The sequence below is a fragment of the Triticum urartu genome, chromosome 1, assembly GCF_003073215.2.
Source record: "Triticum urartu cultivar G1812 chromosome 1, Tu2.1, whole genome shotgun sequence".
NCBI lineage: Eukaryota > Viridiplantae > Streptophyta > Magnoliopsida > Poales > Poaceae > Triticum > Triticum urartu.
Window position 1 is genome coordinate 313467611 of NC_053022.1, and position 72089 is coordinate 313539699.

At 44.9% G+C, this 72089-nt stretch overlaps 2 protein-coding genes across 7 annotated transcripts; one reads left to right on the forward strand and one right to left on the reverse strand.

Moving 5' to 3' along the window:
• Positions 1 to 2380: 2380 nt before the first annotated feature.
• On the forward strand, positions 2381 to 43233 carry LOC125532852 (protein CDI). Its single transcript, XM_048696740.1, has 2 exons — positions 2381 to 2423; positions 41881 to 43233. Exons 1-2 carry the CDS (start codon positions 2381 to 2383, stop codon positions 43053 to 43055), a joined length of 1218 nt encoding a protein of 405 aa, XP_048552697.1. The 3' UTR covers positions 43056 to 43233.
• A 939-nt stretch (positions 43234 to 44172) lies between these two features.
• Positions 44173 to 51831, reverse strand: LOC125509440 (electron transfer flavoprotein-ubiquinone oxidoreductase, mitochondrial). 6 transcript variants are annotated; one of them, XM_048674425.1, is made up of 18 exons: positions 51345 to 51831; positions 51154 to 51230; positions 50702 to 50808; positions 50513 to 50594; positions 50316 to 50424; positions 50068 to 50114; positions 49880 to 49954; positions 47808 to 47924; positions 47099 to 47167; positions 46892 to 46984; positions 46121 to 46223; positions 45881 to 46005; positions 45682 to 45731; positions 45536 to 45602; positions 45342 to 45421; positions 44888 to 45016; positions 44687 to 44753; positions 44173 to 44373 (listed from the first exon to the last, which is right to left on the reverse strand). In XM_048674425.1, the coding sequence occupies exons 1-18, from the start codon at positions 51814 to 51816 to the stop codon at positions 44290 to 44292; spliced, it is 1953 nt and encodes a 650-aa protein (XP_048530382.1). In that variant the 5' UTR covers positions 51817 to 51831; the 3' UTR covers positions 44173 to 44289. The 6 variants fall into 6 exon arrangements, 5 of the variants coding, with proteins under 5 accessions (XP_048530382.1, XP_048530399.1, XP_048530392.1 ...); XM_048674442.1 differs by having other exon boundaries at positions 51341 to 51787; XM_048674435.1 differs by lacking the exon at positions 44173 to 44373 and adding an exon at positions 44399 to 44556.
• Positions 51832 to 72089: the final 20258 nt, after the last annotated feature.

Below are 72089 nucleotides of genomic sequence, written 5' to 3' on the forward strand. Positions count from 1 at the left end.
CCTAGTGGCAGCCTCGCAGACATAGCCCAAAGTTGTGTTGGCCCTCTCTCAGAGCGTTTGAAGCATGGGGGCATGCACATGCTCCAGAACCCGCCGCCGATGGAGCTCGTCCTCACTCCGCTGCGCGACGGCCTCGGCGTCATCGACCCTCTGTTGAAGAAGAAGCTACTCGACCCGGGAAGAGGACAGCTCCGCCTGCGCCGCACTGAGGGCGGCTGCGGAGGAGTCCGCACGCCGCGTCGCTTCGGTCAGTTTGGCCCTGAGGGTTGCGGTCCTGCCCTCGGCCTCAACCTTGATCAGCCCCAACCTCGTCCCGTATTCGCGCTCGAAGGCCGAGCGAGCTTCCGCCACGCGGCGATCGACTTCTTCCTGGGCTCGGGCTTCGCGCGCGGCAACGTCATCCTCCGCCCGGGCCACCAGGCGCTCCCTCGTCTCCAACCGCTCAAGGTCAAGGTTGCGCTCGGCGGCCTCCAGCGTCAGCACCTCCTCGTGCTTCAGAAGCTCCGCCTGGTCAACAGAGGCCACCCCCATCGACTCAAGGGCCGCCTGGCGCAATTCCACTTGCTGCTCCAGGGAGTTGCTCCAGGCTTGGAGCTCCCGTGCGCGCTCCTCCGCATCCTTGCGTCGTCGGTCTGCCTCCAGAGCCTCCTCAACAGCCAGGGAGCAGGCCTCCCACGAAGCTGCCAGCGACGCTTCAGCCTTCGCGTTGTCAAGATCACGTTGATGACGCGCGAGGGCGACGGCTACCTTCAGTTTGCGCCTCTCCTCAGCAAGGCGCAAACCTTCGGCCTCGAGGCGCGCATCCTCGTCAGCAAGCTCTGCCCCGATCCGGCTCACCGCATCCGCCGCCCCCTCGAGGAACTCTTCGCGAAGGGTGCGTCACTCCCGAGTGCGCCTGAGCACGTCTTCTACATCACCCTCTCCCACCGGAGCATGCGGAGGGCCCCAGGGCGGCTGGCCTCCTCTCGGCGCGGGGCTGGGGGATGGCGCCCTAGCCATTGCCAAACTGACCTCTTTGGGAATCCGGCCCGGCGTCGGCCCGCCCACGAAGGAGGAGCCGAAGACGGACTTCAGCCATTCACCATCAATGATCAAAGGAGGAACGCGGGGCAAGCCAGATGTGCCCCAGGAGGACTCATGAAGAAAGGACAGCGGGCGCGCAGGCTCGAGGTGCCCTATGGAACGGACCACTCCACCAACTGGTCCAGCAGCAGGGGTGCCTCTTGAACTCGGAAAGCCCAGAGCCAGCGGAGAAGGCGAAGCTTGGGGGATGGCTCCCGGGCTGGCTCGACAGGTTTCGCAGGGCAGGGCCTGAAAGGGCCACAATCATTCGTAGGGATAGCAAAGCGAACAAGCAAGGGAAGAAGAATACTTACTCGTCCATGGCAAAGTACTTCCTGCGCTTCAACAAGCGGCAAGGGCGGTCGTTGCCACCCAAGGCCTCCTTCCTCTTGCGGAGGGTCTCGAAGTCTACGCGGAACTGACCCAAGCGCTCGGCGCATGGGTCGGCCCCTGGTGCGGAAGAAGCGTCAAGGTGATCAGCGCTGGAGGAGTCAGCCTAGAGGGCACCGTCAGGCGTCGCCTCGCGAGGAACAGCTGGGGGCTCGGGAGCCCCGGCCTCAGGAACCACAGGCCGCAACTCCGCACCTGTCGCCGCTCCAGGGCGGGCCTCGGGAGACGCTGCCTTCAAGAATTCTCGCGGCGTCGGCGCCTCGACATCGGTCGCCTCAACTCTCGCCAGTTCTCGTCTCCCCGCCCTGTCGCCCGAGGAAGGACCGCTGTGGGCGGCAGGAGAAGCAACCACGACATTTGTGTTCTCGCGGGGCCCCATGAGCCAGCAGGGCGCAGTCCCCACTCGTCGAAGCTCGGCATCTGCCTCACAAAATCGGCCCTGTCCGAGCAAAGATACAAGAGGATGCCATTACTCCGAAGGCTGCCTGGGGAAGGATCGCCAGTCAAGACCTTGAGCACCGTCTGTAGCACTCCAGGCGCCAAGTCCTCCTCCTGAAGCCGCATGCAGTCTCTATGCCCCGCAAAGTCCCACATCCGGCGAGAGTGGCGCTGAAGAGGAGCAATGCAACATTGGAGGAACTCCTTCACCACCTTGGGAGTTGTCACATTGAGCGCCCTCAAACTCTGGAAGCGGCGCCAGACGAAGGCGAGCCGGGGGCTCGCGAGCACCTCATGGTCCCAACCCGCGTGAGGAACAGCAGGCGAGGTCAGGTGCGAGAGCAGAGGGTTGGGCACTCCAACGTCCACGTATAGCCACCGCTCTCTGAACCTGGCCTCAGGAGGAGGAAGGCTGAAATCGATCCCTGAAGTGGCCGTCTCTGGCACGGCGAAGAAGCTCACGCACCCTGAGCACTGAGTGGGGTCGCTCATGCGCAAGGAAAAGAAGTGGCGCAGCAAGGCAATGGAAGGAGGTATGCCTATCATCGCCTCGCAAACAAAAGCAAATACAGCCAGAAGGGTAATGGACTCCGGCCCGAGGTGCATCATATGGATCTGATAATGGGAGAGCACCGCATTGAAGAAGGCGGAAAAGGGGGGAACCAGACTCACCCATAGAGCATCGGCGAAGAATCGGACCTCCGTGACGATCCTATCAAGGGAGGCATGGGATGCAGGCCAGGCCGTGGTCCTGCCACACTCATTGAAGATAGTAGCAAGGGAGGACGGACCTTGTCCAAAGCTTCTAGATTGAGTATGATCGACCGGGCGACGGCGGGGGTCGAGGCTGGAGGTGTGCGGGGTGAAGGCGCGGGCTTCTTTCCCCTTCCCTTCTTCGTCGGCGCCATGGCGGTGAAGAGGAGGAAGAACTCGAGCCGGATTGGCGACGAAGGCTGGAGCTCAAAGAAGAAGGAAAGGTAGGAGGCGGGCGAGCACCGGAAAGGAGGAACGACTGTGTGCAACTACGGGTCTGCTTAGCCGGGCGCGCAACAAGGCGTCATGGGGAAGCGCAGACACCCACGTCCAATCAATCGCCATGCGGCGCCCAAGGCCGCATTCTTTTGGGGCCCACGGCGCTTCGCGCTCGCCCCTTCGCTTTCCTACCAGGCCAAGCCCGGGCGCTCCATGGGCCCGGGGGCTACTGTCGGCGTTCTGGGAATGGGGGTCCCTAGACTTGCCTGCCTGCGGCCTGCGACGTGGCTCAAGTGGGGGCCCAGCGTGGCCCATCTTCATCAGCTCAAGCTCTAGACCCTCGCGAGGGGCCAAGCCTCGCGGGGCGGATGACAAGAAGCTTCCTCAGAGGTAGCCTCATCAGGCAGGCTCGCGAGGAGACAGAGAGATCAAGGCATGGGTACCTCGCGAGGAACCCGTGACGTAAGCCATGACGATCGAGACCAGGCGGGCGCCGGCCTGCGTAGTGTCCTTGTTTCCCCTTTGGTGCAAAGGGGGCAAGCACAGGCCAAGGCATCAGGCAAAGGTTGCCATTCCGGTGCAATGAGACCAAGACCAGCAGAGCGGCAGGACGGAGGTCACCGTGGAGTCCAAGACGGCGTCATCACCAGTACTTTTGGCAGCCGAAGACCACCTTTGGTCAGGATAACTTGTACTACCTGTTCCCCTTCAAAATGGCCAATTGTTGGCGCCCTTCCCGCTCATTATTTGGGGAGAGGCCCAGGGCCTCTATAAATAGAGCTAGCCACCACAGAGTAGGGACATCTAGGGAGAAGACGGCTGGAAATCTGGTAGAACCCTAGCAGAGAGAAAGAGAGGCGACTGAACTCACCCTAGCAGTTCATCGCCCCAGCTCAAGAACACCTCTTGCGAGGCTGTTCTTCCTTTGTACTGATCCTCATCAGCCCCCGAGGCAATCCACCACACCAAACACTGGAGTAGGGTATTACACCACAACGGTGGCCTGAACCAATATAAACCTTGTGTCCCTTGTGTTGTTCGTTGTTTCCAGCTCAAATCACGCAAGGAGATTGGGCGTAGATCGGTAGGGGAGAGATCTCCGCGCGCACCCCAGTGTTCGAACCTCAAGGGTCTGCCGGAACCCGAAATCCGACAGCTACATATTTACTGTATTTACCATGGGCCTCCTATGGGCCGTAGAAACAATGGGCCTTCTAAGGGCCGTAGAAACAATGGGCCTTCTACGGGCTGTATGAACGATCGGCCAAACATGGGCCAATAACAGACCGCATTATGGGTCGTAAACGGGCTAGATTTGAAATCGTCCGTTCATGGACCGACCATAACGGGCCGTCGTTAATCGATCGTATTTGATGACGTTATGAAAACGGCCCAAAGGATTAATGGGCCGCAAACGGGTCAATTGTAACCATGGGCTGAATTTGGCCCACAAGCAGAAAAGGCCAGTAACAGGTCGTAGGTAACCGAATGCTGGAAATAAGCCCAAGAATAAATGGGCCCTGAGAAGGACGAAAGATAACACGGATTGGAAACAGCCCAATGGAATAATGGGCCGTTAATGGGTATAAAGTAGTACACTGTTCAATGCGGGCCAGATTCACCACGGGCCGTTAATGGGCCAAGAGTTACAAATGGCCTCGTATGGGCCGAAAGATATCATGGGCCGTACATGGGCCGAAAGTTACAACGGGCTGGAATCATATTGGACGGCCCAAATGAAGATACTGGGCTTAATTCTGATAGGCCGTAACGGGCTGTGAGTTAGCGGGCCGTAAATGGGCTATATACGAACAAGCCGTTAACAGGCTTTCTGTCGTCGAATTGTCACGGTAGATGTCCTAGTGTGAGGACTAAGTCGTGAGGCCAACGCATATTTGTAGTAGCTTGAGAGGGGTTGAGCGGAATCAAGAGACGCAATATAAGACAAGGATTTAGACAGCTTCGGGCCCCGGGAAACATCATCCGGTGATAGCCCTACATGTTGTTTGTGGCTAGGTCTCATTATGCTCATGTAGGAGACGCCGCATAAGCCAGCTCCCCCTTTGTGTCTAGCCTTAGCTATTATTTTATCTCCCCCTTTGGGGAGCCCTGCCCCTCCTTATATATGTTAAAGGGGCGGTTTACATGACTAGTCCTAGCTGGATTAGGATTACTCTATTACAAGTGGAGTCCTAGTCTTGCTTCCTTTGTAGGAGAATATTCCTTGTGATTTCCTCATAAACCGGCCCATCATTAACATGAACCGGCCATCCATAAACCGCCTTCTGGGCCACCGGGTCTTGTCATTCCTCTGACCCGCTCGCGGGGTCACCCATGAGTCGCCAGGCTCGGGCGGGTCACTTAGTGAGTCGCCAAGTCCAGCCGGGTTACGCCGCGAGGTATATCCCCGAAATTAGCCCCTAGTTTAATTTGGATTCATCCATGTTAAACTAATCTGCAACATAAAAACAAGAACAATTTTGCCAGGTTGTGCTCCGGTTTAAATATTCTTATAAATGGGCACTTGATCATCTTTAAGTCCTTGTCATTTCTTCCTTTTGAAAAATCCGAGTCAATAGACCAGCTTCATAATCAATTTGCTTGCAGAAGATATTTTTAAATAAATAATCCATTTGAATCGGCCTTCAATGCTCTGATTTGACAAAAATATTGGTATTCAAATATTCAACTGATATCAGCTGGTTTGAAAATGTAGAACTTGCCGGCTTATCATTGCCAAAATTGCCGGGTTATAAAAACTGATGATCCCAGGTCATGACCGTTTATAGACACCGGGTTATGATTGTTGCCAATACCAGGTCACACAATTAATCTTCCTGATTTGCCCAAAACTGAGAATTTGAAGATGTTCCTCCTTTATATGTATATTACCTATAGCCCCCAAGTATTAATAGGAGAACATAGTGATAGCTTAAGACTTGTTTCAATATAAATGTTGCAACCTTGAAGAAATCCAAATTGTTCATCTTAGTCACTAGTCACAACTGAATATTCCACATATGTAGCCCCCAAGTGCCAGGTTGTTATGCTTGCAGCAACCTAGGACATGTAATTGCCTTATACTCAAAAAACTTCAACTAATGTAGCCCCCAAGGGCCGGCTCAGTAAGATAATATTGAGCTGGGACTTTATATACTTCTTGGAAAAGAACATCATATCATGTAACCCCCATCATGGGGCTTGAACCCACGTCCACATGAATGTTACCTTTTGACCAAGTCAAACGGGCCAGCCTTTTCACCAGAATGGGCCTCTGTTGGGTTGTGCCACGTGTTGACGTATCATAGGCGCCTCCTGTCCAACGAATGGATGACATATGCCCCAATGGTGAGCCAACACGTGTTTTCTTCGGCCAGTGACAATTTTACACATGGAAAATCCTCATTGGTCTAGGCTGTTAACGGGTTATCGGATCCAAAACCGGACGCGATAGCGTAACGGTGACCCATTACGGTGGATGCCACGTGTCGGTCACCCTTGACGAAAGCACTTCTATGACACGTGATTTATCATCATGGAAGTGGACACTTCCGAGATGATAATTTTGGTAATGTCATGGAACACTTCTACGACAGCATAGGTATGACTATCTTGATTCTGTCAGAAAATTGTCATGGATGTACATGCATGACAGAAAATGTGACCTACTGTGACAAACATGTATCATCACGAAAGTGTCTTTTTTGTAGTGTACCTCTCAAGACTTACCAAGTATGTACTCACTAGTTCAATCTTACCAATACCAGTTGTAATTAATGGCTATGTTTTGTACGGTCGCTGTATTAAGCATGTTGTAGTAAACATGCCTAACACATTTTAACTACTTCCCCTACCTTTTTATAGACAACTGGGCCATTCTATGCTCTCGCAGCACCTGCCTTGTGATGTTTAACTCTACCAATTGCATTTTTATCAGTATCGGTTTCAATGGCTATTAAGCCTGTTGCAATTAACAGTTGAATCCATTTTTAAATAGTTGTAATTCAATGGCTACAAATTTACAAAACAGGACTTGGGATGTTGTTAAGCATGTGATGTCTACTACACAACCTTCTTCTTGTAGACGTTGTTGGGCCTCCAAGTGCAGAGGTTTGTAGGACAGTAGCAAATTTCCCTCAAGTGGATGACCTAAGGTTTATCAATCCGTAGGAGGCGTAGGATGAAGATGGTCTCTCTCTCAAGCAACCCTGCAACCAAATAACAAAGAGTCTCTTGTGTCCCCAACACACCCAATACAATGATAAATTGTATAGGTGCACTAGTTCGGCGAAGAGATGGTGATACAAGTGGTATATGGATAGTAGATATAGGTTTTTGTAATCTAAAAATATAAAAACAGCAAGGTAACTAATGATAAAAGTGAGCGTAAACGGTATTGCAATGCGTTGAAACAAGGCCTAGGGTTCATAATTTCACTAGTGCAAGTTCTCTCAACAATAATAACATAATTGGATCATATAACTATCCCTTAACATGCAACAAAGAGCCACTCCAAAGTCACTAATAGCGGAGAACAAACGAAGAGATTATTGTAGGGTACGAAACCACCTCAAAGTTATTCTTTCTGATCGATCTATTCAAGAGTCCGTAGTAAAATAAAACGAAGCTATTCTTTCCGTTCAATCTATCATAGAGTTCATACTAGAATAAGACCTTAAGAAACAAATCAACCAAAACCTTAATGTCACCTAGATACTCCAGTGTCACCTCAAGTATCCGTGGGTATGATTATACGATATGCATCACACAATCTCAGATTCATCTATTCAACCAACACAAAGAACTTCAAAGAGTGCCCCAAAGTTTCTACCAGAGAGTCAAGACGAAAACATGTGCCAACCCCTATGCATAAGTTCATGAGGTCACGGAACTCGCAAGTTGATCACCAAAACATACATCAAGTGGATCACATGATATCCCATTGTCACCACAGATAAGCACGTGCAAGACATACATCAAGTGTTCTCAAATCCTTAAAGACTCAATCCGATAAGACAACTTCAAATGGAAAACTCAATTTATCACAAGAGAGTAGAGGGGGAGAAACATCATAAGATCCAAATATAATAGCAAAGCTCACGATACATCAAGATCTTGCTGACTCAAGAACACAAGAGAGAGAGAGAGAGAGGTCAAACACATAGCTACTGGTACATACCCTCAGCCCCGAGGGAGAACTACTCCCTCCTCGTCATGGAGAGCGTCGGGATGACGAAGATGTACACCGGAGAGGGATTCCCCCCCCCCTCCGACAGGGTGCCGGAACGGGTCTAGATTGGTTTTTGGTGGCTACGGAGGCTTCTGGCGGCGGAACTCCTGATCTATTCTGTTCTCTGATGTTTTTAGGATATATGGACATATATAGGCGAAAGAAGTCGGTCAGGGGAGCCACGAGGGGCCCACGAGGGTGGGGGCGCGCCCAGGGGGTAGGGCGCGCCTCCCTGCCTCGTGGCTTCCTCGAAGCTTCCCTGACGTCTACTCCAAGTCTCCTGGATTGCTTCCGTTCCAAAAATAACTCTCCTGAAGGTTTCATTCCGTTTGGACTCCGTTTGATATTCCTTTTCTTCGAAACACTGAAATAGGCAAGAAAACAGCAATTTGGGCTGGGCCTCCGGTTAATAGGTTAGTCCCAAAAATAATATAAAAGTGTTTAGTAAAGTCCATAAACATCCAAAACAAATAATATAATAGCATAAAACAATCAAAAATTATAGATACGTCGGAGACGTATCAAGCATCCCCAAGCTTAATTCATGCTCGTCCTCGAGTAGGTAAATGATAAAAACAGAATTTTTGATGTGGAATGCTACCTAACATATTTATCCATGTAATTCTATTTATTGTGGCAAGAATATTCAGATCCATAAGATTCAAGACAAAAGTTTAATATTGACATAAAATAATAATACTTCAAGCATACTAGCAAAGTAATCGTGTCTCATCAAAATAACATGGCCAAAGAAAGCTATCCCTACAAAATCATATAGTCTGGCTATGCTCTATCTTCATCACACAAAATATTTAAATCATGCACAACCCCGATGACAAGCCAAGCAATTGTTTTATACTTTTGATGTTCTCAAACTTTTCAATCTTCACGCAATACATGAGCGTGAGCCATGGACATAGCACTATAGGTGGAATAGAATGGTGGTTGTGGAGAAGACAAAAATGAGAAGATAGTCTCACATCAACTAGGCATATCAACGGGCTATGAAGATGCTCGTCGATAGATATCAATGTGAGTGAGTAGAGGTTGCCATGCAACGGATGCACTAGAGCTATAAGTGTATGAAAGCTCAACAAAAGAAACTAAGTGGGTGTGCACCCAACTTGCTTGCTCACGAAGACCTAGGGCATTTTGAGGAAGCCCATCATTGGAATATACAAGCCAAGTTCTATAATGAAAAATTCTCACTAGTATATGAAAGTGACAACATAGGAGACTCTCTATCATGAAAATCATGGTGCTACTTTGAAGCACAAGTGTGGTAGAAGGATAGTAGCATTGCCCCTTCTCTCTTTTTCTCTCATTTTTTTGTTTTTTTTTGTTTTTTTGTTTTTTGGCCTTTTTTATGGCCTATTTTTTATTTATTTTTTATTTTTCGTCCGGAGTCTCATCCTGACTTGTGGGGGAATCATAGTCTCCATCATCCTTTCCTCACATGGGACAATGCTCTAATAATTATGACCATCACACTTTTATTTACGTACAACTCAAGAATTACAACTCGATACTTAGAACAAAATATGACTCTATATGAATGCCTCCGGTGGTGTACCGGGATGTGCAATGACTCATGAGTGACATGTATGAAAGAATTATGAACGGTGGCTTGGCCACAAATACAATGTCAACTACATGATCATGCAAAGCAATATGACAATGATGGAGGGTGTCATAATAAACAGAACGGTGGAAAGTTGCATGGCAATATATCTTGGAATGGCTATGGAAATACCATAATAGGTAGGTATGGTGGCTTTTTTGAGAAAGATAAATGGTGGGTTTATGGTACCGGCGAAAGTTGCGCAGTACTAGAGAGGCTAGCAATGGTGGAAGGGTGAGAGTGCGTATAATCCATGGACTCAACATTAGTCATAAAGAACTCACATACTTATTGCAAAAATATATTAGTTATCAAAACAAAGTACTACGCGCATGCTCCTAGGGGGATATATTGGTAGGAAAAGACCATCGCTCGTCCCCGACCGCCACTCATAAGGAAGACAATCAATAAATAAATCATGCTCCCACTTCATCCCATAACGGTTCACCATACGTGCATGCTACGGGAATCACAAACTTTAACACAAGTATCTCTCAAATTCACAACTACTCAACTAGCATGACTCTAATATCACCATCTCCATATCTCAAAACAATCATCAAGTATCAAACTTCTCATAGTATTCAATGCACTCAATATGAAAGTTTTTATTATACCCATCTTGAATGCCCATCATAGTAGAACTAATTTTATAACCCAAGCAAATTACCATGCTGTTCTAAATACTCTCAAAATAATATAAGTTAAGCATGTGAGTTCATATATTTCTTCAAAATAAAACCACCGCCGTGCTCTAAAAAGATATAAGTAAAGCACTAGAGCAAATGACAAACTACTCTGAAAGATATAAGCCAAGCACAATGAGTAGTTGAATAATTATGTGACTATGTGAAGATTCTATAACATTTAAGAATTTCAGATCTTGGTATATTATTCAAACAGCAAGCAAAACAAAATAAAATAAAATAAAATGACGCTCCAAGCAAAACACATATCATGTGTTGAATAAAAATATAGCTCCAAGTAATGTTACCGATGAACGAAGACGGAAGAGGGGATGCCTTCCGGGGCATCCCGAAGCTTAGGCTCTTGGTTGTACTTGAATATTACCTTGGGGTGCCTTGGTCATCCCCATGCTTAGGCTCTTTCCATGCCTTATTCCATAGTCCATTGAATCTTTACCCAAAACTTGAAAACTTCACAACACAAAACTTAACAGAAAACTCGTAAGCTCCGTTAGTATAAGAAAATAAATCACCACTTAGGTACTGTTGTGAACTCATTCTAAATTCATATTGGTGTAATATCTACTTTATACCAACTTCTCTATGGTTCATACCCTCCGATACTAGTCATAGATTCATCAAAATAAGCAAACAACACATAGAAAACAGAATCTGTCAAAAACAGAACAGTCTGTAGTAATCTGAATCTAACGTATACTTCTGGAACCCAAAAAATTCTAAAATAAATTTCTGGACGTGAGGAATTTATCTATTAATCATCTTAAAAAATAATTAACTAAGTAGAACTCTCCATTAAAAAATGGCAGCAAATCTCGTGAGCGCTAAAGTTTCTGTTTTTACAGCATGATCACAAAGACTTCACCCAAGTCTTCCCAAAGGTTCTACTTGGCACAAACACTAATTAAAAGCATAAAACCACATCTAAACAGAGGATAGATGAATTATTTATTACTAAACAGGATCAAAAAGCAAAGAACAAAAATGAAGTTGGGTTGCCTCCCAACAAGCGTTATCGTTTAACGCCCCTAGCTAGGCATGATGATTTCAATGATGCTCACATAAAAGATAAGAATTGAAACATAAAGAGAGCATCATGAAGAATATGAATAGCACATTTAAGTCTAACCCACTTCCTATGCATAGGGATTTTGTGAACAAACAACTTATGGGAACAATAATCAACTAGCATAGGAAGGCAAAACAAGCATAACTTTAAAACTTTAATCACATAGAGAGGAAACTTGATATTATTGGAACTCCTACAAGCATATATTCCTCCCTCATAATAATTTTCAGTAGCATCATGAATGAATTCAGCAATATAACCATCACATACAGCATTATTTTCATGATCTACAAGCATAGAAAATTTACTACTCTCCACATAAGCAAGATTCTTCTCATTCGGAATAGTGGGAGTATCATAAGAAACTAGAATACTACAAAAAAATTCCACATTAAAAGTGTAATATTCAGGAAAAGGGTAATCATAATCATGACAAGTTTTAATATAATCATCACTACTTTTTATAGCATACGTGTCATCATAATAATCATCATAGGTAGCAACTTTGTTCTCATCATAATAAATTGAAACCTCTTCCAAGATAGTGGAATCATTACTAAATAAAGTCATGACCTCCCCAAATCCACTTTCATCAATATAATTATCATAAGTAGGAGGCATGCTATTATCATAACAAATTTGCACATCAAAACTTGGGAGGCTAGAAATATCATCTTCATTAAACGTAGCATCCCCAAGCTTGGGACAAACATTAATTGCAGCAAATATATTCTCAAACATGTCATTCTCATCAAACATAGCATCCCCAAGCTTGGGCCTTTTCATATCATAAACATAATCACTCTCATCATTAATAGTATGGATAGAACCAATAGTATAGCAATTATCATCATCACAATGAGTAATAGGGCAACATCATTTGGGAGGGATACCTTTTCACCTTTGCTCCTTCGTCTTTTCTTTTTCTTCTTCACATTATGTGTGGGTTCAATCCTCTTTTTGGAGCTCCTTATTGATGAGATTGGTTGATTAGAAGGCTCCTCCTCGTTACCTGATTCATCATAAGAAATAATAGGAGGATATTAGGAAGCATCTTCCCTTTCATTAGTATTCTCTTCATCCTCTATTTGTTTTGTTTTCTTTATGTAATTGGCAATATAAGGATTTTCAATGCAATTCACCGCACAGTACATAAAAATTTCTTCTAGATCAATATCGAGGAATTTCTCAAGGTTATATTCTGGAATATGCTTAGTTATACGTTTCATTTCTTCATAACCCAAAAGCAAACTAAGTTCATTATGATGTGCAAGGGAAATAAAATCATTACATTTTTTGGACATGATACGATCATGGAACAATTTGCATCGGAGATTTAAATGACCATGTTCATTGCAAAGTTCACAAGTATGGTGAAGAAATTTTAAATTTTCAGCACAAACATCTAGCCTCTCTTGCAACCACTTAGTTTCCAAATACTTATGCCTCTTGCAAATTCTATCTTCCCTATTTGGTGTGTACTTGCAAACTCTACGCACTCCACAAAAGTTAACATGCTTATAAGAGACATTTTCATCATGACTAGTGCAATCATCATTAGTACTATGGATATTCAAGGAGTTCATACTAACAACATTGCAATCATGCTCATCATTCAAAGATTTAGTGCCAAACATTTTAGAGACTTCTTCTTCTAGCATTTGAGCACAATTTTCCTTTCCATCATTCTCACGAAAGATATTAAAATGATGAAGCGTATGAGGCAAACTCAATTCCATTTTTTGTAGTTTTCTTTTATAAACTAAACTAGTGCTAAAACAAGAAACAAAAAGATTCGATCGCAAGATCTAAAGATATACCTTCAAGCGCTAACCTCCTCGGCAACGGCGCCAGAAAAGAGCTTGATGTCTATTACACAACCTTCTTCTTGTAGACGTTGTTGGGCTTCCAAGTGCAGAGGTTTGTAGGACAGTAGCAAATTTCCCTCAAGTGGATGACCTAAGGTTTATCAATCCGTGGGAGGCGTAGGATGAAGATGGTCTCTCTCAAACAACCCTGCAACCAAATAACAAAGAGTCTCTTGTGTCCCCAACACACCCAATACAATGGTAAATTGTATAGGTGCACTAGTTCGGTGAAGAGATGGTGATACAAGTGCAATATGGATGGTAGATATAGGTTTGTAATCTGAAAATATAAAAACAGCAAGGTAACTAATGATAAACGTGAGCGTAAACGATGTTGCAATGCGTTGAAACAAGGCATAGGGTTCATAATTTCACTAGTGCAAGTTCTCTCAACAATAATAACATAATTGGATCATATAACTATCCCTTAACATGCAACAAAGAGCCTCTCCAAAGTCACTAATAGCAGAGAACAAACGAAGAGATTATTGTAGGGTACGAAACCACCTCAAAGTTATTCTTTCTGATCGATCTATTCAAGAGTCCATAGTAAAATAACATGAAGCTATTCTTTTTGTTCAATCTATCATAGAGTTCATACTAGAATAACACCTTAAGACACAAATCAACCAAAACCCTAATGTCACCTAGATAATCCAATGTCACCTCAAGTATTCGTGGGTATGATTATACGATATGCATCACACAATCTTAGATTCTTCTATTCAACCAACACAAAGAACCTCAAAGAGTGCCCCAAAGTTTCTACCGGAGAGTCAAGACGAAAACATGTGCCAACCCCTATGCATAAGTTCACGAGGTCATGGAACTCGCAAGTTGATCACCAAAACATACATCAAGTGGATCACATGATATCCCATTATCACCACAGATAAGCACGTGCAAGACATACATCAAGTGTTCTCAAATCCTTAAAGTCTCAATCCGATAAGACAACTTCAAAGGGAAAACTCAATTCATCACAAGAGAGTAGAGGGGGAGAAACATCATAAGATCCAAATATAATAACAAAGCTCGCGATACATCAAGATCGTGCCGACTCAAGAACACGAGAGAGAGAGAGGCCAAACACATAGCTACTGGTACATACCCTCAGCCCCGAGGGAGAACTACTCCCTCCTCGTCATGGAGAGCGTCGGGATGATGAAGATGGCCACCGGAGAGGGATTCCCCCCTCCGGCAGGGTGCCAGAACGGGTCTAGATTGGTTTTCGGTGGCTACGGAGGCTTCTGGCGGCGGAACTCCTGATCTATTCTGTTCTCTGATGTTTTTAGGGTATATGGACATATATAGGCGAAAGAAGTCGGTCAGGGGAGCCACGAGGGGCCGAGGGTGGGGGCGTGCCCAGGGGGTAGGGCATGCCTCCCTGCCTCGTGGCTTCCTCAAAGCTTCCCAGACGTCTACTCCAAGTCTGCTGGATTGCTTCCGTTCCAAAAATAACTCTCCCGAAGGTTTCATTCCATTTGGACTCCGTTTGATATTCCTTTTCTTCGAAAAACTGAAATAGGCAAGAAAACATCAATTTGGACTGGGCCTCCGGTTAATAGGTTAGTCTGAAAAATAATATAAAAATGTTTAGTAAAGCCCATAAACATCCAAAACAGATAATATAATAGCATGAAACAATCAAAAATTATAGATACGTTGGAGATGTATCAGCCTGTTGCAATTAACATTTGTATCCATTTTTTAATCTGTCCCTTTGCTACCATGCTACTCTCCATAATGAAGATATACTAGAGATGCAGCCCATTTGCTATTTTTGGTGCATGCTAACCATGTTGTACTTAACATGCCTTTCCATGTACTTACACAGGGCCATAACGGGTGATGTTGTTGTTTGCCATTGAGGTTAGCTGCATCCCATGTCTTACAGTATTTTACATCATCTGCGCAATTGCGGTTTGGCTTCTAACATTTACTTGCTTCTTGTAGATACACATGTCGGCGGCACTGATCCATGCTTCAACCCGGAGGAAGAGCTCGCCTCCGCCGCCGCTGACTTCGGGCTCTGGCCAAGATGAAGTGCCCCAGCAACTACCTCTCAAGACTTACCAAGTATGAACTCACGAGTTCAATCTTACCAATACCAGTTGCAATTAATGGCTATGTTTTGTACGGTCGATGTATTAAGCATGTTGTAGTAAACATGCCTAACATGTTTTAGCTATTTTCCCTACCCTTTTTATAGACAACTTGGTCATTCTCTGCTCTAGCAGCACCTACCTTGTGATGTTTAACTCTACCAATTAAATTTTTACCAGTACCGATTTCAATGGCTATTCAGCCTGTTAAAATTAACAGTTGTATCCATTTTTAAACAGTTGTGTTTCAATGGCTACAAACTTACAACACATGACTTAGGATGTTGTTAAGCCTGTTGCAACTAATAGTTGTATCCATTTTTTAATCCGGCCCTTTGCTACCGTGCTACTCTTTCGCAAAGAAGATATCACTACAGATGCTGCCGTTTTATTACCATTTGCTATTTTTCGTGGATATTAACCCTGTTGTAGTTAACATTGGCTTTCCATGTACTTACACAGGGCTACAATGGGCGATACTGTTGTTTGCCATCGAGGTTAGTGAAGGAAATATGCCCTAGAGGCAATAATAAAGTTATTATTTATTTCCTTATATCATGATAAATGTTTATTATTCATACTAGAATTGTATTAACCGGAAACTTAGTACATGTGTGAATACATAGACAAACAGAGTGTCACTAGTATGCCTCTACTTGACTAGCTCGTTGATCAAAGATGGTTATGTTTCCTAGTCTAGCGACCCGACCTCAGACGGTCAAGTCTCTGTGCTTCACTGTCATCCCTGGATCGGTAATGCTAACACACACAGTACGCGAGGATTTATAACAGAGTAGCAATCACACACGTATTACATCGAATGTCTCCAAAGAGAACTTATTACAATAAATATGGCTTAAGGCCATCTAATACGATAACAATGGAAGGCTTGGAAGATAAAGTGAGTCCATCAACTCCAACGGCATAGCTGAGCTGCACGGCAACGACCTAACGAACCTTACTCCTCGTCTGAAAAGTCTGCAACATAATACGTTGCAGCCCGAAAACGGGTCAGCACATGGAATATGCTGGCAAAGTAACACAGTAGAGCAAGAACATAATAATGCTATCACTACATGCATATTTGGCTGGTGGAAAAGCTCTACAGTTACAGTTTTGCAAAAAGCCAATTTTTCCGTACAACAAAGCAATAGATTTTATTTAACTATCATGGTAGTTGAAACATCATTGAGAAGGTTCCTCCAACTCAATCCCAATTAAAGTAATTATCAACCCAACAATATTAATTTAAGAGTGATGAGATACTTAAGAATACTCCAAGTACTAGATTCTCAAGATGTCCATAACCAGGGACACGGCTAACCATGATTAGTTTGTACACTCTGCAGAGGTTTGCGCACTTTTCCCCACAAGACTCGATCGCCTCCGTTGAATTTTCTCGCACTACATGGTGTTTGAGAAATGGATGACGGAGACACAGTCTTTCAGAAATATTAACTCTCTACTCCGGGCAGACCATACCAAACCTACAACCCACTACCTGCTGATCCACCTCTTCAAGAGCTTCATGTAACTTACTCAACTATGCAAGAGCCCATAATAGCTTGTGGCTGCACACGGAAGTTTCTAGCATGAATAATCTCAGTTCCCTTTGAGCCTGGGTGGTGGTCCATAGGAAGATCACACTGGTACTCCGGGATTTCCAAAAATACAGGCAACACTGGGTACTCCAGGTGCCTCAATCCACCCAGATGTGTATTTAAGTTGCCACCTTAAGTTGAACCATTAATTAACAATCTCACATCTGTCATGGATTTCACTCACCCAAACCACGTCTACGAGCATAGCATAGCAATATAAGCAACGTGTAGAAGTAACTCCCAAGGGTTTGAATGTAACAGGGCAATAGGTTCTACCTCATCAACTACTTCCCAACCCGCATGTTAATGCCATCCTAGACATGCAACGTTTGAGGATTGGAACTAATGCATAAAACTGGGTGATAAAGGGATATGAGCAAAGTGTTACTTGCCTTACTGACAATCTGCGAAACCTAGAGACTCCAAATAACACGCCTGGCACTCCGTGAATTCTATCGCAAACAAACAATAGCATACATAAGCACTCAAGCAAAGAAACACGGATAAAACTCAAATAAGAAGATTTAACCAGAAAGTTCAACTTAAGAACTCCGGTTTGCAAAAATAATCAAATCGAACGGAGCAACGAAACTCAAACGGCGAAAGAAACAAGATCCGTTTACTAATCTGGACCTAGGTCAAAGTTTATAGTAGCAAAAGCTTGTTCAAGTTGGTTAAACGGAAAGAGGGTCTCGAGACAAAGATCTAGGCGCTTGAATCTCCTGATTCTGACAAACGAGCGAAAAGATAAACTAGAACGAAAATCGGATCAGAAATCGCGATCAGAAATAATCGCGGAAAAATCTGATTAAAAAAACTGACGAACAGGCTAACGAACGAGCGTTCGCTGTTTGTGGCTAAACGGTGAAAACTGTTCGTAAAAACGAATGTACGGACGAACGTCCGCTAAATAACTAAACCGAAAAAAATAAACCAATCTACTAAAATAAAACCGCGGGTTCTAAAGAAAAAACGATCGGTTTTCCATAGAAAATCGACGGTCGCGGCAGCGGTTACCGGCAGCGGCGGCGGCGGGGTCGGGCGGCTGCGGCGGTGGGGCGTGGCTCCGGCGGGCGGGCGGCTGCGACGGGCGGGAGGCGACAGCGGCCGCGTGTGGCTCCGGCGGGCGGGGCGGCTGCGGCGGCGGCGGGGGCGTGCGGCTCCGGCGGGGCTCGGCGGCGGGGGTGGCACAAGCGGCGGCGGCGGCTCGGGCGGCTAGGGTTTTGGGCGGGGGTGCGGGGTGGGCTGAGGGGCAGCTCCCCCAGCTTATAAGGCCGGCAAGGCCGAGAGTCCTAGACGAACACGGCCCGGTTAGGTCGGTTCGCGTTTTTTTTAAACAATTCGGACATGCAGAAAAAGAAAGGAAAGAAATACTAAACGGACACCAAAAAATCCCAAAATAAATTTTCCCCATTAAGGGAGTCCTGGATTAGGGGGTGTCCGGATGGTCGGACTATACCTTCAGCCGGACTCCTGGATTATGAAGATGCAAGATTGAAGACTTCGTCCCGTGTCCGGAAGGGACTTTCCTTGGCGTGGAAGGCAAGCTTGGCGATACGGATATATAGATCTCCTACCATTATAACCGACTTTGTGTAACCCTAACCCTCTCCGGTGTCTACATAAACCGGAGGGTTTTAGTCCGTAGGACAACATACAGAACAACAATCATACCATAGGCTAGCTTCTAGGGTTTAGCCTCTCCAATCTCGTGGTAGATCTACTCTTGTACTACCCATGTCATCAATATTAATCAAGCAGGACGTAGGGTTTTACCTCCATCAAGAGGGCCCGAACCTGGGTAAAACTTCGTGTCCCTTACCTCTTGTTACCATCCGGCCTAGACACACAGTTCGGGACCCCCTACCCGAGATCCGCCGGTTTTGACACCGACACCCGTCCTCTAAAAATAAGCCGGACAAGGTGAACATTTATTTGGGCCTAAAATGCAATTTTGAAAAACGCATATTTTTCCTAATTCAAATAAAATAGCAATAAAACTCTGAATAAAAACTTATTTGATTTTAATATTAAATCTCTGGTATTTATTTATTTTGAGGAAGTCATTTTATCCTCTCTCTTTTATGTTTTTATAAAATAAATATTTCAGAGAAATAAAATCAAAATCAAGCGATCCTCTTTTCATAATTCGAGAAAAGCTCAAATATGAAAATAACGAAATCCCCAACTCTCTCCATGGGTCCTTGAGTTGCTTAGAATTTCTAGGATCAGCCAAAATGCAGAAAAATATGATATGTAATGATGATCTAATGCATAACATACCAAATTGATGTTACAAACCTACCCCCCCTTAAGATGAATCTCACCCTCGAGATTCGGGTTGGCTAGAAAATAGGTGTGGGTGGTCTTTGCGAAGGTCATCCTCTCGTTCTCAGGTGGCTTCATCCTCGGTATGGTGACTCCATTGAACTTTGCAAAACTTAATAACCTTGCTGCGGCTGACTCGACTGGCAAACTCCAAAATCTTGACTGGCCTCTCCTCATAAGTCAAATCATTGTCCAAATGAATCGCCTCCAAGGGTACGGTATCTCTTAGCAGTATATCAACCATCTCAGCATGGCACTTCTTCAACTGGGAAACGTGAAACACACCGCGAACTCCTGACAGTCCTTCAGGTAACTCCAACTTGTAGGCAACTTCTCCCATCCGTTCCAAAACATGATACGGTCCTACAAATCTCGGGGCTAACTTTCCCTTAACTCCAAAGCGTTTCACTCCTCGCAAAGGTGCTACTCGCGGATATGCTCTATCTCCAATTTCATAGGTTATCTCCTTGCGTTTCGAATCTGCATAACTCTTCTGTCTGGACTGAGCTATCTTCAGTCTATCTCGAATCAGTTTAACTTTCTCCTCAGACTCTTTGATCAAGTCTGGTCCAAACAACTGTCGGTCTCCAACTTCATCCCACATTAACGGTGTTCTACACCTTCATCCATACAGAGCTTCGAACGGTGCCATCTTCAAACTGGCTTGGTAACTATTGTTGTATGAGAACTCTGCGTAAGGCAAATTGTCATCCCAACTAGATCCATAATCTAGCGCACAGGCTCTCAACATGTCCTCCAGAATCTGATTGACTCTCTCGGTATGTCCATCCGTCTGCGGGTGAAATGCTATACTGAATTCCAATCTCGTTCCCAAAGTCTGGTGTAGCTGGTGCCAAAACTTTGAGGTAAATTGTGTCCCTCTATCCGATACGATGATCCTCGGAACTCCATGCAGACATACGATCCTGGTCATATATATCTTGGCCAACTTTGCACTGGTATAAGTTGTTTTCACTGGGATAAAGTGTGCCACTTTGGTCAAGCGATCAATTACTACCCATATAGAATCATAACCTGATTTGGTCCTGGGCAATCCGGTGATAAAATCCATGCCAAGTTTATCCCACTTCCATTCGGATATCGGCATAGGCTGTAGCAATCCTGCTGGCTTTTGATGCTCTGCCTTCGCTCTCTCACATACATCACATATGGCTACATACTCGGCAATATCCTTCTTCATCCCTGTCCACCAGAAACGTTCCTTCAAATCCAAATACATCTTGGTGTTTCCAGGGTGTATCGAGTATGGTGAGTCATGAGCCTCCTGTAGTATTAATTTCCTGATCTCTGTGTTATTGGGCACGTAAACACGGTCCTCAAACCATAGGGTGTCGTGCTCATCCTCACGAAAACCTTTGGCCTTTCATTCGCTCATTTTCTCTTTTATCTCGGCAATCTCTTTGTCATCCTTCTGAGATTCTCGAATCTTTCCTAACAATGTAGGATGAACCTCCATTGTTGCAACAAAACCTCTAGGAACAATCTCCAAACGTAGTTCCCAGAGATCCTCTGCTAACTCCTTCGGCAATCCCGTGCTCTCTAGGGTATTAGCGTAACTCTTCCGGCTCAAAGCGTCTGCTATGACATTGGACTTTCCTGGATGATAGTGTAGCTTCATGTCATAATCCTTTATAAGCTCCAACCATCTTCTCTGCCTAAGGTTCAGTTCCTTCTGGGTGAAGATGTACTTCAAACTCTTATGATCCGTGTACACATCACAATGGTTTCCAATAAGGTAATGCCTCCACGTCTTCAACGCATGCACTATGGCTGCTAGCTCCAAATCATGCGTGGCATAATTCAACTCGTGCGGTTTCAGTTGTCGCGAGGCATACGAAACAACTCTTCTGTCCTGCATAAGCACACTTCCAAGTCCTAAGCGAGAGGCGTCGCAATACACTTGGAAATCCTTACGTATATCTGGCAGTGTCAGCACTGGGGATGTAGTCAAACGTTTCTTCAGCTCCTGGAAACTTGCCTCACAATCTTCCATCCATTTAAACTTGGTATCCTTCTTCAACAATTCTGTCATTGGCTTCGCGATCTTGGAAAAATTCTCAATGAATCTCCGATAGTATCCTGCGAGTCCAAGAAAACTGTGGATCTCGCTAACTGAAGTGGGTGCCAACCATTCAGTGACTGCCTGAACCTTGGTGGGATCTACTGTTATACCTTCTCCTGATATAACGTGTCCAAGGAATCCGACTTCCTTCAACCAAAACTCGCATTTGCTTAACTTGGCGTACAACTGATGTTCCCTGAGTTTCTCGAGAACTAAACACAAATGCTCCTTGTGTTCCTCTTCATTCTTCGAATATACCATTATATCATCAATGAACACCAAAACAAACTTATCCAAATATTCTATGAACACCTTGTTCATCATGCTCATGAAATAGGCAGGGGCGTTAGTCAGTCCAAACGACATGACTGTATATTCATATAGCCCGTACCGTGTGGTGAATGATGTCTTTGGTATATCCTTCTCCCATATCTTCAGCTGGTGATATCCTGATCGTAGATCAATCTTCGAAAACACCTTAGCTCCTTGAAGCTGGTCAAACAGATCATTGATCATCGGCAATGGGTACTTGTTCTTGATCGTCACTTCATTCAAGGCTTGATAATCAACAACCATCCTTAGGGATTTATCCTTCTTCTCAACCAAAAGCACTGGGGCTCCCCATGGTGATGAACTCCATCGAATGTAACATTTTTCCAATAACTCACTGATATGTTTCTTAATCTCCTCCAGATCATTCGCGGGCATCCGATAGGGTCTCTTGGATATTGGCCCTGTGCCTGGCAATAGCTCTATCAAAAACTCGATATCTCGATCAGGTGGCATTCCTGGTAACTCCTCTGGAAAAACATCTGGGTAATCCTTTACTATAGGCACTTCCTCCTGAACAACTCCCGTGAGGGTATTTACTTGACTGCTTCTGGGTGCATGCCTAGATATATATACTTGATCCTTTTTCCCTCCGGGGTGGTGAGACAAATTGACTTACTAACACAGTCAATGCTTCCTCCATACTTTGACATCCAGTCCATTCCTAATATCACATCCAATCCTTGTGACTCCAAGATAATTAGGTCGGACGGAAAAACATGGTTGCCAATGGTTAGGGGTATCTGGCCGCACCATCGACTAGCCATATACTCTGCTCAAGGTGAACTTACTAACAAAGGGGTCCTAAGGGTTTGGGTCGGTAGTTTAAACTTATCCACGAATTCCCTTGATATGTATGAATGTGGTGCGCCAATATCAAAAAGAACAAGAGCGGTAAATGACTTAACCAAAAACTTACCTATAACCGCGTCCGGCTGCTCTTCAACCTCCTCCACGTTAACGTGGTTCACTTGTCCTTTGTTGAATGGATTGGGCTTCTTCCCAGCGCTCCCATTTCTGTTTCCATTCTTCCCTTCAGGGCACTCCGTGGAATAGTGTCCAGTCTTCCCGCACTTGTAACAAGTAACGTGGCTTAGGTCTCTCTTGGTGGGTGTGGCTGGATTGGGGCGGTTCTAATTATTGCTTGCTCCATTCCTATTCCCATTCCTTGGGCCAGTATGATTATGGTTACTTCCTCCATTATGGGTGTGGCCTCCATGGCTATGAACAAGTCCTCCCGAGTTCGGGGTTAGGCGAGGCTTTTGCTGAGCTCCTGAGTTATACCTCCCTTGTCCATACTTCCTCTTACGGCTCTCAATCTGCTGGTGCTTCCCTTAAATCATAAGAGCCTTATCTACCAACTCCTGGTAGTTGGTGAATGTTGCCACCATCAACTGCATGCTCATCTCATCATTCAGCACTTCAATAAACTTCTCCTGCTTTGCGGCATTTGTGGCCACATCATCAGGGGCATAGCGAGATAACTTGCCAAACTCATCCGCGTACTGTGCCACAGTCCGGTTCCCCTGGCGTAAGTTGCGAAACTCACGCTTCTTCATACTCATTGCTCCAGTTGAGACATGGGCTGTGCGGAAAGCTTGCTGAAACTGGTCCCATGTCACTGTGGCTATAGGGTAGGTGACAGTGTAATTCTCCCACCATGAGGCTGCTGGTCCATCCAACTGATGTGCGGCAAAACGCACCTTCTCAGCATCAGTACATCTGCAGTAGTTAACTCCCTTCCAATCCTACAGAGCCAATCATCTGCTACTATAGGCTCGGTGCTACTGGAAAACACCGGCGGTTGCAACCTCAGAAGATGGGCTAAATTTTCAACTGCTAGTGATGGTGGTGGAATGTTGTTGTTGTTGTTCTTGTTGCCTTGGTTCTGAACTAACAACTGCATCAGGGTATTCTGTTGCTAGATCAACTGAGTGAGCTCCGGTGGAAAAGCAAATCCGGGGTCACGTCTCGGAGGCATCTGATGGGTTTAGAGGGGAGAGATTAGAATAGAATGAGGTCTAATGAGAAAGCACTACCCATATGCACATGAGACAAACACAATCATTTCACTCAATCAATCAAGCAAGGCATACAATCGGTCTAGAACTATCGCAAAAGTGCTCGGACTACTATATTTACATGGTGGAGTATTACTACTGATGTGGTGGTCTACTAAAAATATTCCTCAGTTGAAGACTCCATGATATCTGCTCCCGCTTCATCTTCAAAGTCACCATCGTTAAGATCGGAGTCGGTGTCGTCGATGATGATGTGGTCCTCCGGGTGAATCTCCTTGGGTTCTTCGTCTTCTCCTCCTGGTGCGGGGTCTCCCAGGAATACTCCTAGATTCCTTTCCAGATCGTCATTCTTCTCCACTAGTACGACGATTTCCTCCTCATAATCTTCACGTGTAGCCTTGAGTTCTTCCTCCAGTTCCGTGATCCTTGTCATCGCGTTCTTCAGATCTATCATTCCTGCGCACATCTGATTCTCGTGGCGTCGAATGTGCTGGTTTAGTTCCTGGATGAAAGCTGCAATTGATCTATCCTTCCTGGTGTTGATCATCTCCCATTTCTCATCTCGGCGCCCACAAATCTGGTAGATAGTATCCTTAAGCTCATTTTGGTAAACTTCTCCAATGCCCCATGGTGATGTGAGCTTCCATACTCTTTCCTAGACTCCAGGTTGGTGCATCAAAGGAAAACTCTATGGGTTTAGTGACTGGCATGAATGTCCTTCCCGGAACTTGAACTTGAATCATCCATCGCTCCTCTTATGGTAAAGTGGCATTGTAGGTCCCGGTGAAGCTTGGTATTCCTATATTCAGGTACCTAGTGACTTCCTTCAAGTGTCGTCCAAAAGGTGCTTCTTCATCCGGTTGTGCAAACTTGTTCCTTGCATCCGCCATCCTAAAGAGTAGAAAATGGAGAGGAGTCAGAAATGAGAAGAGAATAGTGATCTATGGCTTTTAGCTTAGTGGTCGTGTCCTACACTCAGCGTGTGCTCTGATACCATCTTGTAGCGACCCGACCTCAAACAGTCAAGTCTCTGTGCTTCAGTGTCATCCCTGGATCGGTAATGCTGACACACACAGTACTCGAGTGTTTATAACAGAGTAGCAATCACACACTTATTACATCGAATGTCTCCTAAGATAACTTATAACAGTAAATATGGCTTAAGGCCATCTAATACGATAACAGCGGAAGGCTTGGAAGATAAAGTGAGTCCATCAACTCCAACGGCATAGCTGAGCTGCACGGCAACGACGTAACGAACCTTACTCCTCGTATGAAAAGTCTGCAACATAATACGTTGCAGCCCGAAAACGGGTCAGCACATGGAATATGCTGGGAAAGTAACACGGTAGAGCAAGAACAGAATAATGCTATCACTACATGCATATTTGGCTGGTGGAAAAGCTCTACGGTTACAGTTTTGCGAAAAGCCATTTTTTCACTACAACAAAGGAATAGATTTTATTTAACTATCATGGTAGTTGAAACATCATTGAGAAGATTCCTCCAACTCAATCCCAATTAAAGTAATTATCAACCCAACAATATTAATTTAAGAGTGATGAGATACTTAAGATACTCCAGGTACTAGATACTCAAGATGTCCATAACCGGGGACACGGCTAACCATGATTAGTTTGTACACTCTGCAGAGGTTTGCGCACTTTTCCCCACAAGACTCGATCGCCTTTGTTGAATTTTCACGCACTACATGGTGTTTGAGAAACGGATGACCGAGACACAGTCTTTCAGAAACATTAACTCTCTACTCCGGGCAGACCATACCAAACCTACAACCCACTACCTACTGATCCACCTCTTCAAGAGCTTCACATAACTTACTCAACTATGCTAGAGCCCATAATAGCTTGTGGCTGCACACGGAAGTTTCTAGCATGAATAATCTCAGTTCCCTTTGAGCCTGGGTGGCGGTCCATAGGAAGATCACACGGGTACTCCGGGGTTTCAAAAAATACAGGCAACACTGGGTACTCCAGGTGCCTCAATCCACCCAGATGTGTATTTAAGTTGCCACCTTAAGTTTAACCATTAATTAACAATCTCACATCTGTCATGGATTTCACTCACCCAAACCACGTCTATGAGCATAGCATAGCAATATAAGCAACACGTAGAAGTAACTCCCAAGGGTTTGAATGTAACAGGGCAATAGGTTCTACCTCATCAACTACTTCCCAACCCACATGTTATGCCATCCTAACCATGCAACGTTTGAGGATTGGAACTAATGCATAAAAACTGGGTGATAAAGGGACATGATCAAAGTGTTACTTGCCTTATTGATGATCCGCGAAACCTAGAGACTCCAAATAACACGCTTGGCACTCCGAGAATTCTATCACAAACAAACAATAGCATACATAAGCACTCAAGCAAAGAAACACGGATAAAACTCAAATAAGAAGATCTAACCAGAAAGTTCAACTTAAGAACTCCGGTTTGCAAAAAGAATCAAATCGAACGGAGCAACGAAACTCAAACGGCGAAAGAAACAAGATCCGTTTACTAATCTGGACCTAGGTCAAAGTTTACAGTAGCAAAAGCTTGTTCAAGTTGGTTAAACGGAAAGAGGATCTCGAGACGAAGATCTAGGCGCTTGAATCGCCTGATTCCGACAAACAAGCGAAAAGATAAAGTAGAACGAAAATCAGATCAGAAATCGCGATTAGAAATAATCACGGAAAAATCTGATTAAAGAAAACTGGCGAACAGGCTAACGAACGAGCGTTCGCTGTCTGTGGCTAAACGGTGAAAACCGTTCGTAAAAACAAATGTACGGATGAATGTCCGCTAAATAACTAAACCAAAAAAATAAACCAATCTACTAAAATAAAACCGCGGGTTCTAAAGAAAAATCGATCGGTTTTTCCATAGAAAACTAACGGCGGCGGCGGCGGGGTCGGGCAGCTGCGGCGGCGAGGCACGGCTGCGGCGGGCGGGCGGCGGCGGCGGGCGGCTCCGGCGGGCGGGGCGGCTGCGGCGGCGGCGGGGGCGTGCGGCTCCGGCGGGGTGTGGCGGCGAGGGCGGGCGCGCGGCGGCGGCGGGGGGGGCTCGGGCGGCTAGGGTTTCGGGCGAGGGTGTGGGGTGGGCTGAGGGGCAGCTCCCCCGGCTTATAAGGCCGGCCGGGCCGAGAGTCCTAGACGGACACAGCCCGATTAGGTCGGTTCTTGTTTTTTTTAAACTATTCGGACCTGTATAAAAAGAAAGAAAAGAAATACTAGACGGACTCAAAAAATCCCGAAATAAATTTTCCCCGTCCTCTAAAAATAAGCCGGACAAGGTGAACATTTATTTGGGCCTAAAATGCAATTTTGAAAAATGCATGTTTTTCCTAATTCAAATAAAATAGCAATAAAACTCCAAATAAAAACTTATTTGATTTTAACATTAAATCTCTGGTATTTCTTTATTTTGAGGAAGTCATTTTATCCTCTCTCTTTTAAGTTTTTATAAAAGAAATATTTCAGAGAAATAAAATTAAAATCAAGCGATCCTCTTTTCATAATTCGAGAAAAGCTCAAATATGAAAATAACGAAATCCCCAACTCTCTCCGTGGGTCCTTCAGTTGCTTAGAATTTCTAGGATCAGCCAAAATGCAAAAAAAATATGATATGCAATGATGATCTAATGCATAACATACCAAATTGAAAATTTGGGATGTTACACCTAGCCATAGACATGAGTTGTCATTTGATTAACGGGATCACATCATTAGGAGAATTGTGTGATTGACTTGACCCATTCCGTTAGCTTAGCACTTGATCGTTTAGTATGTTGCTATTGCTTTCTTCATGACTTATACATGTTCCTACGACTATGAGATTACGCAACTCCTGTTTACCGGAGAAACACTTTGTGCCAAACGGCACAACGTAACTGGGTGATTATAAAGGTGCTCTGCAGGTGTCTCCGAAGGTACTTGTTGAGTTGGCATATTTCGAGATTAGGATTTGTCACTCCGATTGTCGGAGAGGTATCTCTAGGCCCACTCGGTAATGCACATCACTAGAAGCCTTGCAAGCATTGTAACTAATGAGTTAGTTGCGGAATGATGTATTACAGAACGAATAAAGAGACTTGTCGGTAACGAGATTAAACTAGGTATTAAGATACCGACGATCGAATCTCGGGCAAGTAACATACCGATGACAAAGGGAACAACATATGTTGTTATGCGGTTTGACCGATAAAGATCTTCGTAGAATATGTGGGAGCCAATATGAGCATCCAGGTTTCGCTATTGGTTATTGACCGGAGACGTGTCTCGGTCATGTCTACATAGTTCTCGAACCCGTAGGGTCCGCCCGCTTAAAGTTCGGTGATAATCGGTATTATGAGTTTTTGTGTTTTGACATACCGAAGGTAGTTCGGAGTCCTGGATATGATCACGAACATGGCGAGGAGTCTCGAAATGGTCGAGACGTAAAGATCGATATATTGGACGACTATGTTCGGACACCGGAAAGGTTTCAGAAGATTTCGGACATATACCGGAGTACCGAGGGGTTACCGGAACCCCCCGAGGGACTTAATGGGCCTACATGGGCCTTAGTGGAAATAGAGGGCAGCAAGGGGAGTGTGGGGCGCGCCCTCCCAAGGCCCAAACCGAATTGGTTTAGGGCAAGGGGGCCGACCCCCTCTTTCCTTCTCCTCCTCTCCCTTTCCTTTCCCCTCTCCTACTCCTACTAGGAAAAGGAGGAGTCCTACTCCTAGTGGGAGTAGGACTCCCCCTCTTGGCGAGCCTCTCCCTGGCCGGCCGCCTCCTTCCCTTGCTCCTTTATATACGGGGTCACCACATAGACACAACAATTGATCATTGATCTCTTAGCTGTGTGCGGTGCCCCCTCCACCATAATCCACCTCGATCATATCCTAGCGTTGCTTAGGTGAAGCCCTGCGTCAGTAGCATCATCATCACCGTCACCATACCGTCATGCTGACGAAACTCTCCTGTGAAGCTTTGCTGGATCGGAGCTCGCGGGACGTCATCGAGTTGAATGTGTGCAGAACTCGGAGGTGCCGTATGTTTGGTACTTGGATCGGTCGGATCGTGAAGACGTGCGACTACATCAACTGCGTTGTGCTAACGCTTCCGCATTCGGTCTACGAGGGTACGTGGACACACTCTCCCCTCTCATTGCTATACATCACCATGATCCTGTGTGTGCGTAGGAATTTTTTTGAAATTGCTGTGTTCCCCAACAGTGGCATCCGAGCCAGTTTTATGCGTAGATGTTATATGCACGAGTAGAACACAAGTGAGTTGTGGGCGATACAAGTCATAATGCTTACCAGCATGTCATACTTTTGTTCGGCGGTATTGTTGGATGAAGCGGCCCGGACCGACATTACGCGTACGCTTACGCGAGACTGGTTCTACCGACGTGCTTTGCACACAGGTGGCTGGCGGGTGTCAGTTTCTCCAACTTTAGTTGAACCAAGTGTGGCTACGCCCGGTCCTTGAGAAGGTTAAAACAGCACTAACTTGATGAACTATCGTTGTGGTTTTGATGCGTAGGTAAGAACGGTTCTTGCTCAGCCCGTAGCAGCCACGTAAAACTTGCAACAACAAAGTAGAGGACGTCTAACTTATTTTTGCAGGGCATGTTGTGATGTGATATGGTCAAAACATGATGCTATATTTATTGTATGAGATGATCATGCTTTGTAATGGAGTTATCGGCAACTGGCAGGAGCCATATTGTTGTCGCTTTATTGTATGCAATGCAATCGCTCTGTAATTGCTTTACTTTATCACTAAGTGGTAGTGATAGTCGTAGAAGCAATAGATGGCGAGACGACAACGATGCTACAATGGAGATCAAGGTGTTGTGTCGGTGACGATGGTGATCATGACGGTGCTTTGGAGATGGAGATCAAAGGCACAAGATGATGATGGCCATATCATATCACTTATATTGATTGCATGTGATGTTTATCCTTTATGCATCTTATTTTGCTTTGTTTGACGGTAGCATTATAAGATGATCTCTCACTAAATTTCAAGGTAAAAGTGTTCTCCCTGAGTATGCACCGTTGCCAAAGTTCGTCGTGCCGAGACACCACATGATGATCGGGAGTGATAAGCTCAATGTTCATCTACAACGGGTGTAAGACAGTTTTACACACGCAGAATACTCGGGTTAAACTTGACGAGCCTAGCATATGCAGATATGACCTCGGAACACTGAGACCGAAAGGTCGAGCATGAATCATATAGTAGATATGATCAACATAAAGATGTTCACCATTGAAAACTACTCCATCTCACGTGATGATCGGACATGGTCTAGTTGATATGGATCACGTGATCACTTAGATGATTAGAGGGATGTCTATCTAAGTGGGAGTTCTTAAGTAATATGATTAATTGAACTTTAATTTATCATGAACTTAGTCCTGATAGTATTTGCATATCTATGTTATAGATCAATTGCTTGCGATGTAGCTCCCTGATTATTTTTGATATGTTCCTAGAGAAAATAAGTTGAAAGATGTTAGTAGCAATGATACAGACTAGCTCCGTGATCTGAGGGTTATCCTCATTGTTGCACAGAAGTATTATGTCCTTGATGCACCGCTAGGTGATGGACCTATTGCAGGAGCATATGCAGACGTTATGAACGTTTGGCAAAGCTCAGTATGATGACTACTTGATAGTTTAGTGCACCATGCTTTACGGCTTAGAACTGGGACTTCAAAAACGTTTTGAATGCCACAGAGCATATAAGATGTTCCAAGAGTTGAAATTAGTATTTCAGACTCATGCCCATGTCGAAAGGTATGAGACCTTTGACAAGTACTTTGCCTACAAAATGGAGGAGAATAGCTCAGCTAGTGAGCATGTGCTCAGAATGTCTGAGTACTACAATCACTTGAATCAAGTGGGAGTTAATCTTCTAGATAAGATAGAGATTGATAGAGTTCTCTAGTCACTATCACCAAGTTACTAGAACTTCGTGATGAACTATAATATGCAAGGTATAACGGAAACGATTCCCAAGCTCTTCGTGATACGGAAATCGACGAAGGTACAAATCAAGAAAAGAATCAAGTGTTGATGGTTGACAAGACCACTAGTTTCAAGAAAAGGGCAAAGGGAAGAAGGGGAACTGCAAGAAGAACGGCAAGCAAGTTGTTGCTCAAGTGAAGAAGCCCAAGTCTGCACCTAAGCCTGAGACTAAGTGCTTCTACTGCAAAGGGACTGGTCACTAGAAGCAGAACTGCCCCAGGTATTTGGCGGATAAGAAGGATGGCAAAGTGAACAAAGGTATATTTGATATACATGTTATTGATGTGTACTTTAATAGTGTTTATAGCAACCCCTCAGTATTTGATACTAGTTCAGTTGCTAAGATTAGTAACTCGAAACGGGAGTTGCAGAATGAACAGAGACTAGTTAAGAGTGAAGTGACGATGTGTGTTGGAAGTGGTTCCAAGATTAATATGATCATCATCGCACACTCCCTATACTTTCGGGATTAGTGTTGAACCTAAATAAATGTTATTTCGTGTTTGCTTTAAGCATGAATATGATTGGATCATGTTTATTGCAATACGGTTGTTCATTTAAGTAAAAGAATAATTGTTGTTCTATTTACATGAATAAAACCTTCTATGGTCATACACTCAATATAAATGGTTTATTGAATCTCGATCGTAGTGATACACATATTCATAATATTGAAGCCAAAAGATGAAAAGTTAATAATGATAGTGCAACTTATTTGTGGCACTGCCGTTTAGGTCATATTGGTGTAAAGCGCATGAAGAAACTCCATGCTGGTGGGTTTTTGGAATCACTTGATTATGAATCACTTGATGCTTGCGAAGCATGCCTCATGGACAAGATGACTAAGACTCCATTCTCCGAAACAATGGAGCGAGCAACTGACTTATTGGAAATAATACATACTGATGTATGCTGTCGGATGGGTGTTGAGGCTCTCGGCGGGTATCAGTATTTTCTGACCTTCACAGATGATTTGAGCAAATATGGGTATATCTACTTGATGAACATAAGTCTGAAACATTTGAAAAGTTCAAAGAATTTCAGAGTGAAGTGGAAAATCATCGTGACAGGAAAATAAAGTTTCTACGATCTGATCGCGGAGACGAATATTTGAGTTACGAGTTTGGTCTTCAATTAAAACAATGTGGAATAGTTTCACAAATCCGGGCCACCTGGAACACCACAACATAATGGCGTGTCCGAACATCATAACTGTACTTTATTGGATATAGTGCAATCTATGATGTCTCTTGCCGATTTACCACTATCATTTTTGGGGTTATGCATTAGAGACAGCTACATTCACGTTAAAAATGGCACCATCTATATCCGTTGAGACGACACCGTATGAACTGTGGTTTAGCAAGAAACCTAAGCTGTCATTTCTTAAAGTTTGGAGTTGTGGTGCTTATGTGAAAAATTTCAGCCTGATAAGCACAAACCTAAATCGGAAAAGTGCGTCTTCATAGGATACCCAAAGGAAATTGTTGGGTACACCTTCTATCATAGATCCAAAGGCAAGACATTCGTTGCTAAGAAGGGATCCTTTCTAGAGAAGGAGTTTCTCTCGAAAGAAGTGAGTGGGAGGAATGTAGAACTTGATGAGGTAATTGTACCTTCTCCCGAATTGGAAAGTAGTTCATCACAGAAATCAGTTCTTGTGATCTCTACACCAATTAGTGAGGAAGCTACTGATGATGATAATGAAACGTCAGATCAAGTTACTACCGAACCTCGTAGGACAACCAGAGTATGGTCCGCACCAGAGTGGTACGGTAGTCCTTTCTGGAAGTCATGTTACTAGACCATGACGAACCTATGAACTATGAGGAAGCGATGATGAGCCCAGATTCCGCGAAATGGCTTGAGGCCATGAAATCTGAGATGGGATCCATGTATGAGAACAAAGTATGGAATTTGATTGTCTTGCCCGACGATCGGTGAGTCATTGAGAATAAATGGATTTTGAAGAGGAAGACGGACACTGATAGTAGTGTTACTATCTACAAAGCTCAAATTGTCGCAAAAGGTTTTTTACAAGTTCAAGATGTTGACTACGATGAAATTTTCTCACTCGTAGCGATGCTTAAAAGTCTGTCCGAATCATGTTAGCAGTTGCCGCATTTTATGAAATCTGGCAAATGGATGTCAAAACTGCATTCCTTAATGGATTTCTTAAAGAAGAGTTATATATGATGTAGCCAGAAGGTTTTGTCGATCCTAAAGGTGCTAACAAAATGAGCAAGCTCCAGCGATCCATGTATGGACTGGTGCAAGCATCTCGGAGTTGGAATATATGCTTTGATAAAGTGATCAAAACATATGGTGTTGTACAGACTTGCGGTGAAGCCTGTATTTACAAGGAAGTGAGTGGGAGCACTACAGCTTTTCTGATAAGTGTATGTGAATGACATATTGTTGATCAGAAATAATGTAGAATTTTCTGGAAGGCATAAAGGAGTGTTTGAAATGAGTTTTTCAAAGAAAGACCTCGGTGAGGCTACTTACACATTGAGCATCAAGATCTATAGAGATAGATCAAGACGCTTGATATATTTTCAATGAGTACATACCTTGACAAGATTTTAAAGTAGTTCAAAATGGAACAGTCAAAGAAGGAGTTCTTGCATGTGTTGCAAGGTGTGAAGTTGAGTAAAGACTCAAAACCCAACCACGGCAGAAAATAGAAAGAGAATGAAAAATCATTCCCTATGCCTTAGTCATAGGTTCTATAAAGTATGCCATGCTATGTACCAGACCTATTGTATACCCTTCCCTGAGTTTGGCAAAGGAGTACAATAGTGATCTAGGAGTAGATCACTTGACAGCGGTCAAATTTATCCTTAGAAGACTAAGGAAATATTTCTCGGTTATGGAGGTGATAAAAGAGTTCTTCGTAAAGAGTTACGTCGATGCAAGCTTTTTACATTGATCTAGATGACTCTGAGTCTCGATCTGGATACATATTGAAAGTGGGAGCAATTAGCTAGAGTAGCTCCGTGCAGAGCATTGTAGACATAGAAATTTACGAAATACATACGGATCTGAATGTTGCAGACCCGTAGACCAAACTTCTCTCACAAGCAAAACATGATCACTCTTTGGGTGTTAATCACATAGCGATGTAAACTAGATTATTGACTCTAATAAACCCTTTGGGTATTAGTCACATGAAGATGTGAACTAATCACATAAAGATGTGAAGTAGATTATTGACTCTAGTGCAAGTGGGAGACTGAAGGAAATATGCCCTAGAGGCAATAATAAAGTTATTATTTATTTCCTTATATCATGATAGATGTTTATTATTCATGCTAGAATTGTATTAACCAGAAACTTAGTACATGTGTGAATACATAGACAAACAGAGTGTCACTAGTATGCCTCTACTCGACTAACTCGTTGATCAAAGATGGTTATGTTTCCTAGCCATAGACATGAGTTGTCATTTGATTAACGGGATCACATCATTAGGAGAATGATGTGATTGACTTGACCCATTCTGTTAGCTTAGCACTTGATCGTTTAGTATGTTGCTATTGCTTTCTTCATGACTTATACATGTTCCTATTTATGCAACTCCCGTTTACTGGAGGAACACTTTGTGTGCTACCAAACGTCACAACGTAACTGGGTTATTATAAAGGTGCTCTACAGGTGTCTCCGAAGGTACTTGTTGAGTTGGCATATTTCGAGATTAGGATTTGTCACTCCGATTGTCGGAGAGGTATCTCTGGGCCCACTCGGTAATGCACATCACTATAAGCCTTGCAAGCATTGTAACTAATGAGTTAGTTGCGTTATGATGTATTACGGAACGAATAAAGAGACTTGCCGGTAACAAGATTGAACTAGGTATTAAGATACCGATGATCGAATCTCGGGCAAGTAACATACGGATGACAAAGGGAACAACGTATGTTGTTATGCGGTTTGACCGATAAAGATCTTCGTAGAATATGTGGGAGCCAATATGAGCATCCAGGTTCCGCTATTGGTTATTGACCGGAGACGTGTCTCGGTCATGTCTACATAGTTCTCGAACCCGTAGGGTCCGCACGCTTAAAGTTCGGTGACGATCGGTATTATGAGTTTTTGTGTTTTGACGTACCGAAGGTAGTTCGGAGTTCCGGATATGATCACAGATATGGTGAGGAGTCTCGAAATGGTCGAGACGTAAATATCGATATATTGGACGACTATGTTCGGACACTGGAAAGGTTTCGGACATATACCGGAGTACCGGGGGGTTACCGGAACCCTCGAGGGACTTAATGGGCCTACATGGGCCTTAGTGGAAATAGAGGGCAGCAAGGGGAGTGTGGGGCGCACCCCCCCAAGGCCCAAACCGAATTGGTTTAGGGCAAGGGGGCCGGCCCCCTCTTTCCTTCTCCTCCTCTCCCTTTCCTTTCCCCTCTCCTACTCCTACTAGGAAAAGGAGGAGTCCTACTCCTAGTGGGAGTAGGACTCCCCCTCTTGGCGCACCTCTCCCTGGCCGGCCGCCTCCTCCCCTTGCTCCTTTATATACGAGGGCAGGGGGCACCCCATAGACACAACAATTGATCATTGATCTCTTAGCCGTGTGCGGTGCCCCCTCCACCATAATCCACCTCGATCACATCGTAGCGGTGCTTAGGCGAAGCCTTGTGTTGGTAGCATCATCATCACCGTCACCGCACCATCGTGCTGACGGAACTCTCCTGTGAAGCTTTGCTGAATCGGAGCTTGCGGGACGTCATCGAGTTGAACGTGTGCAAAACTCGGAGGTGCCGTACGTTCGGTACTTGGATCGGTCGGATCATGTAGACATACGACTACATCAACCGCGTTGTGCTAACGCTTCCGCATTCGGTCTACGAGGGTACGTGGACACACTCTCCCCTCTCGTTGCTATACATCACCATGATCCTGCGTGTGCGTAGGAATTTTTTTGAAATTACTGTGTTCCGCAATAGTTAGCTGCATCCCATGTCTTATACACCATCTGTTCCTAAATATAAGTATTTTTAGAGATTCCAATATAGACTACATAAGGAGCAAAATGAGTGAATCTAGATTCTAATCTAAACTATATCTATAATTCTATATACATTCGTATGTAGTTCATATTGAAATCTCTAAAAATACTTGTACTTAGGAACATAGGTAGTTGTATTTTACATCATTTGTGCAATCTCAGTTTAGTTTCTAACATTAACTGGTTGCTTGTAGGTACATATATGAGCAGTACTGATCCACGCTTTGATCCCTTTTGCGTATGGGGCAATTAGATATTCATGAACAAGCGTCAAGTGAGGAAATTAAGAAAGATTGTCAGGCGAAAGAAACGGGTGATGGAAATTAAGCTCTTTATTTACACTTTGTCCAAGACAACAGTGAACTTTAGGATGGTAGGTAATGTGTTGCCTTTTCGCCCTGCCCACAACAAGTTACTCTATTAGACCTTAGTATATGATATTTTTCTCTTTTCAATGGTTTCCGAAGCTATTTATTGATGATTACCTTGCAAACTACATGACCGGAGTGGAGGCAACTAAGGTTAAAGTATATAATTCATGCTACCATGATAATACTCTAGAAGTCTTCCTGAAGGCGGTGAAGGATGGGCGAGCGATCGTCACAAGGGGTTGGACAAAAATTGTCCGTGCCTATGGCATGCATGAAGGCACATTATGGGCATTCCGCTTCTTCAACACCATCGACAGTCAAAATGATTTACACTTGTCTCTTCACCTTTACCGCCTCTAAATATTGTGGTTCATCATAGTTAATTACTATCTAATCCTGTAATTACTGAACATAATGTACTGAAAATTTTATTTATGGATTCTGTGTTGAACCATTGTGCTGAGAATTTGAATTGCATGTTTCATATCTCAAAATTTCCAATTCGAATAATAAATTACATGGAAAAATAAAATTATACAGGAGCGAATAAAATAATGTACACACGGTTAGAAAGAAAACAGCGTGTGCGACGAAAAATAGAGAGCAGACGGTTCTTTGACGTGAAACGTTTACGATGCCCGATAGATGCACACATGGTTTCGTCTCATATGCGTGTGCGGTTCATGCTAATACGACAAACATTTCAAACTAGTGTGCGTGTGTGATAGGAATACCAATCGCACACAGTTATGAAAATGGACATGTTGGTGTTAGTACAGGCACCACACACATTTTACATTCTTGAACCGTGTGCGATAACGTACCTATCACAAACATATTGGTAGATTAAATGTTGATGTCCACCTTTTTCACATGACTATAGTGGCGTAATCGTTTGGGATGTCTCTCTGATCAGAACGTAACGTCGAGATGTAACGTGTGGGACTGGGGCGGCCTCTCATACATTTATTCTATGGCGATCGTCAGTAGCCGCTCGCCTATCCCCGACGGTTTTTGGGTCGTGTGGGAAGGACCCCCTTATCGCCGTCACTCACTAGGCGACGGTTCCAAATGCCATCGCGGAAAGGGGTTAAAACCGTTTGTATAGCACAATACGGTACCAGTGAATAAACACAATGATTGGATGGCATATTTTCAACATTCCAATTAGATAGATCATCATGCAGAGTAACAATTGGCTTTGCAAAGGTGGACACCGATGCAAAATACAAAGATGGAGAAAAAGAAAAAAGAAGCCTTGACAGAAAAGTTCTACCACGAGAGGAGTTTTCGAAACTGCTGCCACGACAAAGTTTTTGGCTGAATTTTCATGAAGATTTCTCCGTCAGAAAGGTCACTTTATAATTAAATTGTTTGAGTGGGAGCACACTTTATAATTAAATTGTTTAATTGCTAAGTGCAATTAATTACTGAATGTAGTCTAAGTATTATTTGCATATAAGTTGTAGAATAGTGGCTCGCGTTTTCACCTTCCCTATTGAAATGAATAAGCTGTAAATTATCTAGTTAAAACTTTATGATTGGTAACGTGATGTGTGGATTGTCCTAAAGGGTGACAAGAAGGACTTTGTCCTATGGCATACTTTCGGTATTCTCTCGCTGATGCTATGGATGATGTGACTTTCGTCCTTTGATCCAAAAGCTGGATTGTTGTTACGGCCAAGTGCAATATGTTCGCTTCCATGAGACCCAAACTTCGAAAGTTTGGGATAGTTATGTGATATTCTTGAAACTGAAAATTAGCTCTAGATACAAACGAAGGCTAAGATATGAGATATCCAAAGCAATGTTTGTTTGCAAGTATTAGTAAATTGTTTACTATGCATTAGACTGATAAGATGGGATTTAGAAGAATGCATGTCACGTGATGGTGGTGAATAAAACAACAAATAGAGAAAGGAAATTTCCAAAGGGTGTGATGTCTACTACGCAACTTTATTCTTGTAGACTTGGTTGGGCCTCCAAGCGTAGAGTTTTGTAAGACAACATCAAATTTGCCTCAAGTGGATGACCTAAGATTTATCAATCCGTGGGAGGTGTAGGATGAAGATGGTTCTCTCTCAAACAATCCTACAATCAAATACAAGTAGTCTCTTGTGTCCCCAACACATCCAATACAATTTTCAGTTGTATAGGTGCACTAGTTCGGCGAAGAGGTGATGATAGATGTGTAATATGGATGGTAGAAATAGCTTTTTATAATCTGAATAATTAAAAAAAATAGCAAGGTAGTAAGTACCAAAAAGCGAGCAAAATGGTGTCTCAATGCTTAGAAACAAGGCCTAGGGTTCATACATTCACTAGTGCAATCTCTCAACATCATTAACATAATTGAATCATAAGACAATCCCTGAACATACGATAAAGAGTCACTTCATAGTTCCTATCTATATCGTAAAACACACGATAAATTCATTGTAGATAGAAAAACCACCTCAAAGTTATCCTTTCAATCAATCTATCGAGCCACCCCTAGGTGTCACGAATAGCCCTAGAGATCATACTACGATAACACCATATGATACATATTAATCAATTCTAATGTCACATAGAGAACCCCATTGCCACCTCTAGTCTCCATGAGTTAATTATTCAATATGCATCAAATAATCTTAGATTCGTAATAAACAATCCAACATAGAGGTCTTCAAAGAGCAGGACTCAATTCATCACAACAAAGCTAGAGGGGAAAGAACACCATATGATCCAACTATATTAACAAAACTCATGGTACATCAAGATCGTGCCCCATAAAGAACACGATGGAGAGAGATTAAACACATAGCTACTGGTACATTCCCTCAGCCCCGAGGATGAACTACTCCCTCCTCGTCATCGAGGCAGCGGGGGTGATGAAGATGGCCTCCGGTGATGACTTCCCCCTCCGATAGGGTGCCGGAACAGGGCTCCGGATGAGATCGCTTCGGAATAGAGGTTTACGGCGGCGGAAGAACTCATCTAGGTTAACTTTCGGGGGTTTTGGAATATATATGAATTTTTAGCATTGGAATCGCGCCAAGAGGGATGACTAGGGGCCCACAAGGCACCAGGGTGTGCCCCTGGCTTGTGGGGCCCTTGTGGGTCTTCTGGTGCTCCCTCGAAGCTTCCTAGGTCTCTTTCCTTCCATGAAAAGTCGTCAAAAAATTTCGTCGTGTTTAGACTTCGTTTGATATGGATTTTCTGGAAAACCAAAAACAGCTATATTGAACATAGGCTAATTATTATTTGCATATAAGTTGTAGAATATTGGCTCGCTTTTCCACCTTCCCCGTTGAAATTGAATAATCTGCAAATTATCTGGTTAAAACTTTATGATTGGTAACATAATGTGAGTACTGTCCTCAAGAATGCCGAGAAGGGCCTTGTCCTATTGCATACTTTCAGTAATCTCCCGCTGATGCTATGGATGATGTGACTTCGTCCTTCGATCCAAAAGCTAATTTTTTGTTATGGTCAAGTGCAATATGTTTGCTTCCATGAGACCCGAGCTTCAAAAGTTTGGGATAGTCATGTGATATTCATGGAACTGAAAATTAGTTTCAGATACAAACAAAGGCTAAAAGATATGAGATATCCAAAGCAATGTTTGTTTGCAAGTCTTAGTAAAGTGTTTACTATGCATTAGACTGATAAGGTGGGATCCAAAAGAACGCCTGTCATGTGATGATGGTGAATAAAGCAACAAACAGAGAAAGGAAAAGTCTGAAGGGTGTAATTAAGACTTACACACCTAACAAGTTTGGGGCTAAGGCCACTCTTAAAGTTGGGTACTTCTTCTGTGACATGGCAAAAGTTTTAAAAAATGATCTAGTGACATGAAATTTTCATAAAAAAATTCCCTTGCCACTAGTAGAACTTTTCTTACCCTTCCCCACACATATTTATATTTTCTTTGTATGAAATTGCCATGGTCACTAGTACGAATTTTAATTGATTGTTTCCATGTCTAATTACAAAATTTCTACATTTTGCCTACATACAGACATCTATTTTATTTTTTATTTGAATTTGCCACGCCACTCATTCATAAATTTTCCTTTTTTGCCATGAATTAGATAACATCTTTTATATTTTTTGCCATCAAGTTTGTATGCGCTTTTATATAGTTCTTTTTGCCAAGGATCATGGCAAATTTTGTTATGTGCATGTGTTTGCCATGGAGAATAGCAAACTTCCTGATGTTTTAGTATGTGTTATCTATACTACTAGATGGATGCCAACATTTTTATACTAAAATGACAAACTATTCACATTTTTATGACACAACTTAATATGCCTATTACTACGGCAAATTTTATACATGCCTGATGGCAATTTTTGTAGGAAATTTCTTGTTTTACTCATATATCCATGTTTTGAATTTCTCTTTTTGTTTTTTATGTGAATTAAATAATTTTTACTGTGTGTTTCTTAGACAACTCGCAAGTTCATGCTATTTATCATGGCAAATCTATGTTTTTTTGGTTCGATGGCAAGTGTTTGTTTTTCATTTTTATTTTTTCGCTGGGATTTAGACAGTTTTTTATGGCTTAAGGGATGATGCTCGGGGAGGAGGCCCAGGAAATTGCCCGTCGGGCCATTGGTGTAGTGCTTAATATCTTCTGCTTTAGTGCTTTTTTTTCATAGATTTCTTAGCCTCTTGCATATCTTCAAGACTTACGAATAGAATATCTCACTTCTTCGGAGTTGGTTTAGGTGGTGGTTCGGAAAGTGTCCAATTGTTGGCATTTTTTAATAAGTTATTCAATAGTTCTTGAGCATGTTCAACTGTTCTTTTCCTGAAAACACAACCATCACAACTATCCAGGTGGTCCCTAGATTCATCGCTTACTCCATTATAAAGATATTGCTGATTTCGTTACTTTGAAAAGGATGATCAGGTAAAGCATTTAATATTATAATAAGCGTCCCCCGAGCTTGAGGGAGACATTCTTCCCCAAGTTGCTTAAAAATACATGTTTCTTGTAAGGTAACTTGTTTCACGTGAGCAGGTTCCAGCGATCGTTCGCTCATTCGGACGACCCCTCCTGAGTGTGCGGTTATGCGAGTCTATGAAATAAAGGACTTCACTACAAATCTGACATCAGATTTTTTTACCATGTGACTCAAACATTTTTCATGACAAATTATATTATTTGAGGATGACAAGTTTAGTTAGCGAGCATGGCAAATTCACCTCAGTTCATTTATTTTTTCAGAATATTATTGTGCTTGCAAACTAAATTTGCCACCATCTCGCCAATATAATTTGTCATAAAAGAACTTCAGATTTGTCATGCCTAAAAATCTAAAGTCAGATTTTTAGTGTTTCCGACAATAAACAGCTACTTTCAGCCACTGAAAATCTTTGCTTTCAATGAAGCAAAAATATTCTTCAAGATTGACCTTAACATGACCTGGGAAATGGTTATTACCAACTCAGATTAAACTACTATCAGAGCCTGTCACATGGTTGTCAACAATCATCCGAAGTTGGAGTCTTCACGCGAGGACGCGCTTTGACAGTTTGACGAGGCGTGACCATAGCACGCGACACGCCTACACCGAAGCACATGGCCGTCCAGTGACCCCCGGCCCACGCCGCAGGCTGCGGACTCCCGCGACCACCTCCTGAGATTTCCACGCGACGGCCGCGTTCCCGCCCGTGCCGTGCCCACGCCGCCTCGCCACCGACATCCTCTTCCCCGCGGCCGCTGCTCCCGGCGTTACCCAGCTGTCAATCCCCCACCGAGGCACCGACGAAGAAAGGAAAATCCCCTCGCCGTCTCACTGCCCCACGGGCCCCGCTTTCCTGGCCCAACCTGTCAGTCCCTCCCGTCGCCAAAGCCAAACACACACCAGGATCATTAGATTCGAAACAGATCTCAAGATCACCTCCCCCCGTTTGCCATCTTTAGTTAGTTTCAGCCCCACCTCGCCTCCCTCCATTAAAGCCCGCGCCCTCCTCCTCCGCTCCATTCCCCTCGCCACCGCCCAGATCCAGACCATGACGGTGCCGCCGTCGCCGGAGCCGTTCCGCGTCTTCGTCGGGTACGACCCGAAGGAGCACGAGGCGTACGAGGTGTGCCGCCGCAGCCTGATCCGCCACGCCACCGTGCCGCTCGACGTGCGCCCCATCCGGCAGCCGGACCTGCGCGCGTCGGGCCTCTACTGGCGCACGCGGGGCCACATGGAGAGCACCGAGTTCTCCTTCACCCGCTTCCTCACCCCCTTCCTCGCCGGCTACCGCGGCTGGGCGCTCTTCATCGACTGCGACTTCCTCTACCTCGCCGACGTCGCCGAGCTCATCGCCTCCGCCGTGCCCTCGGACGCCGCCGCCGCCAAGCGCCTCGCCGTCGTCTGCGTCAAGCACGAGTACGCGCCCCTCGAGACCACCAAGATGGACGGCGCCATGCAGACCGTGTACCCGCGCAAGAACTGGTCCTCCATGGTGCTCTACAACTGCGCCCACCCCAAGAACGTCGCCACGCTCACCCCGGACGCCGTCAGCACCAAGACCGGCGCCTTCCTCCACCGATTCTCCTGGCTCGAAGACGACGAGATCGGGGAGGTGCCCTTCGTCTGGAACTTCCTCGTCGGCCACAACAAGGTCGACCCTGACGACCCGACCACGAAGCCCAAGGCCCTGCACTACACCTGCGGGGGACCCTGGTTCGACAGGTACAGGGACTGCGAGTTCGCCGACCTCTGGATCAAGGAGGCCGAGGAGCTCAGGGCGGAGAAGGAGAAGCGCAAGGCCGAGAAGGAGAGGCTCGAGCTCGAGGACGACGAGGACGACGAGGGGAATTGATGGATGATGGGGCCGGCCAACAAGTTTTACTGCATTGCATTGCATTGGTCCTTTTGCGCCGTGGGAATTCTTTCGATTCAATCTGTTTGTTATGCTGGTTTCTTGGTATAGGTGGTAGGGGGATTAATAATGCTTACTGAATTAATAATCCTTGGCTGGCTGATGTTGGACTGAGAAATCTGATTATCTTGTTCCGCCCTATTGCTGAAAACGATGGTGGGCAAATTGGTCCCGAATTCAGGGTTGCGTTGGTTTTTTGGTTCAGGAGCACCAGAATGGCTGGCTTCTTTGTGTTCCTTGGTGCTCGGAGGCTGGGATCCATGTGTTCGTCTTTTGGTTCATTTCGGTTCAGGAGATAAAATCTCATGGCACTGCAGCAAAATGGTTGGTTTCTTTGCGTTCCTGGGCACTGAAACAAAATGGCTAGCTCCTATAGTGTTCCTTGGCACTTGGAGGCTGGGAATGTCCCTGGATAGATAACTCTGCAGAGGCCAGCCACTTCTTTACTGTTTTGCTTGAACTAAACAAACTCCCATGACAGATGCATGTTCTTGGCGCTGGACCAGACAGAGATGTGTCCTTGTCTCTGCAATCTCAAATCACATGTTAACAATGGAGTACTAGGTTGAACACAACCATTCGTTGATCGTTCTAGTTCTACTCTAGACTCATCAGTGGTGGGCCGTGGGCGTGTGGAACTGGAGCACCCTGATCGGCAAGAGAATCCAATGTCCGTATGTGACCACTGTCCACTGCTCACCGGTGTGACAGATCCAGGTCACTGATTTTTGGATATCGCTCAGAATTAGCCTACCATACAGCCTATGTTCGGTACATGTATCTTGCGTGTTATATTTCGACAAAGCGATCTCATCTCTGCAAGAGGCAAAGTATCCGATTCTTTTTCTTAAGCCAGCAGCTACTTAGCTGTACTGAAGAACAGTTCGAACTTTTTTTAGTGACCCCACCTCCACTTTACCCTAAGCACCAGCACGTGCAGTTACACTAGGCCATCGGTTGCTTTCGGCCATTCAGATGGAAGGAATTCCACAGGAACTCTCTGGCACCGTACATGCCAACCCTGGTTGGTGTATTCGTCGCACAAGGTTCTCTAAAATATACCGTCGGACAAGCTAGTTTCAGCATCAGAAACATTGTAAGTAATATTTACACCATTATTATGAGAATAGTGTTGGACAGGCCAATTTGGGCATCAGAATTTCTCTACTAATGTTCACATCACTGTGTAACCAGGTCCTCCTCCGCCTTCCGGGACAGTCCACTCGATGTTTTGCTTTGGATCTTTTATGTCACAAGCCTGCCGATAGCGTCAACAGCTTAGGTGGAGGGAACACAAGTAAGAGGCTCAAATAATAAGTTTCCGATGGTACATCCCAAAAACTTTGAATTGGCTATCCAGATCATAACAGCGACTGTGTCACTGTGGATTGGATCAGTGCAACCATGAACGCCAGAATCTAACAGAGGAACATATGCTTTCCTGAAACTACAACTTCGCAGTTCAGTGGATGACACAAATCCAACAACGGGCGGGCACCCTCCCTATGCAACCATGCACTGAATATATAAAAGAATGCAAGATCCCTGAACCATCAAATGAAGGGAGCTACCTTGCAATGAAGACAATTTTGAGCATTTATGTGAAGCTTCGGGTCACCATTCTCGTCAGATACATATCTGCATGCCAACAGAAATGGTCAGCAGTAAATCAGCAACTTCTGCTTGGGCTACAAAGCATGGCACATTTTATTGCGCGTTATCTATTCCACTGGGAGAAAATGATAATTCAAGCTGGCATGGTCATTGCATACTCGTAAACTCGAGCTGGACAATAACGCGACTCTGGTCCAGCATACTGTGGGAGATTTACGGTTTCAGGTACTGCAGGATCCCTCAACCGGAGATGAGGAGGCTGGTCATGCTCATGGTTTGTGTTGCTCCTGTACAGAAGAAATTATTAGTGATAGAAGTACAGATCGAGAAGGTACTCTGCAGTATATCCATGGTATCCCCCAGGTTCAAGATACAGAAATGCCGTGCAGCTACCAATTTTGATCAGTGCATCTGCGGTATCTATGGTCCTTCGAATTTGTTTAAGGAAAAGCGCTCCATGTTTGGGCTATCGGCTTCAAACATTTTTTATATATACAGTATGGCGTTTCTCATGTTACTAGGTTCTAAGCTGCACGGTTAGTAAAGCACGACTAAGGTGTTGAGTAAAGAAGTTTGAAAGAAGACTAATATTCTTGCTGCAGGCATGTGTACCTGTATAAAGAAGACGGAACGTCAAAGGACACCTGCCCATCTGGTTTTGGATACGAAATAGGCGAATGCAGATTGACCATCTGTCCACAAGGAAGTGTTCAGTCAGTCTCGCTAGTAACAGAAATGGAACAATATTGTGATTTTAATTTTCTGCTAACAAAGAATGTTGAGCAATGGTAGCACTTCACACTCACTTCTGTAGCTTCATGGTCAGGCTTCCCATGCTTCAGTGTAAAAGGTGACTTCCCTTTGAATATGTAGCTAACAATTGAACAATTAACATGTGTAAGTGAAATGGATAGAACACCAAATAACACTAGCTTACCAATTGGGACCTCACCGTTCCACTGCTGACAAGGCCATGCCAGGAATAAATCCGTATTCAAATGCCTATAAGCAAACAATAAAGCATCTTTATTTTCTTACAAGCTTCAGAAAAAGAAATGCATGGCCTATCCTCTGCACTTCTTTGAAAAAAAAATTCAAAAACTAGAAAGAATATGTTGTTTGGGAGACTAATAATAATAATAATCACATACTGGTCTATAATTCCGAGCTCTATAGAGTTCGTCCCATATCCATGACTTCTTGAGATTCTCCCAGTACAGATCAATGGAAGATCCTTCAACCAGAGCCTTGAAAGTTGCTTCTGCCGCAAGCATACCTTTTGTGCACATCTCTACCTTTAGTACAAGGCTTGTATCGATAAACAGATAATTAAATGAACCGCAAACCCTAGTTAAAAATCTAGCGCAAACAAACACATAGTGGAGAGATACCTGATTTCATAGCGGTATGTGATCCTTTTATTTTGGGAACATTTAGGAACCCTGCAGAGCATCCAATAATTGCACCACCGGGGAAAACTGGATTTGGTATTGACTGAAATTATTTAGGAACTCTATCAGTACCATATTACTGAATATAAGTAGCAACTAGTAGAAAGCAAACACAACACAGCTATTAACTAAATAACAGAAGTGAACCACATTTAACAGCTGAAAAGCAAAAATAATACAGGTTATTAAACTGAATAACAGAAGTGGAATGCTACAATAAATGTTGAAATCTTTCCTACTTATAAAGGTTGGAGTTGGTGGTGAATTCACTTGTGGGACCAATACCCTTCACCAATAAAAAAATGCATCCTTGCCCACATGTGGGACTATCAACCTTCCAAGAGACATAAATAAACAAATGCACTTTTACTCACATGTGGGACCTAAAACAAATTATACTCTACTTTCACACTTGAAGAATGCACAAATAACAAAATGCAAAAATGTGACTAACTCAAAATTATGCTCTTAAGTCATGACCTTACACCTCATAATTTAGTTTTCATAGCAACGCATGGGCAACGTGCTAGTATAATATAACAAACGAGCAAGACCAGAACCATGTTTCAGCTTACAGAGTTAATACTGCCAGCAATAGATCGCACCAGGTGAAACTGCACTGATGTCTATGTACAATGCCATGTAATATAAATGTAGATTACATAAGGAGCTTACACGTGCATTTATCTGTAGCCAACCATATCATCTTACCTGAAAACCACCTTCATTCAAAGTACGAGCACCATACTGAAGAACTGTTCCACCTTCCAGAAGTGTTCTGATTGCAGGGTGCTGCTTGAATTTCTGAAATATTGGAAAGAATTTATTCTGACAGTTAAGTGACGACAGAACTGAAATACTCAGATCAGCTACATACTACTTGTCACCAAAAGACAATCATACAGAAAATATACACACCTGGAACTCATCGTATGGGCTGAGAAAAGGATTTCGATAATTCAAGGCAACAACCAGACCAATTGCTAACTGAAATAAGAGCAAAAATAACACTGAATACATGTAATTCAAACTTCTGAACAACACTTTAGGAAGTTGCAAGCGAAAAAAAAAGTATTAATAGCCAGTCATCCATGTGCAAATCAAGGGTCAAATGATACGGATGAATTAGCGCCTCCCCCTTCAAACTCAAGCATAAATGTTTTTGGTGTTTTCCCTTCCTTTTGGTGTTTTAGGATCTTAGTGTTTTGATTTCTGATTTGGGTAGACAACAGACCAGTGCTTGTGTAGCTTCCGTGCTGTTTTGGCATTCTTCTAATACAAAAAACAAGTTCAACAAAAAAAACTCAAGTAAAGATTTGTGTTCATAGAAGAGAGCACTTCACACAGCAAAGGCAGAGAAACTTATTTTTTGCTGACTAAATTTAGGCTGTGCTGCAGAATGCTTCCTATAATCTGAGATTGTATATTATATATTTACACAGATAACAATCCTTGCAAGCAAAACATATAATACGTGATAATGACAAGCTACAAATCTCAAAAGTACCTGTCTATCATCAAGGTAGTACAGAAATGAGATTGTATATTATATATTTTCACAGATAACAATCCTTGCAAGCAAAACATATAATACGTGACAATGACAAGCTGCAAATCTCAAAAGTACCTGTCTATCATCAAGGTGGTATAGAAATGATCCTCCATATGTCTTCATGTCCAAAGGCCACCCTACAGTATGAACCACGGAACCTGGCTTATGCTTTCCTTCTTCTATCTCCCAGACCTAAATGAAAGCATCCAATTTGGACAAAAGAAGCGTTAATAAACCATCTTCAAGTAGTAGTTAGAAAAAAAGACATGGAAGATTTTAAGAGAAGATAGTAAATTACAATCCAGTAACAGTATAAAGGGCAATCAATAAGATTTCTATAACATTGATAATTCTTTTGGAAAAAATATATTAGAAAATGGTGCGTGTATGAATGATCCAAATGCTAACAAATTGAGCCCTAATGTATGAATAGTGCCTATTTAGAGACATCCGACAATTTATACTAGTCATATTATTTGTATAATAAGGCGCATTGCGATAAATCACGAGTGCACATGCAGCCACGCGAGGTTGGTATCCTGCCCGTCCATTCCCATGTGATTCGTGCAGTTCGAATACATCAAGCGTGTATAATTAATTCCATGCACCGTATACAACTTGTATGGCTTGCGTATTACCTCTGACATCGGCAGCAGATGGCCCACAATACAGCCTCACGCATGATTTTAATTATTCCTGAGTTCCTTGATTGTCTGCCATGCATTTACAACTTGGCAGCTCGCAGCTATTTAAAGGAGCGTTGGCAGTATGTGGGAAATTTATGGCAGTTGGCGTGTGCCCGGCACGCCTTATTTATCTGCTTGCTGATGTTTTGTGTGTGCAAGTCTTTGCAGGAGATTAGCATGGTTAGATATTGCCAGGAACCTTGATTAATTTGTAATGCTGAAGTTGATATTGAACACACCCGCTTTATTTATTGCTTGACGAATCATAACACAAAGCTGTTTGCACGGTAGGTGAACCAGGTAGCACATACTAGTAAATTGAGGAGCTTGATGGAAAACTAATTACTACCTAGTACATGGAGGACAACGGTAAAATGAAACATTAACTGGGTACTGATTGGCCGTTCGACGATCTAAAAATGGGTCACAGCTAAATGAACAAGGCGACGAGGATGGTTGCCCAGGGTTGAATTCAGTGGTTGTGGAGCTTATCGAGGATCAGTGCAAAGAAGAAAACAAAGAGAAGTCCCATTGTCGCCTTCTTTATTTCCTCCATTTTCTTCCCAAACAAATTTGTCGTCTAAATACTGAAACCCTTTACTATGAAATACTCATCTTCCAAACATGTCTGAAGGAGAAAAATATTTGTGTGATTTAGTTGGATCGCCATGCAAAGGCGAAAACAAAGAGAAGTTGCTTTATTTCAGGGAACCTTGATTTTGTTGTAAAGGTGTTAGCACAAGTTCAGAACCAACTTCTGCTAGCATAACAGGAGAGATGCAATTTTCATCTGGCCTAAAAAAGGCAGTTTTGGCAAACATTCTATTGCAATACAGGGTTGTCTGTGAACATGCATATTGGGTGAGTAATTTTGGGTAAGCAAGAACCTTTTTCTTAGGCAAGCAAGCAAGAACCTAGTAGCAAAAACTGGAGCAACAACCTTCATCAGACGAACTGAATCCCATGAACTAGGTTGACCAAGGATCCATAGTGCAGGTTGGGTGAGTAATTTTTACTTACTAGGAGCAGACCTCATTTACTACCACCCAACCCAGGTCACGAATGTTAATTACACTGACGGGTAGCCTGCAGCCCTGCACCATGACCATAAATATACCAGTCTATCTCCACCAAATTCAATAATAGTTGGCTAACGTCTACTGTATTAATGTTGCGTATTCACTCACTTATCCCTAAGTATTTCTACAGTCCAGTCAAGCACTATATTAAGTGTGAATCGCATGACAGCAATCGTCGGTCAGGATAACATCCTCGCGTGGCACCATATCCCAAAAATCCGCGTCGGGCACATTGTGTGTATAATGTGGTGCTAATGTGCAAAAACAATATGGTTCATGTAAACAATCCTGCTTCTTTAAGTTTCAGAATTGAGAACAAGGCAATCATACATGGCATTATCGAATTTCATAATTCAAATGGTATCAGTGAATGTAGATATACCTCTTTGATTCCAAGAGCATACGTTTGATGTTGGCCTTGCCCACTTTCTCTGAGCTTGTGATTCGTTATTATTTTCTGGAAAGCACAAGACAAAGAAGGATAACATGATAGGCTGCAGCATCAATTGCATAACAGAATAGATAACATTCCTGGACTAAATCTATCACACTAGAATTACATATACTGACCTCTGATAATGAACCCCGGCAACCCTCAGCTAGAAGTATTATTCGCCCTGCAATCTAAGTAGCTGACCATGAGAATGTATACGTACATGGAACAACAAGAGTGGAAAATAAAGTATATCAATCTTCGAGAAAAGAACAAATCAAAGAAATAAGCATTGTCTACCTCTAAAACAATTCATAAGGAAAATATACAACATATTATTAACATATATTGTTATGTGAACCACCAGGTGAAGGATGTTACTCGCCTCTTAGTTCCACACCCGGTTGAAAAGTTTCCCGTTTACTACCATCTTTAGCAATACCAACATCATTGGTTGCAACGCCTGCGACTATTTGATTTTCATCATAAAGGATCTGTCAGAGCAGAATTGAGGCAAATATTAATCCTTCCACGAAAGTGTTCCTCAACCGGAAGAGGGAAGAGGGTTAAAAAGGATGGTACCTCACTCGCAGCAAACCCTGGATACACTTCAACACCTAATTCTTCAGCCTTTACGGACATCCATCGCACCAATTGGCTCAAGCTGGACAAAAACAAGTATGTTGGCATACGCGGATTCCCTGGAATAAGAGGAATATAGAACTGTACAAAGCATCAAGTCGATCGATAAGAAAAGAAAAATATCAGCACCTTATTACATAGTTCCCTTTGTTATCAAAAGGAGATGGAAGTGTCCATGCCTTGTTCTTTGTTAACATCCAGAACTTGTCAGATGAGACAGGGACTCTGATTGGGGCCTGTTGAACATTATCATAGTCACATAAAAATGAGTATCCAAGTTACTTGGTACATCCCACTCTTAGTTTTCCATAGATCACTGGGAACAATAAAAACGATTCTAGGAACACAAAACTTGCATTTGTTCTATTTAAAGTGATTTTAGGAACACAGAACTTGCATTTGTTCTATTTAAAGGTATCACAGCACCCTCCCACACAATAATATCTTTAATTCCGTATGCTCGGCTGAATCTAAGGCATGTGTTCAGTAAATCAACAACAAACAAGCACTATTGCACTAGAAAACCAGAGTGAGCCACAAAAAAACATAACATATCGAATGCAGAATACAGAAGGGCATACATCCTCTTGCCTCCACTTCGGGATGAGCTCATCCAACGCACGGGGCTCGAACACATTCCCTGACAGTATATGAGCACCTGCAGGGCGAACAAAAACAAAGGCCCAAATTACATGAGGGTGATCAATGCCGTTGCAAGTGTAGTACAGTACAGCAGCGAGAATAGGATTTGTGTGCGAGGCGGCGCACCGACTTCGGCTCCCTTCTCGAGGACGCAGACGGAGAGGTCGGTGTCGGCCGCGCGGCAGAGCTGCTTCAGCCGGATGGCGGCGGCGAGGCCCGCCGGGCCGGCGCCCACGATCACGACGTCGTAGCTCATCGCCTCCCGTTCGACCGAGAACCACCTGGCCGTGGCCGCGCCCCAGCTCGGCGCGCGGTGGCGGCGAGCCGGGGCCGTGGCGATCCCCGCGGCCGCCGCCGCAGCCGCGCGGAGGATTCGATGCATTGGGCACACGGGAAGCTTCCGGATCGGTGGGAGCTTGCTTGGAGGTGGAGGCGTCTCGCTTCGGAATTTTGGAGCCTGGCTGCGCGAAGTAGAGACAGAGAGAGAGGAGGTGGAGGTGGAGGAAGGGAAGTCCGGGATGATACGGAAGTGTGGAGTGGCAGTTGGCTGAGGCTCCGGCACTTGGGTATTTTTTTTCTTTCAGGAAATCGGGCTCCGGCATACTTGGCTGTGGATCAGATCGTTGAGGTGGACGAAGACGAAAATCATCTTTTTTTTTTAAGAAATTCATCCAAAACAAAGATCATAGGTACTCCACACTGGTTCATGAAACGCCACAGCCAAATATGTCGTTTGGCTGTCAAACATACCCAAAAGTTCGGCGATCAAAAGGAAGGAATCATAGACATGGAACACATCAAACGGTATGCTTCTCTGCCGTGCGACTGGCCGGGGTCGGCGTGGGCGTGGGCGCGGCTTCAGTGCTCGCGCTCGGCGTCGGCGTGGCTTCAGTGCTCGGGTTGGTCATCGATGTCGGCGCAACTTCATTGCTCGGGCTGGGCGCCGGTGTTGGCGTCGTCGTGGGCGTAGGGGCGGTGGTCGCCGCCGGTCCGAGCATCTGGTTCAAGATGAGGCCGCGCTCCGCCAGGTACCACGCCTTCACATGCTAGTCCATCGTCGACATGTCTGCCGCCATCAAGAACGCCAGGTCGGTGTTCCTCTTCTTCGCAACGACGTTGGTCCTGAGAAGGTTGAGCTTGACGTCGGCTTCGTCATCAACGCCGACCACCCCTCGTCGGATTTCTCCTCTTGGCGGTGTTGTTCTTGGTGTCGGCGATGCACTGCTCGATCGATGATTGCAGCCATTCGGCAGCGGGTGCCGCGTCCCTCGCCCGCTTTGGCTCTTTTGTTGTCATTAGGGCGCCCTTCTGCCGCCGCCGGGGCAGGCGCGTCCGGCTTGTAGGTCTCCTTGGCCTTGACGAGAGCAAGCCGACACTTCCTCCACTTCTCGCACGACTTGATCCTGGAGAACACGTGAAGGAACTTGAACTCTTGGTCGTTGAGGGAGTCCTGGATTAGGGGGTCTCCGGACAGCCGGACTATATCCTTTGGCCGGACTGTTAGACTATGAAGATGCAAGATTGAAGATTTCGTCCCGTGTCCGGATGGGACTCTCCTTGGCGTGAAAGGCAAGCTTGGCAATACAGATATGTAGATCTCCTCCCTTGTAACCGACTCTGTGTAACCCTAGCCCCCTCCAGTGTCTATATAAACCGGAGGGTTTAGTCCGTAGGACAACATACAATCATACCATAGGCTAGCTTCTAGGGTTTAGCCTCTACGATCTCGTGGTAGATCAACTCTTGTAATACTCATATCATCAAGATCAATCAAGCAGGACGTAGGGTATTGCCTCCATCGAGAGGGTCCGAACTTGGGTAAACATCGTGTCCCCCGCCTCCTGTTACCATCCGCCTTAGACGCATAGTTCAGGACCCCCAACCCGAGATCCGCCAGTTTTGACACCGACATTGATGCTTTCATTGAGAGTTCCACTGTGCCTTCACCGTAAGGCTTGATGGCTCCTTCGATCATCGGTAACGATGCGGTCCAGGGTGAGGTTTTTCTCCCCGGACAGATCTTCGTATTCGGCGGCTTCGCACTGCGGGCCAACTTGCTTGGCCATCTGGAGCAGATCGAAAGCTACGCCCCTGGCCGTCAGGTCAGGTTCGGAAACTTAAACTACACTGCCGACATCCGCGGAGACTTGATCTTCGACGGATTCGAGTGAAGGAAATATGCCCTAGAAGCAATAATAAAGTTATTATTTATTTCCTTATATCATGATAAATGTTTATTATTCATGCTAGAATTGTATTAACCGGAAACATAATACATGTGTGAATACATAGACAAACAGAGTGTCACTAGTATGCCTCTACTTGACTAGCTCGTTAATCGAAGATGGTTATGTTTCCTAACCATAGACATATGTTGTCATTTGATTAATGGGATCACATCATTAGGAGAATGATGTGATTGACATGACCCATTCCATTAGCTTAGCACCCGATCGTTTAGTATGTTGCTATTTCTTTCTTCATGACTTATACGTGCTCCTATGACTATGAGATTATGCAACTCCCGTTTACCGGAGGAACACTTTGTGTGCTACCAAACGTCACAACGTAACTGGGTGATTATAAAGGAGCTCTACAGGTGTCTCCAAAGGTACATGTTGGGTTGGCGTATTTCGAGATTAGGATTTATCACTCCGATTGTCGGAGAGGTATCTCTGGGCCCTCTCGGTAATGCACATCACATAAGCCTTGCAAGCATTACAACTAATGAGTTAGTTGCAAGATGATGTATTACGAAACGAGTAAAGAGACTTGCCGGTAGCGAGATTGAACTAGGTATTGAGATACCGACGATCGAATCTCGGGCAAGTAACATACCGATGACAAAGGGAACAACGTATGTTGTTATGCGGTCTGACCGATAAAGATCTTCATAGAATATGTGGGAGCCAATATGAGCATCCAGGTTCCGCTATTGGTTATTGACCGGAGACGTGTCTCAGTCATGTCTACATTGTTCTCGAACCCGTAGGGTCCGCACGCTTAAGGTTTTGATGACAGTTATATTATGAGTTTATGCATTTTGATGTACCAAAGTTTGTTCGGAGTCCCGGATGTGATCACGGACATGACGAGGAGTCTCGAAATGGTCGAGACATAAAGATTGATATATTGGAAGCCTATATTTGGATATCGGAAGTGTTCCGGGTGAAATCGGGATTTTACCGGAGTACCGGGAGGTTACCGAAACCCCCCGGGAGGTATATGGGCCTTAGTGGGCTTTAGTGGAAGAGAGGAGAGGTGGCCAGGGCTAGGCCGTGCACCCCTCCCCCCTAGTCCGAATAGGACAAGGAGAGGGGGGCGGCGCCCCCCTTCCTTCTCTCTCTCCTCTTTCCCCCTCCCTAATCCTATTCCAACTAGGAAAGGGGGGAATCCTACTCCCGATGGGAGTAGGACTCCTCCTGGTGCGCCCTCCTCTTGGCCGGCCGCACCTTCCCCTACTCCTTTATATACGGGGGCAGGGGGCACCCCTAGACACAAGTTGATCCACGTGATCATATTCTTAGCCGTGTGCGGTGTCCCCTTCCACCATAATCCTCGATAATATTGTAGCGGTGCTTAGGCGAAGCCCTATGACGGTAGTACATCAAGATCATCACCACGCCGTCGTGCTGACGGAACTCTTCCCCGATACTTTGCTGGATCGGAGTCCAGGGATCGTCATCGAGCTGAACGTGTGCTAGAACTCGGAGGTGCCGTAGTTTCGGTGCTTGATCGGTCGGGCCGTGAAGACGTACGACTACATCAACCGCGTTGTGCTAACGCTTCCGCTATCGGTCTACAAGGGTATGTAGATCACACTCTCCCCTCTCGTTGCTATGCATCACCATGATCTTGCGTGTGCGTAGGAAATTTTTTGAAATTACTACGTTCCCCAACAGTGGCATCAGAGCCTAGGTTTTATGTGTTGATGTTATATGCACGAGTAGAACACAAGTGAGTTGTGGGCGATATAAGTCATACTGCTTACCAGCATGTCATACTTTGGTTCGGCGGTATTGTTGGACAAAGCGGCCCGGACCGACATTACGCGTACGCTTACGCGAGACCGGTTCTCCCGACGTGCTTTGCACAAAGGTGGCTAGCGGGTGACAGTTTCTCCAACTTTAGTTGAACCGAGTGTGGCTACGCCCGGTCCTTGCGAAGTTTAAAACAGCACCAACTTGACAAACTATCATTGTGGTTTTGATGCGTAGGTAAGATTGGTTCTTGCTTAAGCCCGTAGCAGCCACGTAAAACTTGCAACAACAAAGTAGAGGACGTCTAACTTATTTTTGCAGGGCATGTTGTGATGTGATATGGTCAAGACATGATGCTAAATTCTATTGTATGAGATGATCATGTTTTGTAACCAAGTTATCGGCAACTGGCAGGAGCCATATGGTTGTCACTTTATTGTATGCAATGCAATTGCGCTGTAATGCTTTACTTTATCACTGAGCGGTAGCAATAGTCGTGGAAGCATAAGATTGGCGAGACGACAACGATGCTACGATGGTGATCAAGGTGCCGCGCCGGTGACGATGGTGATCACGACAGTGCTTTGAAGATGGAGATCACAAGCACAAGATGATGATGGCCATATCATATCACTTATATTGATTGCATGTGATGTTTATCTTTTATGCATCTTATCTTGCTTTGATTGACGGTAGCATTTTAAGATGATCTCTCACTAATTATCAAGAAATGTTCTCCCTGAGTATGCACCGTTGCAAAAGTTCTTCGTGCTGAGACACCACGTGATGATCGGGTGTGATAGCCTCTACGTTCAAATACAACGGGTGCAAAACAGTTGCACACGCGGAATACTCAGGTTATACTTGACGAGCCAAGCATATACAGATATGGCCTCGGAACACGAAGATCGAAAGGTCGAGCATGAATCATATAGTAGATATGATCAACATAGTGATGTTCACCAATGAAACTGCTCCATCTCACGTGATGATCGGACATGGTTTAGTTGATTTGGATCACGTGATCACTTAGAGGATTAGAGGGATGTCTATCTAAGTGGGAGTTCTTAAGTACTATGATTAATTGAACTTAAATTTATCATGAACTTAGTCCTGGTAGTATTTTGCAAATTATGTTGTAGATTAATAGCTCGCGTTGTTGCTTCCCTGTGTTTATTTTGATATGTTCCTAGAGAAAATTGTGTTGAAAGATGTTAGTAGCAATGATGCGGATTGGATCCATGATCTGAGGTTTATCCTCATTGTTGCACAGAAGAATTATGTCCTTGATGCACCGCTAGGTGACAGACCTATTACAGGAGCAGATGCAGACGTTATGAACGTTTGGCTAGCTCAATATGATGACTACTTGATAGTTTAAGTGCACCATGCTTAATGGCTTAGAATCGGGACTTCAAAGACGTTTTGAATGTCATGGACCATATGAGATGTTCCAGGAGTTGAAGTTAATATTTCAAGCAAATACCCGAGTTGAGAGATATGAAGTCTCCAACAAGTTCTATAGCTAAAAGATGGAGGAGAATCGCCCAACTAGTGAGCATGTGCTCAGATTGTCTGGGTACTACAATCGCTTGAATCAAGTGGGAGTTAATCTTCCAGATAAGATAGTGATTGACAGAATTCTCTAGTCACCATCACCAAGTTAGTAGAACTTCGTGATGAACTATAATATGCAAGGGATAATGGAAACAACTCCCAAGCTCTTCGTGATGCTGAAATCAATGAAGGTAGAAATCAAGAAAAACATCAAGTGTTGATGGTTGACAAGACCACTAGTTTCAAGAAAAGGGCAAAGGGAAGAAGGGGAACTTCAAGAAGAACGGCAAGCAAGTTGCTGCTCAAGTGAAAAAGCCCAAGTCTGATCCTAAGCCTGAGACTAAGTGCTTCTACTGCAAAGGGACTGGTCACTAGAAGCAGAACTACCCCAAGTATTTGGCAGATAAGAAGGATGACAAAGTGAACAAAGGTATATTTGATATACAGATTATTAATGTGTATTTTACTAGTGTTCGTAGAAACCCCTCGGTATTTGATACTGGTTCAGAGTAGTAACTAGAAACGGGAGTTGCAGAATGAACAGAAACTAGTTAAGGGTGAAGTGACGATGTGTGTTGGAAGTAGTTCCAAGATTGATATGATCATCATCGCACACTCCCTATACTTTCGGGATTAGTGTTGAACCTAAATAAGTGTTATTTGGTGTTTGCGTTGAGCATGAATATGATTTGATCATGTTTATTGTAATACGGTTATTCATTTAAGTAAGAGAATAAATTGTTGTTCTGTTTACATGAATAAAACCTTATATGGTTACACACCCAATGAAAATAGTTCGTTGGATCTCGATCATAGTGATACACATAAACATAATATTGAAACCAAAAGATGCAAAGTTAATAATGATAGTGCAAACTTATTTGTGGCACTGCCGTTTAGGTCATATTGGTGTAAAGCGCATGAAGAAACTCCATGCTGATGGGCTTTTGGAATCACTTGATTATGAATCAGTTGATGCTTGCGAACCATGCCTCATGGGCAAGATGACTAAGACTCCGTTCTTTGGAACAATGGAGCGAGCAACAGATTTGTTGTAAATCATACATACTGGTGTATGTGGTCCGATGAATATTGAGGCTCGTGACAGGTATCATTATTTTCTGTTCTTCACAGATAATTTGAGCAGATGTGAGTATATCTACTTGATGAAACATAAGTCTGAAACATTTGAAAAGTTCAAAGAATTTCAGAGTGAAGTGGAAAATCATCGTAACAAGAAAATAAAGTTTCTACGATCTGATCGTGGAGAAGAGTATTTGAATTACGAGTTTGGTCTTCAGTTAAAACAATGTGAAATAGTTTCACTACTCACGCCACCTGGAACACCACAGTGTAATGGTGTGTTCGAACGTCGTAATCGTACTTTATTTGATATGGTGCGATCTATGATGTCTCTTACAGATTTGCCGCTATTGTTTTGGGGTTATGCATTAGAGACAGCTACATTCACGTTAAATAGGGCACCATCTAAATCCGTTTGAGATGACACCGTATGAACTATGGTTTAGCAAGAAACCTAAGCTGTCGTTTCTTAAAGTTTGAGGTTGCAATGCTTATGTGAAAAAGTTTCAACTTGATAAGCTCAAACCTAAATCGGAGAAGTGCGTCTTCATAGGATATCCAAAGGAAACTATTGGATACACCTTCTATCACAGATCCGAAGGCAAGACTTTTGTTGCTAAATTCGGAAACTTTCTAGAGAAGGAATTTCTCTCGAAAGAAGTGAGTAGGAGGAAAGTAGAAAACTTGATAAGGTAATTGTACCTTCTCCCTTATTGGAAAGTAGTTCATCACAGAAATATGTTCTTGTGACTACTACACCAATTAGTGAGGAAGCTAATGATGATGATCATGTAACTTCAGATCAAGTTACTACCGAATCTCGTAGGTAAACCAGAGTGAGATCCGCACCAGAGTGGTACGGTAATCCTGTTCTGGAAGTCATGTTACTAGACCATGACGAACTTGCGAACTATGAGGAAGTGATGATGAGCCCAGATTCCGCGAAATGGTTTGAGGCCATGAAATCTGAGATATGATCCATGTATGAGAACAAAGTATGGACTTTGATGGATTTGCCCGATGATCGGCAAGCCATAGAAAATAAATGGATCTTCAAGAGGAAGACGGACGCTGATAGTAGTGTTACTATCTACAAAGCTAGACTTGTCGAAAAAGGTTTTTGACAAAGTTCAAGGTGTTGACTACGATGAAATTTTCTCACTCGTAGCGATGCTTAAGTCTGTCCAAATCATGTTAGCAATTGCCACAATTTTATGAAATCTGGCAAATGGATAAACAAAACTACATTCCTTAATGGATTTAAAGAAGAGTTGTATATGATACAACCAGAAGGTTTTGTCAATCCTAAAGGTGCTAACAAAATGTGCAAGCTCCAGCGATCCATCTATGGATTGGTGCAAGCATCTCGGAGTTGGAATATGCGCTTTGATGAGATGATCAAAGCATATAGTTTTATACAGACTTGCGGTGAAGCCTGTATTTACAAGAAAGTGAGTGGGAGCACTACAACATTTCTGATAAGTATATGTGAATGACATATTGTTGATCGGAAATAATGTAGAATTATTCTGCAAAGCATAAAGGAGTGTTTTGAAAGAAGTTTTTTAAAGAAAGACCTCGGTGAAGCTGCTTACATATTAAGCATCAAGATCTATAGAGATAGATCAAGACGCTTGATAAGTTTTTTTTTCAATAAGTACATACCTTGACAAGATTTTGAAGTAGTTCAAAATGGAATAGTCAAAGAAAGAATTCTTGCCTGTGTTACAAGGTGTGAAATTGAGTAAGACTCAAAGCGCGACCACGGCAGAAAATAGAATGAGAATGAAAGTCATTCCCTATGCCTCAGCCATAGGTTCTATAAAGTATGCCATGCTGTGTACCAGATCTATTGTATACCATACACTGTGTTAAGCAAGGGAGTACAATAGTGATCTAAGAGTAGATCACTGGACAACGGTCAAAAATATCCTTAGTGGAATATTTCTCAATTATGGAGGTGACAAAAAGGTTCGTCGTAAAAAGTTACGTCGATGCAAGTTTTGACACAGATCTGGATGACTCTAAGTCTCGATCTAGATACATATTGAAAGTGGGAGAAATTAGCTAGAGTAGCTCCGTGCAGAGCATTGTAGACATAGAATTCGCAAAATACTTACAGATCTGTATGTGACAGACCCATTGACTAAAATTATCTCACAAGCAAAACATGATCACACCTTAGTACTCTTTGGGTGTTAATCACATAAACGATGTGAACTAGATCACTGACTCTAGTAAACCCTTTGGGTATAGGTCACATGACAATGTGAACTATGGGTGTTAATCACATGGTGATGTGAACTATTAGTGTGGAATCACATGGCGATGTGAACTAGATTATTGACTCTAGTGCAAGCGGGAGACTGAAGGAAATATGCCCTAGAAGCAATAATAAAGTTATTATTTATTTCCTTATATCATGATAAATGTTTATTATTCATGCTAGAATTGTATTAACTGGAAACATAATACATGTGTGAATACATAGACAAACAGAGTGTCACTAGTATGCCTCTACTTGACTAGCTCGTTAATCGAAGATGGTTATGTTTCCTAACCATAGACATATGTTGTCATTTGATTAATGGGATCACATCATTAGGAGAATGATGTGATTGACATGACCCATTCCATTAGCTTAGCACCCGATCGTTTAGTATGTTGCTATTGCTTTCTTCATGACTTATACGTGTTCCTATGACTATGAGATTATGCAACTCCCATTTACCGGAGGAACACTTTGTGTGCTACCAAACGTCACAACGTAACTGGGTGATTATAAACGAGCTCTACAGGTGTCTCCAAAGGTACATGTTGGGTTGGCGTATTTCGAGATTAGGATTTGTCACTCCGATTGTCGGAGAGGTATCTCTGGGCCCTCTCAGTAATGCACATCACATAAGCCTTGCAAGCATTACAACTAATGCGTTAGTTGCAAGATGATGTATTACGAAACGAGTAAAGAGACTTGCCGGTAACGAGATTGAACTAGGTATTGAGATACCAACGATCGAATCTCGGGCAAGTAACATACTGATGACAAAGGGAACAACGTATGTTGTTATGCGGTCTGACCGATAAAGATCTTCGTAGAATATGTGGGAGCCAATATGAGCATCCAGGTTCCGCTATTGGTTATTGACCGGAGACGTGTCTCGGTCATGTCTACATTGTTCTCGAACCCGTAGGGTCCGCACGCTTAAGGTTTTGATGACAGTTATATTATGAGTTTATGCATTTTGATGTACCGAAGTTTGTTCGGAGTCCCGGATGTGATCACGGACATGACGAGGAGTCTCGAAATGGTCGAGACATAAAGATTGATATATTGTAAGCCTATATTTGGATATCAGAAGTGTTCCAGGTGAAATCGGGATTTTACCGGAGTACCGGGAGGTTACCGAAACCCCCGGGAGGTATATGGGCCTTAGTGGGCTTTAGTGGAAGAGAGGAGAGGTGGCCAGGGCTGGGCCGTGCACCCCTCCCCCTTAGTCCGAATAGGATAAGGAGAGGGGGGCGGCGCCCCCTACCTTCTCTCTCTCCTCTTTCCCCCTCCCGAATCCTATTCCAACTAGGAAAGGGGGGAATCCTACTCCCGGTGGGAGTAGGACTCCTCCTGGCGCGCCCTCCTCCTGGCCGGCCGCACCTTCCCCTGCTCCTTTATATACGGGGGCAGGGGGCACCCCTAGACACAAGTTGATCCACGTGATCATATTCTTAGCCGTGTGCGGTGCCCCCTTCCACCATAATCCTCGATAATATTGTAGCGGTGCTTAGGCGAAGCCCTGCGACGGTAGTACATCAAGATCGTCACCACGCCGTCGTGCTGACAGAACTCTTCCCCGACACTTTGCTGGATCGGAGTTCGGGGATCGTCATCGAGCTGAACGTGTGCTAGAACTCGGAGGTGCCATAGTTTCGATGCTTGATCGGTCGGGCCGTGAAGACGTACGACTACATCAACTGCGTTGTGCTAACGCTTCCGCTGTCGGTCTACAAGGGTATGTAGATCACACTCTCCCCTCTCATTGCTATGCATCACCATGATCTTGCGTGTGCGTAGGAATTTTTTTGAAATTACTATGTTCCCCAACATCGAGCCCATGTCAGGTGCACCGCACGATCACGACGAGCATGATTTAGCTCTCCCGTCGGACAGTGTTCAGGAGATCACACCTGCAACTACTCCGGCCTTCAATCCGGAGCAAATTGCGCCATCCGAGGACGGGTGGATAGACCCCGCCATGGAGGCTGCACTCTCGGTGGCGATAGAGCCGGATACTGACTTCACCCCTTACGAGAGCCGTGTTGCTGAACCATTGGATTCGTCCCCGGCCACGGGCTCCGAACCGCCTGCATCCATGCCCATCGAATCCGATTGGGCACCGATCATGGAGTTTACCTCCACGGATATCCTCCAGCACTCGCCTTTCGGCGATGTGCTAAATTCATTAAGGTCCCTCTCTTTGCCAGGAGAACCTTGGCCGAACTATGTCCGGCTAGGATGGGATGCGGACGACAAAGAAATTCGCTGCCCACCCACCACCCACTTAGTAGCCTCTGTCGACGATTTAACCGACATGCTCGATTTCGACTCCGAAGACATCGACGGCATGGACGATGATGCAGGAGAGGAACAGGAACCAGTGCCCACAGAGCGCCGGACAGCCACTTCACCACATGACATATACATGGTGGATACATCCAAAGAAAACGATGACGAGGAACGGGAGGATGCAACGAAGGATAGCTCCCTCGAGAAGCAACCAAAGCGTCGGCGTAGGCGCCGCTCCAAATCCCGCCTCGACAAAAACAGCGATAACAGTGCGAGAGAAAATAACACCCCAGTCGACTCCAGAGGAAACGACGACCACATTGACCCAGCGGCAGAGCACGATGAAACTGCAAACGGCGAACATAGTACAGATCCGATGTCCGAACATGGCGATGCCGAGGATAAACCTCATCAACCCCCCTCTGGGGAGGAAAACAGTCCAGACGAAGATGCACACATCATCCCGGAAACGCACTTGGAACAAGAGAACCTCCGCAGAAGGCTCATTGCCACAGCGAGGAGTCTGAAGAAGCAGAAGCAAAGGCTTAAGGCCGCACAAAATACGCTCAACAGCAGGTGGAACAAAGTGCTCGACAACGAAGAAAAGTATGGTGGAAGTTTCCACACAAAGAGCTATCCAAAGCACAAGCTATTACCTGAATTCGACGATGAGGCCTTAGAGCCCATACAACCGAAAAATAAAACGGCCAACCGGCCGGATCAACCACCTTGTGACCGTGATAGAGCGGCTAACAAGGCCGCAAATAAGTCAACACACGATCTGAAGGAAATATGCCCTAGAGGCAATAATAAAGTTATTATTTATTTCCTTATATCATGATAAATGTTTATTATTCATGCTAGAATTGTATTAACCGGAAACATGATACATGTGTGAATACATAGACAAACAGAGTGTCACTAGTATGCCTCTACTTGACTAGCTCGTTAATCGAAGATGGTTATGTTTCCTAACCATAGACATATATTGTCATTTGATTAATGGGATCACATCATTAGGAGAATGATGTGATTGACATGACCCATTCCATTAGCTTAGCACCCGATCGTTTAGTATGTTGCTATTGCTTTCTCATGACTTATACGTGTTCCTATGACTATGAGATTATGCAACTCCCGTTTATCGGAGGAACACTTTGTGTGCTACCAAATGTCACAACGTAACTGGGTGATTATAAAGGAGCTCTACAGGTGTCTCCAAAGGTACATGTTGGGTTGGCGTATTTTGAGATTAGGATTTGTCACTCCGATTGTCGGAGAGGTATCTCTGGGCCCTCTCAGTAATGCACATCACATAAGCCTTGCAAGCATTACAACTAATGAGTTAGTTGCAAGATGATGTATTACAGAATGAGTAAAGAGACTTGCCGGTAACGAGATTGAACTAGGTATTAAGATACCAACGATCGAATCTCGGGCAAGTAACATACCGATGACAATGGGAACAACGTATGTTGTTATGCGGTCTGACCGATAAAGATCTTCATAGAATATGTAGGAGCCAATATGAGCATCCAGGTTCCGCTATTGGTTATTGACCGGAGACGTGTCTCAGTCATGTCTACATTGTTCTCGAACCCGTAGGGTCCGCACGCTTAAGGTTTTGATGACAGTTATATTATGAGTTTATGCATTTTGATGTACCGAAGGTTGTTCGGAGTCCCGGATGTGATCACGGACATGACGAGGAGTCTCGAAATGGTCGAGACATGAAGATTGATATATCGGAAGCCTATGTTTGGACATCGGAAGTGTTCCGGGTGAAATCGGCATTTTACCGGAGTACCGGGAGGTTACCGGACCCCCCTGGTAACCTAATGGGCCTTAATGGGCCTAGTGGAGGAAGTAGAGAGGAGGCCAAGGGGCAGCCGCGCGCCCCTCCCCCCAAGTCCGAATTGGACAAGGAGGGGGGGCGGCGCCCCCCCTTTCCTTTCCCCTCTCTCTCTCCTTCCCCCAAGTCCTAGTCCAACATGGAAAAGGGGGGAGTCCTACTCCCAGTGGGAGTAGGACTCCTCCTGGCGCGCCCCTTGCCTGGCCGCACCTCCCCCCTTGCTCCTTTATATACGGGGGCAGGGGGCACCCCATAGACACAACAATTGATCATTGCTCTCTTAGCCGTGTGCGGTGCCCCCCTCCACCATAATCCTCGATAATAATGTAGCGGTGCTTAGGCGAAGCCCTGCGACGGTAGAACATCAAGATCGTCACCACGCCATCGTGCTGACGGAACTCTTCCCCGACATTCTGCTGGATCGGAGTCCGGGGATCGTCATCGAGATGAACGTGTGCTAGAACTCGGAGGTGCCGTAGTTTCGGTGCTTGATCGGTCGGGCCGTGAAGACGTACGACTACATCAACCACGTTGTGCTAACGCTTCCGCTTTCGGTCTACGAGGGTACGTGGACAACACTCTCCCCTCTCGTTGCTATGCATCACCATGATCTTGCGTGTGCGTAGGAATTTTTTTGAAATTACTATGTTCCCCAACACGATCTACGTGAGGACTTGCGCCAAAAATATAGTATGACCAGATCCATCTATGGATATAGGAAGCGCGCTCCGGCACAAAATCAAAACCGAATACTACAACCATCCGAACGCCATGATACATCCAAATACAGGGGTGCCGCACACCCCTTATGTTTCACCGATGAGGTGCCGGGCCACGAATTTCCAGAAGGATTAAACCAGTGAACATAGAGGCATACGACGGGACCACAGACCCCGAGGTCTGGATTGAGGACTTTATCCTCCATACCCATATGGCTCGCGGAGACGATCTCCATGCCATCAAGTACTTGCCCCTCAAGCTCAAAGGACCAGCTCGGCATTGGCTGAAAGCCTCCCCGAAAACTCAACTGGAAGTTGGGAGGAGCTCGAGGATGCTTTTCGGGCTAATTTTCAAGGGACCTATGTCCGGCCTCCGGATGCAGACGATTTAAGTCATATAATTCAACAGCCCGGAGAGTCAGCTCGAAAGCTTTGGAACAGGTTTCTCACTAAGAAGAACCAAATCATCGACTGCCCGAATGCCGAAGCCTTAGCAGCTTTCAAGCACAGCGTCCGAGACGAATGGCTCGCCAGACACCTCGGCCAAGAAAAACCGAGAACAATGGCAACCCTGACAAGCCTCATGGCCCGCTTTTGCGCGGGCGAAGATAGCTGGTTAGCCCGCAGTAGCACCAACGACCAAAGCACATCCGAAGTCAGGGATGGCAATGGAAAACCACGACGCAGTAAAAACAAGCGTCGAAATAAAGAAGATAGCCCAGATAATACGGCGGTAAATGCCGGATTCAGGGGCTCTCGACCAGGTCAGCGGAAAGAGCCTTTCAAAGGCAGCAGAGATGGACCGTCCGGCCTAAACAAGATTCTAGACAAACTATGTGAGATTCATGGCACCCTCGATAAACCTGCAAATCACACCCACAGAGAATGCTGGGTCTTCAAGCAGGCCGGTAAGCTAAACGCCGAACACAAGGGGAGGGAGACACCAAGCGAAGACGAGGACGAACCTCGCCAGCAAAGCACTGGAGGACAGAAAAAATTCCCACCAGAGGTTAAGACAGTAAACATGATCCATGTGACGAAGAGGAGAAGCAAACATGCACTCCGAGATATACGCGCCGTAGAGCCCGTCACCCCTAAGTTTAACCCCTGGTGGGCCTGCCCGATCACTTTTGATCGCAGGGATCACCCGACAAGCATCCGGCATGAAGGATTGGCTGCCTTGGTGTTAGACCCAATAATAAACGGATACCATCTCACACGAGTCCTTATGGACGGCGGCAGTGGTCTAAATCTGATATATCGGGACACAGTCCGCAAAATGGGGATAGACCCAACAAAAATCAGCCACAATAATACTACCTTCAAGGGAGTAACACCAAGCCCAGAGGCCCGCTCCATGGGCTCTCTAATACTAGAGGTTGTATTCGGTTCATCCGACCACTACCGAAGTGAAAAGTTAGACTTCGACATTGCTCCATTCCGAAGCGGCTATCAAGCACTACTCGGAAGAACAACTTTCGCTCGTTTTAATGCGGTACCACATTATGCTTCTCTTAAGCTTAAGATGCCTGGTCCACGTGGTACCAACATAGTTAGTGGAAATATTGAGTGTTCTCTACGCGCGGAAGAACGTGTGGCGGCTTTAACAGCCGAGCACTAGACGACCTCATCAACCAGAACAAATGACAGGTCGTCAAGACCACGGACACGGTTAGACGAGTCCGGCGCATCACTAGATACACCTGAGATTGGTTTGATGGTTAAACTCCCATAGACGGTACCAGGGGCTTCCCGCGTGTAATCAGGGCTAGTTCGGCTCGACTTGACTTATCTTGAATTTTAATGGTTTATCGAGAATAACCAATTTTTTTGGCACGACAACTTTCACCTAAGTTCTTCTCTTTTACAGATAACAATCGTGCTACACCCGTCCAGGACACGACACAATGGAGACACGGGCGCAGACGTGCAGCAGGGACCCGCTCAAAGGTTTCTTTTCAGATTAAGACCCTGCGTAAACCTTTTTTACTGTCTCTTGTTGTTCACATCCTCCGGATACTCACTACAACCGAGAAGGATGCTGACGTTATTGGCATTTCGCCACGTCAGAATATTGCACGTACCTGGACACTCGGGGTTTATTATTAAGGTCATTGTTCAACCCGGCATATGTTATAAAGACCGAATACCTTAGGGAGTGTTCGGCGTCACGAGTTTAGACTTATATGCATCAACTTCGAGTCATGTCTTTGGTCAAATGTTGGGTTTGCCCGGCTCCCGTGTTTTGCTACCTTACGTTCCGCTCTGTCGGCTAAGGCGGCACTGGGAGAACTACTGCGATTGTGCCCTGGTTCATCCGGATGAGCACCTTAGTAGAGAAAGCCGAAAACTGACTGTCATGATAAAGCGCGAGACTGGTCAACCACTCGATGACTTAGCGGAATCTTCGGGATTCCTCCGCATTAACGAAGGGCCGTTTCCCGGTCATGTACGTACGCGCACCGTATTCGGACGAGCGCGGAGGTACCAGGGGCTATATAGTAGTCCCGCCGTTAAACTCCTATGGCTAAGTGAAAGTGTTAAAGCAATATAGTCCGATTGCCTTGTTCGCTGCGCTACCACCTCCTTAATGGACCAAGACATTGGATCAAGTGTGTATACGCATTTTTTGCGAACACCCCCGCATTATATGCGTGGGGGCTGAAGCCGATGACTGCAAACTTTCAGGTTATATACATATATACATAAACGGCTGCACATGAGGCATCATAATACTTTCAGGCAAAAGTATAAACACAACCTTCATAATCCAATAAAACATTGTTTTTACAATGGGAACACATGTCACTAGAACATAATATTCTTCGAGCACTGAGCCTCTATTGAACGAGCGCCTTCAAGGACTTCTTCAAAGTAGTGCTCGACAGATACTCGGCCTACGGCCGAACTCTGGGTTGCAATAGCGGTGACCTTCATCTCTGCCCAGTATGTCTTGACACGGGCAAGTGCTATACGCGCACCCTCTATGCATGACAACCTCTTCATAGCGTCGATGTGCGGCACAACACCAAGGAACTGTTGCACTAAACTAAAATAACTATTCGGACTTGGCCCTTCCGGCCACAGATGATCCACAACGGACCTCATGGCAAGCCCGGACAACCTATGGAGCTCGGCCCATTCGGCCATTCGCTCATTCAGCAACAGCGGACGCACTGGAACATGGAACTGTGACCAGAACAGCTTCTCCACTTCACGATCTTTTTGATCCTTGAAGTACTCGGCCGCATCAGCAGCACTTCCTGCCAAATCCATGTACGCATCTGCAGAACTCCATAGTTGATCAAGAGGGGCATACTTTGGATCTCCAAACTTCATCCGCAACAAAAAGGGCTTCCCAGCCGCGATATCTCCAGCTTGACGCAGCTCCTCCTTCGCCGCCCTGATTTTAGAGCGGGCTTCCTTGGCTGCTACCATGGCCTTCTCTAGGTCCGTTGCCTTCACTCGGCTTTATTTTTCAAGAAGCTGGTAATGGTCGGCGGCATCTTTCAACTCAACGGCCATCTTGGCTATTTTTTCCTTGCTTTGGCAATGCGCAGCCTGTTCGGCTCTCATCTCTTCGACCGCCTTTAGAGCGGCCGCATCACTATTCCTGGCTTGTTCCTTGGCTCGGGCAAGTTCCGCCCGAAGGGTCTCCACGACGGCAGCTCCATCTGCAGTCACAACATATTAAAGATACTAGCATCATGCTCCTCTTACTATGTGTTGATCACCAGAGAAATCACATACCCTGTGCCTCGTCGAGCCGCTTGTTGACAAGCACGACGTCGGCATCTGTCGCATCAAGTTGCCGCTTCAGCTCGGCTACCTCACCAGTCCGGCTAGCCACTGGACCTTCCGCCACCTGCATATGAAGGCGGCCTGATTATTCCTGGGACTATGATCCTCTGTTTGCCGCCGCTCTCGACAGCAACCAGAGTCTCAGGGGCTACTATCTGCATAGGGCACACCTAACGTGTGCGGTACCGTCAAAAACATACACTATTTCACGTACCTCAAACCTTCCAGCAGACTCATAAAAGCTTCATGCAACCTGCTTTCGGCGGATGAAATCCTCTCAATGACCGTACCCATTAGCGTACGATGCGCTTCTGAGATGGCCGCTTGCTCCAGAAGATCCTTCAGTATGTCCGATCGCACACCGGACAATTCCGGACTCTTTCTGTCGCTCTCTTTAGGAGCCGAATACTGAGGACTTCGGGTGGCCGAAGGATTACCCTCTGGCCTTGGCGGATCAGGAGAAACCCTCCGCGACGACACTTCGAGGTCGCCCGCCTCGTGAGGCGGGGTGGCAGGGGGAGGTGTTTCGCTCTCCATCATCTCCGGAATAAGATCCCCCAAAGACGAACTCTGTCGAGAAGGGCTATGATCCGAACTACAGGATATATGCTTCGGTTATTGTCTTCAGAAGTAATGTAGGATATTTTTTACTATTAAGTATTTTTTGTTTACTTACAGCTCGGTAGAGTGCTGATCCCCTTGCGGGCACTATGCGGCAAGAGTACCCTCCGAGGCAGGACCCCTGGCGAAGATTTCTTCCCCCGTTTGGAAACCTTTGTTTCCGGGTCTTCAGAGGTGGTCCTCTTCCTTCCTTGGGGAGAGGGAATTTCAGATTCTTCTCCCTGGTTATCCTCCTTCGCGGAGGCGCTAATTCCCCCAGTTTGGATGAATAATGAGTGAGGCCTTCTTTTAGCCTCTTTATTCCCCCCTTTATCTTCCCCTGAGGGCACCTGATAAGGCGCCGGCTTGAGCATTCTGGCCAGTACTGGGTTTGCTGAGCCTTCGGGAAGGGGGGGGCGAACACCTGATCATCTTCTCCTTTGTTACCCAGTCCTGGTCAAAGAACAACTTTTCATAATGATGTTATGATAAAAAAAGACAATGTGTTCGGCCACGGAATTACTTACTTGGGTATCTGGGCGATCGCAGCTCAGACTCGCATCCTTGGTGGTGTCCGGACACCTTATTTGTGGTCCGAAGAACAATTTGTACATCTCTTCGAGCGTCATGCCGAGGAAGTGCTGAATAGTTCGCGGTCCTTCCGGGTTGAATTCCCACATACGGAGGGGTCGGCGTTTGCAAGGCGGGACTCGACGAACTAGCATGACTTGCATTAACGTGACCAGGCTGACATCTCTCTCGAGGAGATCTCGGATGTGACTCTGCAATATCGGCACATCATTTATTGGCCCCCAGTCCAGCCCCTTGTTGACCCATGACGCCAGTTGTGGTGGGGGGCCCGAGCGAAAGGCAAGGGCGGCTACCCACTTGGTACTCCGGGGAGTTGTGATATAAAACCACTCCCGCTGCCACAAACTGGACACCTCTGGAAAGGAACCCTCTGGCCATGGAACATCAGTGCTTTTGCTTATTACGACACCTCCGCACTCTGTGTGCCACCCCTCGATCATCTTCAGCTTCACATTGAAGGTTTTGAGCCACAGGCCGAAGTGTGGGGTAATGCGGAGGAAGGCCTCACACACGACGATGAACGACGAGATGTGAAGAAGGGAATCCGGGGGCAGGTCATGGAAATCCAGCCCATAATAGAACATGATCCCCCTAACAAAGGGATCCAGAGTGAGGCCTAGCCCTCGGAGGAAGTGAGAGATGAATACAACGCTCTCGCCGGGTTCGGGAGTGGGAATGACCTGCCCTCGAGCAGGCAGCCTGTGCCAGATTTCGCCAGTCAAATACCTGGCCTCTCTTAGCTTCTTGATGTCTTCCTCTGTGACAGACGAAGGCATCCACTGACCTTGAAGGTTGGATCGGGGCATGGTTGAAGGTCCGAAGCGCCTGACATGAGCCTTGGGTGTTGGAACTCGAGGTGGGGGAAGGATTCGATTGAGCACGAGAGGGAAAAAAGGACAGGACTTGGCCTCTTTGTAAAGAGGGTGAATATCAAGCGTCCTTCTCGTGGTCGTTTGGGACTTGCCTAAAATCGAGGAGTCATACCAATGGGCACGATTGGGTTACCCACGTCCGTATTGATGAGGATCCCGTAATAAGGGGGACACGATCTCTGCTTCGACAAGACGTGTCAAGAAAACTGCCTCGCGATATGTGCAGTGCTGGTTGAGAAAAACGGTTCGAATAATGACCGGGCCATGGCATGATGTCATGTTGCTAAATGTGTCGGCAGATTAGATTTGTGGAAATATTATTCTCTCTATGGTGGTATGTGGAACTTGTTTTGCAGAGCCGGACATTATCCTTGTGTTCAAAATCTTCTATGGAGTATTCGGAGGAAGAACCCGCCTTGCAATGCCGAAGACAAATCTGCGCGCCGGACTCATTGTCATTGAAGCCTGGTTCAGGGGCTACTGAGGGAGTCCTGGATTAGGGGGTCTCCGGACAGCCGGACTATATCCTTTGGCCGGACTGTTGGACTATGAAGATGCAAGATTGAAGAATTCGTCCCGTGCCCGGATGGGACTCTCCTTGGCGTGGAAGGCAAGCTTGGCAATATGGATATGTAGATTTCCTCCCTTGTAACCGACTCTGTGTAACTCTAGCCCCCTCCGGTGTCTATATAAACCGGAGGGTTAGTCCGTAGGACAACATACAATCATACCATAGGCTAGCTTCTAGGGTTTAGCCTCTACGATCTCGTGCTAGATCAACTCTTGTAATACTCATATCATCAAGATCAATCAAGCAAGACGTAGGGTATTACCTCCATCGAGAGGGCCTGAACCTGGGTAAACATCGTGTCCCCCGCCTCCTGTTACCATCCGCCTTAGACGCACAGTTCGGGACCCCCTACCCGAGATCTGCCGGTTTTGACACCGACAGTCGTTGTTGTCCCGACGAAATATGTTGAACATCCGAACAATCTGCACAACCGAAGAACAAGTGTTGGCGAAGTACACAGCGAAAGAACTAAGCTGGCGACTGGCCATACCTGACCCTCGACGTTGGCGCCGCTTTCCGGGCGAGTCGCGACCTCCTCTAGGATCCCATGCCACTTGTTACAGGACGCCTGGATGGTCACCTAATGGTTCGCCATGGTCTTCTTGTCGCGATCCATGTGGATGTTGGCGAAGTCGGGGTCGACCAACTTGTGTTCATCGAACACCGTCTTGATCCTTCTCCAGTACGTGTC

Excerpts from the sequence above, each read along its gene's own strand:
- LOC125532852 (XM_048696740.1), top strand. The coding sequence starts at position 2,381 with ATGCGCAAGGAAAAGAAGTGGCGCAGCAAGGCAATGGAAGGAG. Across the intron at positions 2,424-41,880 it reads CAGCAAGGCAATGGAAGGAG|ATTTCCACGCGACGGCCGCG; the intron begins GTATGCCTATCA and ends CCACCTCCTGAG.
- LOC125509440 (XM_048674425.1), bottom strand. The coding sequence starts at position 51,816 with ATGCCGGAGCCCGATTTCCTGAAAGAAAAAAAATACCCAAGTGCCGGA. Across the intron at positions 49,955-50,067 it reads GCCGGGGTTCATTATCAGAG|AAAATAATAACGAATCACAA; the intron begins GTCAGTATATGT and ends TGTGCTTTCCAG. Across the intron at positions 45,017-45,341 it reads GTTCCGTCTTCTTTATACAG|GAGCAACACAAACCATGAGC; the intron begins GTACACATGCCT and ends TCTTCTGTACAG.